Here is a 72089-nt window from a genome sequence, read left to right on the forward strand (position 1 = left end):
ATCATTTTTCATTTGAAACTTTTAGCTGATGTAGAGAGCTCTAGATGACAAATTTTGTTTCAAAATAATATGGGAAATTTTTATCCTTTTCTGCTTGAAAGTGCTCTAAGATGAGTGATTGCTGAATCTTAGAGGAAAAAAAAATACAATCTCTCATTTTGTTATATAGGAGTAAGAATATTTAATTTGAATCATTAGGAGTTGCTGTAAAATTTATGTGTCCTGAAAATTGTCTTTTTTCTTAGAGCTGATTGTAAGAACTTGGGAAAGTCAGTTGTCCTGCTTGATCATCATTTTTCTTAAAATGAAAATAATACTACTTGCTCTTTCTGCTTCTGAAGATCAAAATAACAAACTAAAGCTGTGGTTAAGTATTAATAATGCCTTACCCCAGTGCTAGCCAAGTAATTGGGTGCTAGATCAATATTGGTTGGCTAATTTAGTAATAATTTTATTAGGAAATAATACATTAGACATTCCTGTTATACCTTTTCTTACTCTCTCCAGGCAGTTAGGTGCAACTAGTATATATTATAACAATTATCATTGTATATATTTATCTGTTTAGATCTGTCTTCTGGACAGTCAGCTCCTTGAGAGCAGTTTTGGTTATTTCTGTATTCCTCAAATATAATGTAGGACCTTGAGCTGTTACTATAACAGTAAAATTGGCCATTGAGAATTATGTACCAGTAATAAGGTCAATGACTTAGGTACAGTATCATATATAATGTTTTCAATTACTTTGGGTGATAGGTTAATCCTAGGGCACAAAGAATGCCCTTTGTGTGGGTGCCCCCCACACTTTCATCATCTCTAGCTCCAGGAATTCATGGTGAAGATCTGAGAAATATCCCCTTATGGCTGTGGCAAGAGAAACTAGTGAGGAGTATTTGAAACACATCCAGAGCATTCTCCTTAAATAACAAAGATGTGTGTAATCACTAGGCAAAAGAGAGCTGGGGAAAGAAAGTTGCTTCAATCCAAGGCCCCTCTGGCTTTCCTGGATCAACAAAGGGAAGAGAATAGTCAACATAGGCTAGGGCTTCAGATAAATAGATTGTGAATACTGCTGCCAGAGAAGTGGGTAGAGGGCTGGCACTGGAGAAGCACATGTGAAAGTCATAACCCAAAGATATGGGCCACAAAAGGACTGAGATTTGGGGACACCTGGGTGTCTCAGTCAATAGAGTAACTGACTCTTGGTCTTGGCCTAGCTAATTACCTCATGTGTTATGAGATCAAGCCCAGCTATGGGCTCCACACTCAGTAGTGAATCTGCTTGAAGATTCTCTCTCTCTTTCTCTCTCTCTCTCTCTCTATCTGTGCCTTCCCCACTTTCTCTCTCTAGAGTAAATAAATAAATGTTCCAAAAATATTTTTAAAAGACTGAGATTTGATCAGATTATGGAATGCTCACCTCCCCTATACCTTACCATCATACCAGCAGGGCTCTAGTATAAATACAGTGGATTGCGGGGCTGCAGGGGTGGCTCAGTCAGTTAACTGACCACCTCTTGATTTCAGCTCAGGCATGATTTTAGCTCCTCATCAGGCTCTGTGCTCAGTGGAGAGTCTGTTTCTCTCTCTTTTTCTCCCTCCTCTCCCTCTGCTCCTCCCCCTGCTAGTGCTCTCTTTCTCTAAAATAAATAAATAAATAAATCTTTTAAATGAAATAAAACAAAAACAAAAGGCAGTGGATTACAGCTGAAAGAGCTGCAAGATTCAGACTTTCTCTGAGGGAGGAGTAGTTAGGGAAGCCCAAAGTCAAGAGAAGACCAAAACCAAAAAAAAAAAAAAAAAAAAAAAGGATTTGAGAGAAATTCAAACCCTCGGGCAAACATTAAACACAATTTAACTTATAGCCAGATTAATTTAAATCCTCACTGTAAAAGCCTATTTAGTTTGGGGTCCCTATAAATGGGATACACACACACACCTTAGTAGCTTTACAACAAAAAATTACAAGGCATGCCAAAGGCAAGAAAAAACATTCTGAAAGGCAAAGCAATCATCACAATCAGACTCAGATGTTAAAATTATCAGACAGGTTTTTTAAAATAACTATGATTTATGTGCTAAGGGCTATGATAAAAAAAAAAGTAAACACCACACAAGAACAAATGATTATGCAAGCAGAAAGAATTAAAAGGAATTCTATAAATTAAAAATAGTGTAACAAAAATGAAGAGTGCCTTCTAGGTTCATATCAGTAGACTTGATATGGCTGAGGAAAATAATCAGTGAGCTTGAGCTTGAAAACAAGACAATAGAAACATTCCAAACTTCAATGCAAAGAAAAACTAGAATAAAAGTAATCTAGGGGCAATATCAAAATGTATAACATATGGGAGGAGTCAAGATGGCAGAGAAGTAGCAGGCTGAGGCTACTTCAGTTAGCAGGAGATCAGCTAGATAGCTTATCTAAAGATTGCAAACACCTACAAATCCATCAGCAGATCGAAGAGAAGAAGAACACAATTCTAGAAACAGAAAAACAACCACTTTCTGAAAGGTAGGACTGGCAGAGAAGTGAATCCAAAGCGATGGGAAGATAGACCCTGGGGGGAGGGGCCGGCTCCCTGCAAGCAGCAGAGCAACGGAGCACAAAATCAGGACTTTTAAAAGTCTGTTCCGCTGAGGGACATCACTCCAGAGGCTAAACCGGGGTGAAGCCCACACGGGGTCAGCGTGGCCTCAGGTCCCGCAGGGTCACAGAAGGATAGGGGGTGTCTGAGTGTGGCTGAGCTTGCAGGTATTAGAACGGGGAAGCCGGCTACAGAGACAGAGCCGAGGAGTGAGCTCCCAGCTCGGGGTTACCTTGAACCGGTCGCAGGCTGGGTGAGTTCAGAGCATGGCCGGAGGCCAGGGAGACAGGAGTAATTGGGCGTGGTTCTCAGAGGGCGCACTGAGGAGTGGAGCCCCGAGCTCTCAGCTCCTCCAGGCTGGAGACCAGGAGGCCGCCATTTGTATTCCCGTCCTCCGGAACTCTACGGAAAGCGCTCAGGGAACAAAATATATCTAAAGCAAACCCGAGCGCATTACTCAGCCTGGCCCTGGTAAGGGCGGTGCAATTCTGCCTGGGGCAAAGACACTTGAGAATCACTACAACAGGTCCCTCCCCCAGAAGATCAACAAGAAATCCAGCCAGGACCAAGTTCACATACCAAGGAGTGCAGTTTCAATACCAAGGAGAGCAGCAGAATTCCAGAGGAGGAGAAAGCAAAGCACCGAACTCATGGCTTTCTCCCTATGATTCTTTAGTCTTGCAATTAATTTAATTATTTTTTCTTTTTTAACTTTTTCTCTTCTTCTGCTAAAAATTTTTTAACATTTACCCTTTTCTTTTTTAACGTTTTTTAACTAGTTTATCTAATATATATATGTATATATATATTTTTTCTTTTTTATACTTTTCTTTATTCATTTTCTTTTTTTTAATTCTTTACTTTATTTCTTTCTTTTTTTCTTCTTTCTTTCTTTCTGAACCTCTTTTTATTCCCTTTCTACCCCCTCACGATTTGGGATGTCTTCTGATTTGGTTAAAGCATATTTTCCTGGGGTTGTTGCCACTTTTTTAGTATTTTACTTGCTCCTTCATATACTCTTATCTGGACAAAATTCAAGGCGGAAAAATTCACCACAAAAAAAAAAAAAAAAAAGAATAAGAGGCAGTACCGAAGGCTAGGGACCTAATCAATACAGACATTGGTAATATGTCAGAAATAGAGTTCACAATGACAATTCTCAAGGTTCTAGCCAGGCTCAAAAAAGGCATGGAAGATATTAGAGAAACACTCTCAGGTGATATAAAAGCCCTTTCTGGAGAAAAAAAAGAACTAAAATCTAACCAAGTTGAAATCAAAAAAGCTATTAATGAGGTGCAATCAAAAATGGAGGCTCTCACTGCTAGGATAAATGAGGCAGAAGAAAGAATTAGTGATATAGAAGACCAAATGACAGAGAATAAAGAAGCTGAGCAAAAGAGACAAACAGCTACTGGACCATGAGGGGAGAATTCGAGAGATAAGTGACACCATAAGATGAAACAACATTAGAATAATTGGGATTCCAGAAGAAGAAGAAAGAGAGAGGGGAGCAGAAGGTATACTGGAGAGAATTATTGGGGAGAATTTCCCCAATATGGCAAAGGGAACAAGCATCAAAATTCAGGAGGTGCAGAGAACGCCCCTCAAAATCAATATGAATAGGCCCACACCCCGTCACCTAATAGTAAAATTTACAAGTCTCAGTGACAAAGAGAAAATCCTGAAAGCAGTCTGGGAAAAGAAGTCTGTAACATACAATGGTAAAAATATTAGATTGGCAGCAGACTTACCCACAGAGACCTGGCAGGCCAGAAAGAGCTGGCATGATATATTCAGAGCACTAAACGAGAAAAACATGCAGCCAAGAATACTATATTCTGCTAGGCTATCATTGAAAATAGAAGGAGAGATTAAAAGCTTCCAGGACAAACAAAAACTGAAAGAATTTGTAAACACCAAACCAGCTCTACAGGAAATATTGAAAGGGGTACTCTAAGCAAAGAGAGAGCCTACAAGTGGTAAATCAGAAAGAAACAGAGACAATATCCAGTAACAGTCATCTTACAGGCAATACAATGGCACTAAATTCATATCTCTCAATAGTTACCCTGAATGTAAATGGGCTAAATGCCCCTGTCAAAAGACACAGGGTATCAGAATGGATAAAAAAACAAAACCCATCTATATGTTGCCTCCAAGAAACTCATTTTAAGCCCGAAGACACCTCCAGATTTAAAGTGAGGGGGTGGAAAAGAATTTGCCATGCTAATGGACATCAGAAGAAATCAGGAGTGGCAGTCCTTATATCAGATCAATTAGATTTTAAGCCAAAGACTATAATAAGAGATGAGGAAGGACACTATATCATACTCAAAGGGTCTGTCCAACAAGAAGATCTAACAATTTTAAATATCTATGCCCCCAACGTGGGAGCAGCCAACTATATAAACCAATTAATAACAAAATCAAAGAAACACATCAACAATAATACAATAATAGTAGGGGACTTTAACACTCCCCTCACTGAAATGGACAGATCATCCAAGCAAAAGATCAACAAGGAAATAAAGGCCTTAAATGACACACCGGACCAGATGGACATCACAGATATATTCAGAACATTTCATCCCAAAGCAACAGAATACACATTCTTCTCTAGTGCACATGGAACATTCTCAAGAATAGATCACATCCTCGGTCCTAAATCAGGTCTCAACTGGTATCAAAAGATTGGGATCATTCCCTGCATATTTTCAGACCACAATGCTCTAAACTAGAACTCAACCACAAGAGGAAGTTTGAAAAGAACCCAAATACATGGAGACTAAACAGCATCCTTCTAAAGAATGAATGGGTCAACCGGGAAATTAAAGAAGAATTGAAAAAAATCATGGAAACAAATGATAATGAAAACCCAATGGTTCAAAATCTGTGGGACACAACAAAGGCAGTGCTGAGAGGAAAATATATAGCGGTACAAGCCTTTCTTAAGACACAAGAAAGGTCTCAGGTACACAAGCTAACCCTACACCTAAAGGAGCTGGAGAAAGAACAACAAAGAAAGCCTAAACCCAGCAGGAGAAGAGAAATCATAAAGATCAGAGCAGAAATCAATGAAATAGAAACCAAAAAAACAATAGAACAGATCAACAAAACTAGGAGCTGGTTCTTTGAAAGAATTAACAAAATTGATAAACCCCTGGCCAGACTTATCAAAAAGAAAAGAGAAAGGACCCAAATAAATAAAATCATGAATGAAAGAGGAGAGATCACAACTAACACCAAAGAAATACAAACTATTATAAGAACATACTATGAGCAACTCTACGCCAACAAATTTGACAATCTGGAAGAAATGGATGCATTCCTAGAAACATATAAACTACCACAACTGAACCAGGAAGAAATAGAAAGCCTGAACAGACCCATAACCAGTAAGGAGATTGAAACAGTCATCAAAAATCTCCAAACAAACAAAAGCCCAGGGCCAGATGGCTTCCCGGGGGAATTCTACCAAACATTTAAAGAAGAACTAATTTCTATTCTCCTGAAACTGTTCCAAAAAATAAAATGGAAGGAAAACTTCCAAACTCATTTTATGAGGCCAGCATCACCTTGATCCCAAAACCAGACAAGGATCCCATCAAAATAGAGAGCTATAGACCAATATCCTTGATGAACACAGATGCAAAAATTCTCACCAAAATACTAGCCAATAGGATTCAACAGTACATTAAAAGGATTATTCACCACGACCAAGTGGGATTTATTCCAGGGCTGCAAGGTTGGTTCAACATCCGCAAATCAATCAATGTGATACAACACATCAATAAAAGAAAGAACAAGAACCCTATGATAGTCTCAATAGATGCTGAAAAAGCATTTGACAAAGTACAGCATCCCTTCCTGATCAAAACTCTTCAAAGTGTAGGGATAGAGGGCGCACACCTCAATACTATCATAGCCATTTATGAAAAACCCACCACAAATATCATTCTCAATGGATAAAACCTGAAAACTTTTCCGCTAAGGTCAGGAACACGGCAGGGATGTCCATTATCACCACTGCTATTCATCATAGTACTAAAAGTCCTAGCCTCAGCAATCAGACAACAAAAGGAAATTAAAGGCATCCATCTTTGACATCTTCGGCAAAGAAGAAGTCAAATTATCACTCTCTGCAGATGATATGGTACTATATGTGGAAAACCCAAAAGACTCCAGTCCAAAACTTCTAGAACTTGTACAGGAATTCAGTAAAGTGTCAGGATAGGAAATGCACAGGATGCACAGAAATCAGTTGCATTTCTCTACACCAACAACAAGACAGAAGAAAGAGAAATTAAGGAGTCAATCCCATTTACAATTACACTCAAAACCATAAGATACCTAGGAATAAACCTAACCAAAGAGGCACAGAATCTATACTCAGAAAACTATAAAGTACTCATGAAAGAAATTGAGGAAGACACAAAGAAATGGGAATATGTTCCATACTCCTGGATTGGAAGAATAAATATTGTGAAAATTTCTATGCTACCTAAAGCAATCTACACATTTAATGCAATTCCTATCAAAGTACCATCCATCTTTTTCAAAGAAATGGAACAAATAATCCTAAAATTTATATGGTACCAGAAAAGACCTCGAATAGCCAACGGAATATTGAAAAAGAAAGCCAAAGTTGGGGCATCACAATTCTGGACTTCAAGCTCTATTACAAAGCTGTCATCATCAAGATAGCATGGTACTGGCACAAAAACAGACACATAGATCAATGGAACAGAATAGAAAGCCCAGAAATAGACCCTCAACTCTATGGTCAACTAATCTTTGACAAAGCAGGAAAGAATGTCCAATGGAAAAAAGACAGCCTCTTCAATAAATGGTGTTGGGAAAATTGGACAGCCACATGCAGAAAAATGAAATTGGACCATTTCCTTACACCACACACGAAAATAGACTCAAAATGGATGAAGGACCTCAATGTGAGAAAGGAATCCATAAAAATCCATGAGGAGAACACAGGCAGCAACCTCTTTGACCTCAGCCGCAGCAACATTTTCCTAGGAACATCGCCAAAGGCAAGGGAAGCAAGGGCAAAAATGAACTATTGGGATTTTATCAAGATCAAAAGCTTTTGCACAGCAAAGGAAACAGTTAACAAAACCAAAAGACAACTGACAGAATGGGAGAAGATATTTGCAAATGACATATCAGATAAAGGGCTAGTGTCCAAAATCTATAAAGAACTTAGCAAACTCAATACCCAAAGAACAAATAATCCAATCAAGAAATGGGCAGAGGACATGAACAGACATTTCTGCAAAGAAGACATCCAGATGGCCAACAGACACATGAAAAAGTGCTCCATATCACTCGGCATCAGGGAAATACAAATCAAAACCACAATGAGATACCGCCTCACACCAGTCAGAATGGCTAAAATTAACAAGTCAGGAAATGACAGATGCTGGCGAGAATGCGGAGAAAGGGGAACCCTCCTACCCTGTTGGTGGGAATGCAAGTTTGTGCAACCACTCTGGAAAACAGCATGGTGGTTCCTCAAAATGTTGAAAATAGAACTTCCCTATGACCCAGCAATTGCACTACTGGGTATTTACCCTAAAGATACAAATGTAGTGATCCAAAGGGGCACGTGCACCCAAATGTTTATAGCAGCAATGTCCCCAATAGCCAAACTATGGAAAGAACGTAGATGTCCACTCACAGATGAATGGATAAAGAAGTTGTGGTATATATACACAATGGAATACTATGCAGCCATCAAAAGAAATGAAATCTTGCCATTTGCGACAACGTGGATGGAACTAGAGCGTATCATGCTTAGCGAAGTAAGTCAAGCGGAGAAGGACAACTATCATATGATCTCCCTGATATGAGGAAGTGGAGATGCAACATGGGGGGTTAAGGGGGTAGGAAAAGAATAAATGAAACAACATGCGATTGGGAGGATGACAAACCATAAGTGACTCTTAATCTCACAAAACAAACTGAGGGTTGCTGGGGGGAGGGGGGTTGGGAGAAGGGGGGTGGCGTTATGGACATTGGGGAGGTTGCGTACTATGGTGAGTGCTGTGAAGTGTGTACACCTGGCGATTCACAGACCTGTACCCCTGGGGATAAAAATATATGTTTATAAAAAATAAAAAATTAAAAAAAAAATTTTTTTAAATGTATAGCATACTTGTAATTGGAAAACCAGAAATAGAAGAAAGAAAGAAGGAAGCAGAACTATTTGAAGTAATAATAGTTGAGAGATTTCCAAAATTTAGTACAGATAACAAACAATAGATCCAAGAAGCTCAAAGAACACTAAGCAGGATAAATTCCAAACCAAACCAAATCAAACATACCTAGGTATACTGCATTTACACTAAAGGAAATTAAAGACAAAAGGAAACTCTTGAGAGATGCTAGAAGGGAAAACGTATATTACCTATGGAGGAGTTAGGATAAAGAAGCAAACTTCTAACCAGAAATCATGTAAGAAGGGAAGAGTGAAATATTTGGTATTTAAAAACATAAAACCACCAACTTAGAATTCATCATCTAGCAAAATTATTCTTTAGAAGTAAAGATAGATACTTTCTCAGACAAAAACTGAGGGTATGTATCACCAATAGACCTTTCCTGCAAGAAATGCTGACAGAATAATTTTAGGAATAAGGAAAATAATTTGGGTCAAAAATATGGATCTATATATAGAAAGGTAGAGCATTGAAGAAGTAATGAGAAAAAGAAAGTATTTTTCTCATTCTTAGCTAAAGATATCTCTGTTTAAAGCAATAATAGTAATAGTGTTTTGGTGATTATAGGATATGGATAATTCAGTGTCAACAATGTCATAACAGATCAAAGGGAGGAATTGGGAATATTCTAAGGTACTTGTACTACAGGTAAAGCAGTATAATATTATTTAGAAGTGGACATAGATCAGTTCAAAATATATATTGTAAAGTTAAAACTAAAAATTTACTTTTTATTATTAAAATAAAATTAAGTTCCATAGTAATTAAAAAAAATAAAATATATATTATAAACTCTAGGGCAATGACTAAAGTAATTTTTAAAAGTATAAGAGATTATGCTGAGTGAAATAAGTCAAGCAGAGAGAGTCAGTTATCATACGGTTTCACTTATTTGTGGAGCATAACAAAGAGCATGGAGGACATGGGGAGTTAGAGAGGAGAAGGGAGTTGGGGGAAATTGGAAGGGGAGGTGAACCATGAGAGACTATGGACTCTGAAAAACAATCTGAGGGGTTTGAAGTGGCGGGGGGTGGGAGGTTGGGGGAACCAGGTGGTGGGTATTAGAGAGGGCACGGATTGCATGGAGCACTGGGTGTGGTGCAAAAATAATGAATACTGTTATGTTGAAAATAAAAAATTTTTAAAAAGTGCATACACTAAAAAAAAAGTATACTTGATAGACAAAGAGGAGATGAAATACAATCATATAAACTCTTCAATTTAAAACAGAAAAAAACATGGGGCGCCTGGGTGGCTCAGTGGGTTAAGCCACTGCCTTCAGCTCAGGTCATGATCTCAGGGTCCTGGGATCGAGTCCCACATCGGGCTCTCTGCTCGATAGAGAGCCTGCTTCCTCCTCTCTCTCTTTCTGCCTGCCTCTCTGCCTACTTGTGATCTTTTTCTGTCAAATAAATAAATTCTTTAAAAAAAAATAAAAATAAAACAGAAAAAAACAGGAAAAGAAGGAAAATAAATGAATAAAAACAGTAATAAACATGGTAGATATCCAACTATACCATTAATCACTTTAAATATAAAGGATCTAAACAAACTAATAAAAAGACATTGTCAGTGTGGTTAAAAATAAGACTCCAGTCACTATTCTCTATAAAAAAATAATTACTTTAAACATAAAGATGTAGAAAGGTGAAAAGTAAAGGGGAGATAAACATACTATGGCAACACTAATAAAAAGAAAGAGTAGCTATATCAATTGTAGACAAAGCAGCCTTCAAAGATAAAGATGATCACGACATAATGATAAAAGAGTAAGTTCCACAAGAATATAAAACAATTGTAAAACTCTATGCCTTTAACAAAAGAACATCAAAATGTAGGAGACAAAAACTGATAGAACTGAAAGGAGAAACAGACAAATCCACTGTTACAGTTGAAGACTTCAATACCTCCCTGTCAGTAATTGATAGATCAAGCAGGCAGATAACAAGTAAAGATATGGGAGACCTGAACTTCACTATCAATCAACTTGATCTAATTGACACTATAGAATAGTCCACCTAACAATAACAGAATTAAACTTTTTCTCAGGCTCACAGGGAACACTCATCAAGATATAATACATTCTGAGTCATAAAATACTCCATATACACCATAAAAATTTAAGAGAAGGGGAATTATACAAAAGTGTTCTCAGACCATGAAGTAAACTGGAAATCAGTAACACAAAGATAGGAAATCCCCAAATCTCTACAAATTAAACAAAAAACTTCTTTTTTTTAATTAAAAAAAATTTTAAGATATTTTATTTATTTATTTGAGAGAAGGAGCACAAGCAGGGGAAGAGGCAGAGGGAGAGGGAGAAGCAGACTCTCTGCCCTATGCAGGACTCAATCCCAGGACCCTGGGATCATGACCTGAGCCGAAGGCAGATGCTTAACATGCGACACCCAGGCGTCCCTAAACAAAACACTTCCAAGAACACACAGGTCAAAGAAGAAGCCTCAAAATAAATTTTAAAATATTTTCAACTAAATGTAAGTGAATATACAACTTAACAAAATTTGTGGAATACCATGAAGACATGACTCCGAGGGAAATTTTTAGCATAAACAGATATGTTAGAAGAGAGATCTAAGATCAGTAACCTAAGCTTTCACCTTAGGAAAATAGAGACAAAGTTAGATGTCAAATTAAAGTCAGGGTTAGGAGTCATAAGCACCTAAGCAGAGTAAAATCATGAGAATGGAAAGGATTTCTCTGGAGACAAAAATCCAGTGGAAAAATAAATTGTGACATAAGACAGGTCCTTGGGGGAGGAGCAACATTTAAGGAACAGGCAGACTGGAACAAGACTATGAAGAAGACTAAGAGTAAATGGTCAGAGAGAATGAGAGTAAGGCAAGAGTGGATGGAGGTTATGCGAATCAAGAAAACGGAGTTTTTAGAACAAGAAGTTGTCAATTCTAAAAATTCAGGGAGGAAAGCTAATAAGATAAGGATAGCAAAACACCAATTGAACTTGGATATTATGTCTTTGGTAACCTCAGAAGGGCAGTTTCAGAGAAATGGTGAGGGTAACTGGAAGTGATTTATGACCTTTGTCAGAGAGGCTGCAAGTGTGGAGGGAGCAAATCTGAGTGTAGCAGAGGGAATCATTCTTAAGGCAATGAACATAGTAAATGAAGACAATTTTAAGAAGTCTGTTCATTATAGGGGAAGAAAAAAGAGAGAGAGAGAAGCTTCGGTGGCACACAGGGTCAAAGGGTGGCTTCCCTTTCTAATAAAGTGTAAAAGAATGTGGGTAATTTTTTTTCATTAAGCATCTATGTTCTTTTTTTTTTTTTAAATTGTGTTATGTTAGTTGCCATACAGTACATCATTAGTTTTTGATGTAGTGTTCCATGATTCATTGTTTGCATGTAACACCCAGAGCTGAGGTAAAAGATAGGTTGACAGGGAGAGGCTGAAGATACAGCAGGGAAAGGGATAACTAATATTGGAAACTCTTAGAAATGAGAAAGGAAGTGGGAATAGTAAAGAATTTTGGAATAGGAGCTGGTTTTGAACATGGCCTCCTCATCCTCTGAAATTGGAGGGCAATATGAGGGTTGCTGGGGGGAGGGGGTTTGGGAGAAGGGGGTGGGATTATGGACATTGGGGAGGGTATGTGCTTTGGTGAGTGCTGTGAAGTGTGTAAACCTGGTGATTCACAGACCTGTACCCCTGGGGATAAAAATATATGTTTATAAAAAATAAAAAATTAATTAAAAAAAAAAAAAGTCTGATTTTTCCTCCTGCAGGGGTAGAGGCACTGGAACAATTCAAGCCTGATTTTCCTGACTTGTGTCTGGTTTCTTTGTGAAGTAGGAGGTTATATCACTTGAAGAGGAATAAATGAGAAAGTACTGGGTTAAGATACTTGGATAAAGTGATAAAAAGTTTTAGAGAAGACACCAAGAGAATGAGGATGGAATTTGCCAGAAGAGACAGAAGAAATTCTGTGGGCTACTAAAATTATAATTCTCAAGTCTGTGATGGCATCAGTCCAAGTGATTGCATGAGTAGGTGAATATGAGTATAGAGTAGGTGAATTGTAGGATTGACCTGTGGCTGGGGATTTGCAGGGCCATTACAGTGGAAGGAAGGGGTGGGTAAGGAAGGTTGGACTGTGTGAGAGAGAACGTTATAGGGAATCAGCCATCATGCTTGGAGTAGAGATGAAGATCATTTGAGCTGATGAGGTATAGGAACCATAAGGGCTTGCATGAGTAGATCACATGGTTCTTGCAATCACTTAAGATGATGCCAGGAATTGGCAAAGAATTATGTAAATGTAGATGAGAGCTGGCATAGTTTAATTCTATAGCTATTTTATTAAAATTTATTCAATTTTCTCAAAACCCACTTGAATGCAGTAACTAAGTTTGTATCCCAAAGCCTTCAACTTTTCTTGTACTTTAATATATACTTGGATGCATCTTTAGATGATATACTCATAGGAATCCTATATGATATATACTATCATCCTATATGATGATATACTCTAGGAATCCAGGAGGGTTCAAGTCTTGTGACAAAAGATAGTCCTGACTTTGTGGGTATTTCAGCTAAAACAAGATAATGAAGAATTACTGGGTGGTCCAATTTCCCAACATATTATGCTTTGATTGAATTATTAGTCAATCCTGGAGTAAATTTGCACATTCTATTGGCTCATATAGAATAAGTTCAGGATCTGAGAAATTTAAAATTCATTATTTCTATACATAACTTAAGGCCAATTATAGGCCTGACACTATTTCCAACAGAGATTTGAATTCTATTCCTTACAAATTAGACCTGGATGTGGAATGGTATATTGTTTAATGGTGCTCACAAATAATAGTGTAATCTAGAATATTGAGCTTTGAGATACGGTACCTAGAGTTGTTGAAGTATGTAAGGCAAAAAGAAAACACAAGCTTGTGTGTGGTAGATGGATGTCTAGGATAAGAGTCATAAAATGTGATTTTTTTTCATTTTTTATTTGAATATAGCTGACACACAATGTTACATTAGTTTCAGGTATACAATGTAGTGATTTGACAAGTTTATACTTTCTGTTCACCAGGAGTAAAGCTACCATGTGCTTTGTTACATTACTATTACATTATCATTGGTTGTATTCCTTATTCTCTGCTTTTTATTCCTGTGACTTGCTCATTCCATAACCACCCACCTCTCCTCCCCTCTGTCAACCATCACTTTTTTCTCTGTATTTATAATTTTGATTCTGCTTTTTGTTTGCTTATTCATTTTGTTTCACATTCCATTTATGAGTGGAGTCATATGGTATTTGCCTTTCACAGTCTGACTTATTTCACAGCATAATACCCTCTAGGTCCCTCTATGTTGTCTCAAACGGCATGATCTTTTCCTTTTTAATGGCAGTGTAATATCCCATTGTGTATATATATGTACTATTTTCCTTATCCGTCTGTCTATTGATGGGCACTTAGGTTGCTTCCATGTCTTGGATATTGTGGATAATGCTCTAGTAGACAGAGGGGTCATATAGCTTCTTGAGTTAGTGTTTTCATTTTCCTCTGGGTAATTATCCAATAGTGAAATTATTAGATGATATGTTGTATCTGTTTTTAATTTTTTTGAGGAACCTCTATATTGTTTTCCATAGTGACTATACCAATTTACATTCCTACCAGTGACACTTAAGGGTTCCTTTTTTTCTACCTCCTTGCCCACACTTCTTGTTTCCTATCTTCTTGGTTTTAGCCATTCTAGCAGGTGTGAGGTATATCTCATTGTGATTTTAAATTGCATTTCTCTGATGTTGAGCTTCTTTTAATGTGTCTGTTGACCATCTGTATATCTTCTTTGGAAAAATGTCTATTTGGGTCCTCTGCCAATTTTTTAACTGGTTTGGTTTTTTGGTGTTGAGTTGTATACGTTCTTTATATATTTTGGATATTATCCCTTATCAGATATACCATTTATAAAACAACTAGAAAAGGAATTTTTAAAATGGCAGTACATACATACCTAATTACTTTAAATGTAAATGGCCTAAGTGTTCCAATCAAAAGACATAGAGTGGCAGAATGTATAAAAAACAAGACCCATCTATATACTGCATACAAGAGAGTCATCTCAGACCTACAGATGCATACAAATTGAAAGTAAAGGGATGGAAAAACGTTCACCATGCGAATGGAGGTGGGGGGAAAAAGCCCTGGAAGTTCCATAAAATACAAATTTTGTGCTCTAGTTATTAAAATCCTGCCCGATCCAGAGTAAATAACACAGTAGTGGTATAGTTCTGTGGTTTATAAAGTGGGGGGCTCAAACAAAGATATGTTAGATCTTTCCTAACTTTGAAATTCTATTACGCTTCTTTGTTAAAGAAATTTGACTTTTTTTTTTTTTTTAAATCCTGAAAATGCTTGCATTTACTTCTTTTGGGTACCTCCCTGACTGGCAGCTATACCACGATATGGAGAAACCAGCATTACAATTTCACTAATCTTTATTAACTTTCAATTCCAATCCAAACTTGGACATATTTTATTCCATCTTTAAGTTCTTAGTTTTTAGGTAGAAAACTTAAATTCTTGGAACAATGCTAGGACTTTCTGAGTCAGAGGTGGTTAATGATATAGAAATGACTTGTAATTGATTACCTTGTGTCCAAATCCAGATGTTTGAGGCGGAAAACTACTTTGACCAACTTTGTTTTCACTAAACAACAGGAACAAGTCTCTCTAGGATAGTTAAGAAGTGTGAACTGACATTTTGGTTGTTTTTGTTTTTTGTTTTTTTCCTCATTTTACCCAGTGCTTTCTCTGGGTGAGTTCATTCTACCAGGCTATGGTCTGCTCCTTTTTCTTGGACTAGAACCAGTTTTCATTATGGGTGGTTGCAAGCACCATAACACACGGCTTTCCTCCTTCTTCATCTCACTTTCCAAGAATGGGAGCTTGAATTTGAGAGTTCTCCAGCTTTCTATCAGAAATGTCATCAGTCTCTCACCTTTCTTCTTCAAGACTTTAATCCCTCAAGTAAATAAGCAAACTGGTTCTAATATTGAAGCTTGTGACATTTGGCTGGTCACTCATCTCTGGACAAAACTGCTTCCTTACCCTCTGTACCTTAGCCAGGCTGTTTCCTATCATGTCAAAGGATCTTGAGTCCATATTTATTAACCTTCTGGGTAAACTTTATATAGTATTTAATCAGCAGCCTTTTGTAAAGTGCAAGTAAATTACAGACCACTTATCTGGGGCAATCACCTGCCATTTTTCAGGTGAAACCAATTATATTTCCTGAAAATAATCATGGGTTGAATGGGTCCATACAGGATACACTTAATTTTATCACTCATTTTTAGTCATTCCTTTATTACAAGTATGAATGGTATTTCTAGACTGGTATACATTACTTTTCTTTCTGCTGATGCCTTCACAGTAGTCTGAAAAGCATGTATTCAGTGAGGAGTAGTCAGGAAATAGTGCTTCCTAATTTCTGTCTTCCCAGAATGTACTTGACTATTAAACTCCTCTATTTCCGAAGCTGCCATGCTTTTTGACAGAGGAATACACACTGGGGCAGATTTATAGCATGGCAGAGGAAGATACCAGTCTTACAAAGTAAGAGAGCAGAGAACACTGGTCAAACTGTTCCTTTAATGGAATCTCATTACCATTTATTCATTCAGCACCTTGAGTACTGAGATGCTTAGTAAAATCACTGTGCTGCAGTTGTCTGATGATATTAGAAGGCTTTGGACTGTCTAAGAAATTTGATAGAGGCATTAAATATTTGAGCAAATGAATTCATATGTGGTTCCTCTCCAGAAGCCTGCATGCTGGGTGGCTATGGTGGGGATGAGGAGATATTGGCTTAAGCAATAAATTGTCAGGCCTGCTAATTTACTTCTATATGCTGAAGATTAGTATAATTTGTGGGATAGGATGGAATAATCAAGGACTTTAGTGGAACTAGGGGAAGAGTTCTTTTTTTAAAAAATCTCCTTCTAAATAAATAAAGAGCTTTGTGTATGACTTGTTTTTGTTGTTTGTTTTTGTTTTTGGATTAGATAAATCTGACATGCTGATAAATACAAGTATTGTGATACAGAGCATTTTTATCCTTCAGAGCCAATAGTGGTGAATACTGTCTTGTATTCTATTCTATTGTATTCTCTATTTTTAAGCAGCTCTTCTTGTGACAAAGATATATCTTGCTAGCTTAAATGAGCCTCTGCCTGATGCTGAAATAATAATGGCACGAAGCCACAATTGTATTAGCTCTGATATGGAGGAGGCCCAAATAATTCATCATGATGTTATGACTAGTTTCTTTTTTGTTGCTCACAATGGCTAGATAGAAGGTGGCCAGATACTCAAGACTGAGGTAAAGCAATCATTTGCCCCTAGAATGATTTAGATATATTTGTATATACCTAGAAATAATTTTGAAAATTAAAAATCTATATCCTTCTTCCTCCTAGCAAGCTTACCGGTCACTCCCATATCCTTTTTATTTCCCCCTCTGATTTCTCCTTCTGATACTAAGAAAGGAAGATCATAGGTGTTCCCTCTTCATTAATTGAACTTGGGGGCTTTTCCCATCCCACATATGTACTACCATGAAATCCATAAGATAAGCTACAAAGCTTATGAAATTATATGAGGAAAACCCTGACTTTAAAAAATCTTGCCTGAATTTCCTTTTGTTCATCCAAATTTCCTTTAGATCTGGACATGGAAACTTACCATGCTTTTCTCGATTGTCCTAACCAGTGGCTGATGGGAGATAATGATTAATGTTCCTCTACTATTTTGCATGTTAGTCCTTTTCCTTCTTCTCCAGTCTCCTTTCTTGGTTTAAACTATTTTTTAGCTTTTTCACCTCCAGCTAATGGAGATACTCCCAGGAATGTAGACTGATGATATAGAGGCTGGAAGCGTGCCAGCAGACGCATTAGGTTTCTTCTCCTAACCCAAACCAATTGTCTGAAGTTTTTAAGTGAGAATTTTGAAATTTGAACTCAGTTTGGAAAATAGAGGCAAATTAGCTCTAGTATATAGAGAGTTCACATCTTCCTGGGGTTTTCACATCTGTCTTTTTCAGGGAAGAGTTTGCCAATGGCAAAGTGATTTGATGATGCTGTTAGTATGGAATAGAGTTCTCATTTGTACATGATCACAGTCACGTTCTTTTAGGATTCTACACTACATTTGTGTCTTATGCTTAAAAAGAAAATGAAAACAGTTTAATAATAGAATTTATAGGAAATTTAGACTGTTAGGCTTCTAGCTAACTGTATACACCAACAATTGATTAAGTATCCTCCAGTTACCCGAATAGGGTTCCTTTAAGTTATCTTGTGAAATAAATAGCATAAAATTATAAATTGTGAGCCATAACTCTAGTATTCTTTATCTGAATTTTTCTCTTATTGAAGGAATCACAAAGAAGTAGTTCATAATTAAAATCATTTAGAAATATAGATATAACAAATTTTATTTCTGGCTATTATTGTCTTAGACTTCAAAACAAGGCATATTTTTTCCTAGATGGGGAGGAAGGGAAAATTTACATGTTCCTTATGCAGAGGTCCTACTAGCAAGGAATTGTTTATTTTAGGGTTAAATTAGCTTGGTTTCAGCAATTGTACTTGTAATCCTTGAGGGCCTGACTCTTGGAAAAGATCTCTTTCCCTAGTGGTGTACACCCTGTTATTTTCCATGGTGTTGAGTGGTGCTTTTCAACTGCTGGAAAAATAATGCCCCCAAATGCACTGATTCTTGTCAGTGCTCAGGAAGGATGTTAGAATAACATTAAACTTTCATTCCAACTCTAGCTGTCTTTACCTGTTTTTTGCCCCAAATCAATTTCAGTGCAACACAAACATGATTCAATGTGTTCAGAAATTAGTAGATTTTAATAAAATAATCTGTGGTGAAGGCATAGAAAGTGGTAACTCATTCATAGTAACAAGTGTTGCAAGATTATAAAACCTAAACCTTAAATTCATAGTTGAACAAAGCAAGCTATTTTTTTTAAAAAACACAATTCCTTTGTTGATTAAAGACCTTTAGAGGCTTTTTGGACAGTTTTATTGTTAGTCACGTTGTACCTCCTAGGTGAGACTGTTTCATTTCCATCATTACCTAGGTAGAAGTTCTAATAAAGTGAATTGCTCATTTTATATATATATAGCCTTCTTCTTTTGGGCCACACCTACCATAATGAAAATCTATATAATTAAGTCTTCTCAGTAATCGCAGGTAATCTTATTCTACCTGCTTTCTTATAAGGAAATTCATTCATCTCTATAGTAAATTGTATATTGGGAAATGGTAAGCCTCACAGCCTTCAGGTTTCAGTGATGACTCATTCTGAGATGCTGGAGAGAAGTCAGGGAATAGCATATGAGAGGGTTGCTTGGCAGATTCTCAATATTGGGAATGAAGTTCCCCCACCTAACCCTTTTATCTACTATGCCCAAACTGCAGGGTATTTTTCTCGGTCCCCCTGTCCAGCTATCCTCTGTCTAGCAGGCTCAATCTGAACCAGTGGCCCCTGGAGACTCTTCTCAACCCAAGTGCTCACCAGGTCATTGCCCTAGGTCATGGTGATCTCTCCTATGGCCAACTTCATCTATGTCTCTTCAAAGTAGCTACTTCTAAAAGTCTTTCCACTATGCCTCCTGTGGGATCAGCATTATCCCCTGACCTGCAGAGTAGTTTCAGATAGTGCCCAGTCAGAACTAATCAGAAATTAGAAGCTGTCGTTCTCGGGGCCCATCTGACCAAATTTTATTTGGCCTATAGAATGCTTTAAATTTTTAAATTATTTTACAAGATTTGAAAGTTAGAAAGTTTCACACAAAAGTCCTGACTTCCATGATTTCTATCCTTTCTTGAAGAATTGAAAATTCTTGTAAAATCAGAAGATGGCCACCATATTCTGGTAGTGAGTGGCAGTTGCTTCCTTTAGGCAGGTCATAGTTGCTCCAGTTTGCCGTAGATCACGTACCCCTTAGGATTACCTCTTAACTATTTCTGCTTGTGTTAATATTATTAATTTCTGTAACTATTCAAATCTCTGTATGACTTGTACCTAAATCTCTATCTATAGAGGGCAGTTCACAGGACCTCAAATCTGTAGACCCATTCAAGTCCTTGGACCTATTCTCAGTGGCCTATGAATTGAAAACAGGAGCTGTCTAAATCTCTTCATCTGTTTGGACTTCTGTAGCAGCATACCATAGACTGGATGGCTGAGACACAACAGAAGTTTATTTCTCACCGTTCTGGAGGCTGGGAAGTCCAAGATCAAGGCACCAGAAAATTCAGTGTCTGATAAGGGTCTGGTTCCTCACTGACAGACCTCTTTTCACTGTCCTCACAAGGATCAAGGAAGCTTTTATGAGAGCTTTTGAAAGAACACTAATTCCATTTATGAGGGCAGAGCCCAGTCAACTCCCAAAGGCCCTACCTCCTAGTACCATCACATTAGGGCTTAGGTTTCAAAGTATGTATTTGGTGGGGGATACAAACATTCAACCTGAAGGAGGAGTTTAAAATTTTTATTTTTTTTCTTTTAGTTCCGTGATTATCTATCAGTCATCTATCATTTGTCTGTCTATGAAATTATCTAGGTGATGCCTTTAATACCAATGTACTATTCCAAAACTACTTTAATTGCTACGAGTTAGTATAAAAAGAACAGAAGCAGATTTTTAGATAAATAACATATTCATATGAAATGAATGCCAAATGTCATATGATGTTCTATACACAAGGCTTCATAATAACTTAATCTGAAAGAAGGGTTGGCAGAACTGAATCATCACATGACATTAGGATTGTGGAAGGTCACAGGATATCCTGCCTCAAAACAGTCGGTATTAGAGTCATATTGAAAGCAAAAAGTTATTTTCAATGAAACGACAGTAAGTGTCACTTTATATTAAGTTTGTTAATCTAAGTTGTATTTATTTTCTAGTTTCTATTTAATTTGGCTTTTTTTTTAAATTTTTTTATATCAGACATTTTATTTGTAGGGGAAAAACAATGATCTTTCAGTGGACCCCAGTTAAGGGCATTATAAATTTGTTCACATTTATAATTATGAAAGCAATAGTGATGAAAAGAAAAGTTTTGTTAGGGAGTAATTTTTATTTCAGAAAACTTCACTGTTTTCCACTAGCAAACAAAGAAATGCCAACTAGAGAGCAATTGGGTAAAACAGTAATTTAAATTTGGCTTTATAGATGTTTAAGAATAGTTATAAAGAAGTATTAAAAAAAAGCAAACACTTAATTTCATGTCTGTACTTTTTATTCTATTTTTTGATGTCTGTACTTTTTGAAGTCACTTTCTATTTAAAAATAATTTGTCATGAGGCACCGGGGGGGCTCAGTTGGTTAAGTACCTGCCTTTGGCTCCGGTCATGATCACAGGGTCATGGGATGGAGCCACCGCATCCGTCCTGGGATGAAACCCCCGTTTTGCCTTTTCCTTCTGCCACTTCCCTTGCTTGTTCTCTTGCTCTCTCTCTCTGTCAAATAAAGACATAAAATCTTAAAAAAAATAATTTGTCACAGTTCAGGAAAATAAACATTTCCCTTTAAAAGTGTTCACTTAATACTCAAATTTGAAAAATTCTGCTTTGATGCTATTAGCCAACATACAGAATCAGGATTTAGTTTGCTTGACATGAAAAAAGGTTTCCTTACATGGGTTTGGGTCTCCACCTAGAGCACAGTCTGGGAGAAAGAGGGAGGCCAGCTTCAGAATACGCCTGAGTTAATAACGAAGGACTTAAGAAGAGTATGAATGGAAGCCAGACTGAGGTGGGAGGGATGGGAGTGATGCTCAAAGTCGGAGGCACAGTTGAGTTCGGGATCTAAGTCATGGAAAACACATCAGTGAAGGTGGGGCCAAGCCTTCTGGGCTACTGTTCTGAACACTAGCTGGTATTTGTGGTTCTACCTTTATGACTCATAAGATGAGAGCTACATGGCAGGAACAGTCGGGCTAAACAGCAGCAATGATGTTAACAGGTGCATCAGGAATAATCCTTCAAAGGCACTAATGGAGGTCTCCACCAAACACATTAGTAAGCACCTCAGTATAACACCATAGTGTCATCTACACAAGGGATTTTTCATGCCTTTGTGCAGAACACAGATCTATTAGGCCTCCTCTCCTGCATGTGCTTTCCAGGGAGACCCTTCCTGGATTTTTAGAAAAGAGCACAGGATGCTGTCCAGAGGTGGGGCATTTATATCTAATTTTGAAAGGTCATTGGGGCACAGGATAATCCTATCTCCTAATTGCCTAAGTCAAGCATGTAAAGCTAAATTTCAGCTATAGGAAATACTGAGATGCATGACTTGGATATTATTGCCTGATATCTATTTGAGAACAAAAGACAATAGGTACTTTAATGAAATGTATGTGAAATTCTCAACTTAAATGTTGATTTGAGTTATTTGGACCCATTAAGAAAGGGTACTGCTCTATGCCACTAAACAATTTCTTCCCCTTACTCAGTCCTAGAGTTCTAAGACAAAATTTTGAGTTGGAAAGAAAGGGTTATTTAGAAGGAGGCTTAAGATAGTGAAATTGGAGTGTGGGTCTCCAGGGGTGGAAAAATCTATATTTATTTACATGATAATTTCAAAAGACTCAGCTTTTGATATCTAGAATTTGGTTTTGATAGCTGATTTTCAGCTCCTTGATGCAAGTAACTGTAGTCCACTGCAGAATTGTAATAATCTGCAGAACTTCTCACTTTGGGTTTCCAAAAAAACATTCCAACACATGATATACTTTCCAACCACCTACTCTGTGTCAGACATATTAGGTGCTGGAAAGATAATTCTGAGCAAGACAGAACTTCTGTTCCCATGAACTAACAGGCATTAGTATTCTCTCCGTCCTCTAGCTTACTTCATTCCAGTATCAACCCCATGTCCTGGATACTAGTTAGAGCTTTTGTAACTTGTCTAAGATTTTCTACTAGCAACTGATAGAGTAAGCTTAAAAAGGGGGGGGGGCAATTTGATTTCAGTTCCCAAACTCTTACCTACTACATGTAGTGTCTACATTTTGGTTTGCTTTGCTTTGGCTCCAAATGCTATTTAAACTGCAGAAACAGGGGCACCTGGGTGGCTCAATCCATTAAGCATCTGCCTTTGGCTCAGATCATGATCCCGGGCTCCTGGGATAGAGCCCCACATCGGACTCCTTGCTCAGCGGAGAGCCTGCTTCTACCTCTCCCTCTACCTGCTACTCTGCCTGCTTGTGCTCTCTCTCTCTCTCTGTCAAATAAATAAATAAATAAATTTAAAAATTGATTGCAGAAACACACAGTGTGAAGTAAATAACTGTGAAATACACAGGAAAAGGATTAGATTATATAAGGTAAAAATAATTAATTGGAATGGTGCCACAGAGACTGTTTGGTACAAAATGCTATTTCTCTATCCTTTGTCTGGAATCATATTTATGGTTTTAATTAACCTGTCTCTGATATAATGCCATTTACTCTGTACTTCCAACTTAACTGGAGTCCAAAGACTGGTCCTCTGTGATGGCTGGGTTTGTCATCCACTCATTCCGTGCTATGGTGCTCCTAGTTATTTTTATTAATTATGATAATTAGAAAGTGTCTGAAGAGTCACAGTGGTGAAGGAATATTTAAATATTGCTTAACACGAAATTTGGGAATTATAATGGCCTTGTTCATGAAAGCATCACGTGGAGGATTATATTAAGCTACTGCTGCTTTTCAATGACTGTCACAGGAGGGTGAGTTTTTCCTTTAATTGTCTCAACTGGAGAACAGTCAAATGTCATAGCTGTTGGTCCAATAATATTGTGTATGTGTGATTATATAGATTTTTTTTCAGATCCTTAGTTTTATGTAATATCTGAAGCAAAATTTCATCCTTTTTATTTTTCTAATTAGTTCCTGAAGTAAGTGTCAGAAATAGTATCCGAACTATTTTCCTTTTAGCTTACTTTATTTTTGATTTTTTACCACAGCAAGCATCTGGGAAGACTCCTTGGGGATGTTCAGCAAGGGTACCTCTGGTAATTCACATAAATGTTAAGATAATTTATCTAGTCATGACTTCCTTGCCATTATTTGAGATTTGGCCCACTGGGTCTTTATGTCAGTCTGTAGGAACACCACAGTGGGACAGGGACTGGGAGACTGAGGCAGGGATCATTTAGAAATGGCCACCACCCGTCTTCCTGTTCTTGCTGCTTTGTACCACGACATTCTCTAGGCGACTTCATTTGCTTCTAACAAGCTAAAAGGGGCAGAGTGAGTAACTGCAAAGGAGGAGATACTTACATTGGAGAAGTTCTACAGAGAACTGTGGAGAACAGGCCAGGAGAAGGCCTGCTGATAAAGGAAGTCTGGGACTTCAGTACCTGACATGAGTTGTAAGTACGCCATTTCCTGGCTTCTCTATAGTCTGGGGCTGGGAATACAAATGGGTCTAGTGGAATGCAATGCAACTCCCTGTTGTTGGCACACTGTGCATTTGGATCCCTTCCTCCTTCTGTCAGAAGTTCCTGGTTTTCTGGGTATGGAGACCTCCTTTCTTTGTTCTAACTGCTTTGTTCTGTCATTTGCTACCAGGGGTTTGAATGCTATTAAAAACCTTATATCCTCTGCTTCCAATCATTCTCAACTTCATGTCACTTCTACCTCTTGTTGCCTTCAGGACAATGGATATTTAAGGTGTACATGATGGAGACTGTCTCGCAGTGCTGTCTATATTCCATTTCTATATGTATTCCATATGGATAGCCAATGTTTTCTGCACACTAAATTGAACAGTGTCTCCATTTCCAATAATTTTTCCAATAATTCCAATACCACCTTTTCATGAATGAATATCTACATATGTATGAAATCTTTTATTGTTTTATTGCTTTGTTAATATAGTCCCATTTCTCAGACACATTGTTCACTGAATTTGTAGTTTCTGATGACAGTTTCAGTGAAGCACCTTTTCTTATGTTTATTGGCTAGTGGAATATTTCCCCTTTATGAGGTCTTTTGCTGTTTTAAAAATTGGTTCTTTGTTTTCTTTATTGTTTATTTGAAGATGTCATTTATATATTTCAGGTTTAGGTCTTTTGCCAGTTTCAGCCATATGCATTGAAATATCTTCTCTCATTTTGTAGCTTAGCTCCTAATGTATTTTTTTAAAAAAGAAATCCTCTAATTTAACTTACTTTTTAAAGGATAAATGAGTCCTTTACTAGGTAGCCAACAAACCACAGATCTGATTACCTTTAAACAACACTGTTATGATAAGTAGAATAGTGGAGATCACGTTTGTCTTCACAATCTTTTTTTAAAAAGATTTATTTATCTTAGAGGGTGTATGAAAGACAGTGCATGCACGTGTACACATGAGGGGAAGGAGCTGAGGGAGGGAATCCTCAGGCAGACTCCCAGCCAGCTGGGGAGCCAAACGCAGGACTCTCTCCCATGACCCGTGATATCATGATCTGAGCCATAATCGAGCAACCAAGAATCTGTTGCTCAACTGATTGAGCCACGCAGGCACCACTGTCTTTACAATCTTAGTGAAATAAAATATGAATTAAAACTGATAATCATTCAAACGATAAGTCATACTTTGAGGTACAATTGCCACCACAGAGCCAATAAATTTGTTTATTTGTAAATTGCAGGATGAGCAATTGTACTTGCTAAACTAATCTTTAGTGTATCTTTGTCGAATTCATTCTTTTTATGGCTGATTCATTGTTGAAGGTCAATCCTTTTATCTAAACAAATACTTGCAATAGCTTCTCACTGATTAAGGATAAATTCCTTTCTTTCTTTGATTCTTTTTGACACTGAATACATTATTTCTTTCTGAATTTATTCTTTCTAACTTGTATTTTTTTAAATTTTTTGCCCTTTGACCTCCTTTAGCCCTTTTTTCCACCCTTACCCCTGCCTCTGGCAACCACCTATCATTCGCCATATCTATGAGCTTGGTTTTTGTTTATTTATTTTTTTAGATTCTAAGTGTAAAATCATATGATATTTGTCTTTCTGTGTCTGCTTATTTCACCTAGTGTAATGGCCTTGAGATTCATCCATGTTGTTGCACATGGCAAGATTTTATTCTTTTTATGTGTGAATAATATTCTCTTGTATATATGTATACCACAACTCCCCAAAAGTAGAATTACTGGATCATACGCTATTTCATTTATAATTTTTTGAGGATCCTCTATAATGTTTTCCATAGTGGCTGTACCAATTTACAATCCCACCAATAGCACCTGAGCATTCTCTTTCCTCCACATACTAGCCAACACTATTTATCTTCTTTTAAAATAATAACCATTCTGACAGGTATGAGGTGATATCTAATTGTGGTTTTAATTGGCATTTCCCTGATGATTAGTGATATTGAGAACCATGGGTACCTTTTGGCCATTTGTATGTTGTCTTTGGAAAAATGTTTATTCAGACCATCTCCCATGTCTTAATTGGATTTTTTTTTTGTTATTGAGTTGTATAAATTCTTTATATATTTTGTATATTAACTTCTTACCAGATAAGTGATTTGTGAAAATTTTCTCCCACTCAATAGGCTCCGTTTTTGTTTTATTGATGGTTTCTTATGCTATGCAGAATATTTTAATTTGATGTTGTCCCACTCTTACTTTTGATTTTGTTACTTTAACTTTTGGTGTCAGATTCAAAAAATTATTGACAAGACCCATGTCAAGGAGCTGATTGCCCGTGTTTTCTTCTAGAAGTTTAATACTTTCAGGTCTTATGTTCAAGTCTTTAATTCATTTTGAATAAATTTTTGTGTATGGTGTAAGATAGTGGTCCAGTTTCATTCTTTTGTGTGTGGCTGTTCAATTTTACCAACACCATTTATTGAAGAGTCTATCCTTTCACCACTGGCTATTCTTGGCTTTTTTTCATAAATTAATTCAATGTGTATGCATGGGTTTATTTCTGGGGTCTCTGTTCTGTCGCGCCATCTGTTTTTATGCCAATACCATACTGTTTTAATCACTATAACTTCAGAAGAGTGTTTGAAATTAGGGAACATGATGCTTCTAGCTTTAATATTCTTTGTCAAGACTGCTTTAGCCATTGGGAGTCTTTTATGGTTCCATGCAAAGTTTAGGATTGTTAGTTGTATTTCTGTGAAAAATGCCTTTGGAATTTTTATAGGGATTACATTCAATCCATAGATTGCTTTGGGTAGTATGGAAATTTTAACAGTAATAATTCTTATCCATGAGCACAGAATATCTTTTTTTGTGTGTTGTTTTCAATTTCTTTCCTTCCTTAATGTTTTGTAATTTTCAGTATACAGGTCTTTCACCTCTTTGGTTATATTTATTCTAAACATTTTATTATTTTTGGTACAATTATTATAAATGGATTTTTTAAAATTCCTTTCTTTTTTTAAATTCCTCTTTCTAATAATAGTTCACTATTGACATATAGAAACACAACTGGATTTTTGTGTATTGATTTCATATTCTACTACATTACTGAATTTATTCTAAGTTTTTTGATGGAATATCTAGACCTTTCTATATATATTATGTTATTTGCAAATAGTGTCAGTTTTTCTCCTTTCTTTCCAATTTGGATGTCTTTTATATCTTTTTGTTACTAATTCCTGTAGCTAAGACCTCAGATACTATGTTTAATAAAAGCAGCAAGATTGGATATCCTTGTTGTGTTCCTGATCTTAGAGGAGAAGTTTCCAGCTTTTCACTGTTGAAAATGATATTAACTGTGAGCTTGTCATATATGGCCTTTATTATGTAAGGTACATTCCCTCCATGCCTGTTTTGTTGAGCATTTTTATCATAAATGGGTGTTCAATTTTGTCAAATGATTTTTTTTTTGCATCTATTGAGGAATCATATATTTATCCTTCATTGTGTTAACTTGGTATATCACACTGACTAATTTGTGGGTATTGGACCAGACCTATATCCCTGGATAAATGCCACTTGATCATGCTGTAAGAGCTTTCTAACGTGAGGTCCTCTAGTCCTGGACTTTTTCTTTGTTGGGAAGTTTTGATTACAAATTAAGTCTCCTTACTAACAGTTGATCTGTTCAGATTTTCTATTTCTTCATGATTCTGTCTTGGTAGGTTGTGTATTTCTAAATATGTATTTATTTCTTCTAGGTTTTTCAATTTGTTGATGTTTAATTGCTCAGAGTAGTCTCATGATTTTTTTTTTTTAAGAGACAGAGACAGAGAGGATAAGCAGGAATGGGGGATGGGGCGAGAGAATCTTAAGCAGGAACCACACTCAGCTCAGAGCCCAAAGTGGGGCACAATCTCATGACTCTGAAATCATGGCGTGAGCCAAAATCAAGAGTCAGATGCTTTTAACTGCAACCTAAGCACCCAAGTCTCATGATTTTTATATTTCTGTGGAATCAGTTGTATTAGCTTCTCTTTTATATTTTATTTTAATTGAGTTCTCTCTTGGTGAGTTGAGCTAAAGATTTGTCAATTTGGTTTATCTTTCAAAGAAACAAAGGCAAATTAGTGACACAGAATTAAATAATATAAAATAAAAATAATGCATCTCAGTGCATATGAGACTTTAGAATATAGCAATTTCAAATCAGTGGTAAAATATTCAATAATTTATGTTGTGATAACTGTATATACAGTGGGGGAAAATTAAAATGAATTTCTATATCATTAGATAAGCCAAAATAGAATCACTAAGACGAAATATGTATGTGGAAAACATGAAATAAGACATGAAAATAAATTTTTATGAGAATTTATAAATAATCTTGAGGGGTAAAGACATTTCTAAAAACAAACCAATATGCAAAATTCATAAAATGACTGGTAAAATTGGTTTTAAAATATTTTAAAATTTTTAAGGACATAAATAAACTTTATATGCACAAACAACAAAGGACAATGTAAGAAAATATTTACAATGCTTTGAAGGGTTAATTTTAATTTATTAGCACTTTTTTACAAAGGTAATTTCCTTTATATATAAACATCTCTCACAAATTAAAAAAAATATGAAAATAAGCTAGTAATAGTTCACAGAAAAAATTTACAAAGGCAAAAAAAAAATGTTTTCAGCCTGAAAAAGAATAAGGTAATGCAATGAATTTACATTTTTGTATTCTCACATTGTCAAACATTATGCAGAGAGATTATGAGTGAATAAACGTTCATACACTATTGCAGGATGAGCCACTTTTTAGAGTATAGTTGATAATGCCTAGCACAATTAAAAATGACATTTTTGAGACCTACTTCTAGAGTATATTCTAGAGCCAGAGGTTCAAATGTGCAAAAATTTATGTTTATTGTAGTATTCTTTATAATAGCTCAAAACAGTTTAAAGATGACAGAAAAATTCTGAATTATGGAGTAGTAGTACATGGATGTTATAAAGAATGTGCTGTATTTAGCATCAATATATGCATGTATGTGCATGTAACTATATAACATATATGTATGTCTCTGTGTGTATGTACATGTCCATTGTATGTAGCATTTTTGGGTGTGTATTTATATTTATGTACACTTATAGTCTGTTTTATGTAAATAGGTACATGTAAGTCCCAAGAAATGTGTGTGTGTGTGTTATCAAAATTCTTAGGACAAGAAAAGTAATAGGAGTATAAATGTAACCAGCAGTAATTATTTCTAAAGTATTGTTGGAGCTTTCAATCAGATAACTCATAGTTCTAGTTTTATTACTCTTTGAATTTCTTTTTACCATAAGCATATATTCATTTTTATAATTAAAAATCTAGTTAAACATTGATTACCTTTTCATTTAGCTTGAGAATATATTGATCTTACTCTTCTACTTTAATTAAGCTTCTAATCTGTATTCACAGTGGTGGGTAGGATCATACCCTGGAGAGAGAGCGGACAGGATCTTTATTATCTTATCTCCTGACCTCATTTCTTCATACACTGTTAACTTAGTCCTCAATCATTAAGACAGAAAAAAATTAATTTTATTGAGAATCTGTTAGATGACAGATATTCTGTTGGAGGGTTTATCTGTCTAATTTAAGCCGCACACCCCCCCCCATTTGAAATGGTAATACAAGCTCCATTCCATAAGTGCTGAAACTAAGATTCAGATGGTTTTAGAAAGTTGTCCCAATGTAATCAAATGAGAATCTTCATCAGAGCTGTGCTCTTTGCACCTCTTACAGTGTGTTCCTTGATAGGTTATTTGTTTTCTAAGTGTCAGTCCTCATCCTATGGGAATAACTCTGCATCTCTTGTTAACCTTTTGGTTTATTCCAAGCAGCAAAGATAATATGAGAAGATAATTTGAAAATAATCTGAAATATGAACTATGTTATTTCAGAGGTTTCAACTCCTATATTGTTGGGCTTAGGCAGGTGAATGAGGTGGGGGCAGGAACAGCCAAATAGAACATATCTGGGGCCCAGCTTGGCACCCTGAGCTGACAGGTGGGGCCTCTCCACTAAACAAATGCAATGAAATATTCAGAAAAACGGGCGCCTGGTGGCTCAGTCAGTTAAGCGTCTGCCTTCGGCTCAGGTCATGATGTCAGGGTCCTGGGATTGAGCCCCTCATCTGGCTCTCTGCTCAGCGGGAAGCCTGCTTCCCCCTCTCTCTCTGCCTGCCTCTCTGCCTACTTGTGATCTCTCTCTTTGTCAAATAAATAAATAAGATCTTTTTTAAAAAAGTGATTCATTCTCTAAGAAGTTATTACAGATTTCTGGTGGCCCTGCTTACCAAAAAGCCATCACTGTCCAAGTGGCTACCTCTGAGTAAGACTCACTTTATTATGCATCACCACCAAAGTGTTGTTATTAATCACCTACTGTGTTAATAGGACCCAAAGTACCATACTAGTCTCCTTATTTCATTTGTTTTGCACTTCTGTGACTTTCTATGACAGAACATTTTTCCATGTCCAGTACTCTTTATAGAGTAATCAAGAGAAGGACCAAGGTATGATTTTTTAAATTCCCACATCTTACATCCCCCCATCCCTTAAAAGCCTTATTTATCGTGTACCTTGCATGAAATTTCTGGATAGTTCTTTAGTAAAACTGATGATAGACTTCAGTGTTACAACTCTGTATGTAAAAGAATTGCAGAACAAGGTTGATTTAGTGTTATCCATTTTTGAAAATATAACCTGATACTGCAATTACTTATAGAGCTATATAAACATGACAGAATAAATATTATCTCTGAATTATTAGTTATGAAATTTAGAAGATCTAAACCTAGACACTCTTTTCTGTTTCCTTTGCCTTTTTCACTTGTTTATTAGAGATTCTTTAAATGTCTTAGCCAAAAAACTTTAAAAAATAAACAGAATTGATTCTTAAGGATTTATTTGACAGAGGCTCAAGGATCTATTAATCTGGCTGTGGCTACCAGTCACAGTCATGATTGTTAAACAGGCAGTATTGATAGAAATACCAAGATTAAGATAAAAGATTCACCAGTTAGGTTGTAATTACAGAGTGATATAGTGGCTACATCATTTCAGAAAACAGCCATGAAGCTATTTTTTTCACTATTGCAGTATTTATATAAGATGCTGCATCTTGAGTTTTAGTTTGAAAAAGAAAAGATATCAACACCTGTACTGTGAAGAGAGTGCTCAAAATATCATCTGTCTTCCTCACTAACTCACTGGAGTTGGGGGCTGTGATTTTTCCATTGTTTTACTCATAACCTAGGGTCACAGAGTGGCCCATGAAGCAATAGACCATTTTTTTTTTTTTAAGATTTCATATGTGAGGGCGCCTGGGTGGCTCAGTGGGTTAAGCCGCTGCCTTCGGCTCAGGTCATGACCTCAGAGTCCTGGGATCGAGTCCCGCATCGGGCTCTCTGCTCAGCAGAGAGCCTACTTCCCTCTCTCTCTGCCTGCCTCTCCATCTACTTGTGATTTCTCTCTGTCAAATAAATAAATAAAAATCTTTTAAAAAAAAAAAAGATTTCATATGTGAGCATTTCCTTTCTTTACTCTGGTGAGGGCCTTTCTAAACCATCCCTGCAGCCATGCTGTCTTGGAGGTTAACCCCAAACTGTAAGGTGACTTCTGCTTCTTGGGCTGAAACCCAAGGCATTACCAATTTCCTCCCGCTCTGAAGTTTCTGGCAGATGTCTAGCCCATGGAATCATATCCATGAAAATGTTATTGGATATTTGCTACGAGCCTGCTTCAAAAACAAAACAAAACAAAACAAAACAAAACAAAAACACTTTTGTGAACCAGCAAACACTTATCAAATCTGTCAAACTTGTATAAAAAATGCTAATTATCTGGAGACATAAAGAAAACACAACTGGACTGAACTCAGCAGTATGCATGTGTGTCTTCATACATGTGTGTCATGCTCTGTCTCACTAGTTCATGATAAATGAACTCTCCTGAAAGGAGATGTATGAACCAAATTGAAAAGCATTTTAAAGATAGAAAGCTCTTACCCGTAATGTCACTACAACAACAAAGCTATCTTGGATTTTCTAGAGACGCGTCTGGTGCTTGCTTGTACTACTTTTCATGTTTCACCTTACTATGATCACGGTTCATCCATAATTAGTAATTTCTGTGTTGTCTCAGTGATTGGTTTTCTGAAGCATGTCACTGTGGCTTTGGATGTGGACCAGTGTCCGTTGGGTTCTCACTATTAAGGTTTATTCTTGAAGCTGTAGCTGTGAGGAGGTTTTGGGGAGGGCAGAAGCACTGTGTTCCTATCTGAAAATAGAGGGAAAGGTATCTTTATTATTATTTTTAAAATGGTACGTTTACTTATTAAGCATATTTATTGGAAATTATTATATGCTGGGCAACATATTATACTGAGTATAACAATCCCTGCCCTTATGGGGCAAAAAATCGAGACAGCGTGAAACAGTAGGGGAGGCTACTGTGGGAGAACATGCAGGTGACCTAGCATCAGGGATCATCACAAAAGTCAGTGTAGCTGAAGAAGAGTGTGAGAAAGTGAGCAGAGAGCTGAAGCTGGAGAAGCAGTGGGGGCTCAGGTGGCAGATAGGCAATTTAGAATGATATTTGTGGATGATGCATGGAGAAGGGATTGAAAGAGCCACCATGATTTCATTCATATGAGGACTCTAAAAAAACCAAATGAATAAATAAGCAAACAAACAAAAAATAGAATCAGACCTATAACTACAGAGAACAAACTGATGGTTGCCAGAAGGGAGGGGGTCAAGATCTGGGAAAAATGAAGGAGAGTGGGAGATATAGCGTTCCAGTTATGGAATGATTAAGGAACGAAGATAAAAGGCATAGCGTAAAGAATTTAGTCAGTCGTCTTGTAATAGTGTTGTATGGTGACAGAGAGTAGTTTCACTTGTGCTGAGTACAGCATAATGCATAAACTTGTCAAATCACTGTGTTGTTTCAGGTGTACAATGTAGCATTGTGTGTCAACTATACCTAAATAAAAAAAAAAAGTTTTTCTTTTAAAAAGATTTTATTTTTTTATTTGACAGAGACACAGGGAGAGAGGAAGCACAGGAGGAGTGGGAGAGAGAGAAGCCGGCTTCCTGATGCAGGGCTTAATCCCAGGATCCTGAGTCGAAGGTGACACTTAATGACTGAACCACCAAGGAGCCCCTTCAAATAAAGTTTTTAATAAAAATCAAAGAGCAGGGGCACCTGGGTGGCTCAGTGGGTTGGGCCTCTGCCTTACGCTCAGGTCATGATCCCAGACTCCTGGGATTGAGCCCCGCATTAGGCTCTCTGCTCAGCAGGGAGCCTGCTTCCCCCTCTCTTTCTGCATGTCTTTATGCCTACTTGTGATCTCTGTTTGTCAAATAAATAAGTAAAATCTTAAAAAAAAAATCAAAGAGCAAAAACATAAAAATAGACCTTTTAGATGCTACTATAATAATTGCAGGGAGAAGAAATGTAATCTAGATTAGGGCAGTTCACAGCAGGAGTGGAGGATATTTAGAAGGTAGAATAAAGAGAAATGACAGAAAAATAGAAGAAAAAATTACCCACATGACACCACTGAAAAACAACTGGCACAATCCCCATTAAATATGTGTATATTTATTTCTGTATGTACATACAAGTATATGTAGTTCTAAGATATTTGTGCCATTGCCTACATAATTTTCATTTTGTAGCATGTCCTAAGTAAAACTATGAAGTAGATGAAGTTTGACTTCATCACTGTTCCTCTCCTTTGTTAGGGCATTTCTCCCTAATCTGGGCCTACTTTCTCTTTGCCAAGTGCTCGGTACTCAGGAACTTTCAGTGTCCCACCCGTTCTTTTCTATGTTTTGCCTTGTAACCCCTTTACATCCTTGACCTCTTATCAAAACCAATGTCTTTATAAGATAATTTCTAGACACACTGGTAGGGAGAACAATGGACTGCCAAAGATCTTCTTGTCATAATCCCTGAAATCATGAATCTATCACCTTAAATGGCAAAATAGGTTTTAGAGATGTGATTAAGGACCTTGAGAAGAGATTGGCCTGGATTATCTGGATTGGCTCAATGTAACCATAAGGAAGAGGGAGGCAGAAGAGTCAGAAAAGGAGATATGAAGACAAAAACAGAGATCAGAGAAAGAGGTATTTGAAGATATTATGCTATTGGCTAGGAAGATATGGGCAGGAGCCATGAACTAAGGAGTATGGATGGCTTCTACAAGCTGGACAGGCAAGGGAATGGATTCTCCTGCAGAATTTCCATAGGAATGGAGCCTGCCGGCACCTTGAGTGTGGCCTAGTGGAGCCCAGTTTGGATTTCTGACATTCAGAACTATAAGATAAATAATTTGTGTTGCTTTAGGCCACTATATTTGTGTTAATTTGTTACAGTAGTAGTAGGAAACTAATACAGAGATCTATCTGAAAGGAGCACATTTACTCACATGATGTAGACAGCTGACAAATTTCATGTGGGTCTTTTCCTTTTAACTCCAAAGAAAGACTTTCTTTGTGACAATTTCAGGCATCCGTCTGCTGGGGAAGGTATTTGGGGTTTGGGTACAGGCAGATAAGTGGGAGTGGAGGTGAAAGGAAGAATTTTCTTGAAGACCTTCATAGTACTCAGGTTCCTACAAGTCTTATCAAGGATCACCAACTCAGTTGAGCTCAGTGCAAGTTTTGCATGTGAAATTCTTTTGAGTTATGAAGGACTTTTAAAAATTCTTGTACATATATATATGTGTGTGTGTGCATGCTATGTGTATGTATCTATATTTTGACACAAATGTGGATTCAGATAACTGCAGTGCATTTTTACATATCCAATGGCACTTATTTTTATTTTAAAAGTCAATATTTTGGATTTTGTATTGGCTCAGATAATTACTTCCAAGGAATTGTACATTTGTATATCTTTGAATTACCTCTTCCAAAAGGGAATTTTCTGCATCTTGAATAAACAACATATGTTAAATGCGAGGGACCTGGGGGTGGAGGGGACACCCTTGGAAAGATGAGAGGATAATTTCTGTTGGCTGATGGAACGACAAAATTGAATAGATGCTCAACAAAATGGAAGAAATAGAAGAGCTAGAGTATCACTTGACGTATGTGTTGTTTTCGATTTATCAAAACCCCTACTTTAGTCTGATGCATGTCTGATGCAAACACCAATGATCGCTGGCCTTTGTTTTTTTTTTTGTTTTGTTTTGTTTTGTTTTTGCTAGTCATGGAGGAAAAAATGTTTAATCACTGTATTCTGCATGCCTCCTAAAGCTTTAGGCTCCAAGAACAAGAGAATATCAAAGATATTATTGAAGCGTGAAGAGAAAAGTGATCTCATAGGAAACTGGGGATTTATAGATTCAAATTTGCATGTGTAATTGTTCCTGACGTGAATGAGACCTGTCTCTGTGAGTGACTCCCCTAAGTAAATGCTCTGCTGCATTTCTCAGCATCTGAGCCTTCCTGGTGAGGTTCCAGGACTCCCTCAGCACATATTACTGTGATCCTCTCTGAATATTTCAAAGGCTGAAAAAGCAGGGCTGGCAACACATCAGGAAGAAGGTGGTGACATCTTGGTATCAAATAGCTCTGGGAATGATTACAGAGGGCTGCCAGACAGCTTACCTTTGTAGAGCTTGTGAACATACACGATCCCGTTGGAATTTCACAGCAATGGCAGGATGCCAGCAGGGCAGACAATACAGAACCTATTTTTTCTTTTTCTTTTTTTTTTAGCCTTAGGAGCAATGCCTCAAAGATATTTAATTACTTATCTCAGAATCACAGACTTAGTAAGTTGGAAAGCCAAGATTGGCACCTTGGACTGATGCTTTCCCCAAAGCTAAATGCAGCACACCCTGAGTTTGTCTTTTTTCAAGAATGATCTACTGATGCCCTCAAGCCTGAACATCAGGAGTACTTTAAAAACAAACAAACAAACAAACAAAAACTGATGTCCGGGCCATGCCTGAGAAAACCTCAGCATGGAATTTGGGACTCTACATTTTAACTAAGTCCTCCAGGTAATGCTTTTATACACCATAGTCTGTGAAATTCTAGGCTTTTGGAATCTCGTGTTTGTCCAAGTGTCATCTGTGAAGCAGCATCAGACCAGTGTCACCTGAGAGATCTCAGGCCAAATCCCTGACCCACTGGATCAGGATCTGCATCATAAGAAGATTCTGAGTCACAGGCCCATTAATGTCTGAGAAGTATTAATATAAACCTTGGCACCAAAGGCTAGTAAATGGCTTGTTAAAATCGAGGAAGACACAGTTGGGACTTAAAACGTTTGACTTTTGGTTTTCCCTGAATGAAGCCTGAGTCAGCTGATTCTCGTTTCTAGGTCTGACATAAGAAGGGTGAGGACCTACTCGGTCTTTGACTCTCCGTGTCAGGCTAGCTTATGGAAAATGTTGCTCCACTATCCCTACTGCTTAAGCAGTGGGGCCCATCAGATATGAAAACCTGAGCTATCTTGTTATCTCTGCATGCGGTCTGCTACACAAAACTGAACCCTGAGATAATCCTGATTATCTGAAACTTGAGGAGGGAGATTTTGAGTAAATGGAAAATTCTGGAAAGAGAACCCCAGGGAGGAATTGAAGTTAGGAGCAATGCACGTTGCCTGTACCTCTCATTCCTAGACAACATCTGTTTTCCAAACTATCATAGTGCATAGAAGGCCATCCACTTAGGTTAAGATCCTTGTGGAATGTCTTCTGATAATTGGCACCTACCTTACAAAATCGGCAGCTCCTTATCTCTTTGGAGAATTTTGATATTGGTTCCAGGAAATCCAAGTGTTTTCATCTCAGGAAATTCCAGGGTTTAATATTGTTTGAGCAATTAGAAGTTCATGATGGAGAGAACACAGCAGCTTTCCTGAACTATTCCCAACATGGGATTTGTACATAATAGGTCACCTGTGAAAAGTTACATAAAGTTGTCATTAGACTCCAATGGTGTGATGTATTCTTGGCTGATGCTGAACAGATGAGTAAGATTTAAAGGGCCAGAGAAACAAACTGTGCCCCTTATAATTCCGTGCAGAGGTTGGGTAATTTTGACGATAGCCCATTTTAATGTCCTGACAGAAGAGAAATATAAATGTATACAGAAAGAAACTGGTACAAATATGGAGCAGAAAGGGATTCCGAAAAAAAAAAATTGTTTTATTAAGGAAATATATTGATTTATGTACTTATGTTAATGTTTTTATTTAAAAAAATCACAACTATTAGAGCTTCCCCAAATCTTAAGAGGACCAAGTGATTGTGTTTCCCAAAGGATTAAATGTTTGATACTTAATTTCAAATAATTTGGTGCTTTGAGGCTGCTTTAAATTTAATCTTAAAGAACAGATACAGACATTGGGATGGATGAGGATATTTTAAATCGACTCTGAGGGAAAGAATTCCTAACAAAGCAATCAGACTCCAGGACAGCCTTAGCACACCCTTGAAAAGCAAAAGCAGACAGTATTAAACATTTAAAAGCTTACTTTGAAGGAATGTGGAATTGGTTAATATCATTTTAGTGAGGAGGAAAGGAGGAGACTGTGTTACATTATTTATCCCAGGATCTTTGAAGGCAGGTTCCCCCCCCCCCCTTAATTTAGTGTTAATGAGCATTAAGTTCGTGTATCAGAGAGAGAATAATAAAACCCTTAAATGTCAACCCGACAGAGGTCTTTATTTTTCTACCTGCAACTGTGAGGCAGGGAAGATAATTTGTGATATGAAAACTAGAAAAATTACATGAAAATATATAAGGGAGAAACTGGAAGAGGCATGAAATTGCAAGGTATTTGAAGAAGAAAGGATGTTCCCTGCATATTCAGCACACACTGGTGAGGGAAAATAATACTCCTTTAAAGAACTGACAGCATGGAATTAGAAATTTGGAGTAAAAATTGGGAAATGTAGCCCTTCTATTTGTCTTTGAAGTGACAAATGTGAACATTTAGGCACTAACTTTATCATAATCTATAATGATGAGCTGATCGATGGCTTGGAACAGGAGAGTTCTGTCCTGCACATGACACTAAATAGAAATGAAGGTAAATAATGAAGAGCCATTTAGGGTGCTGCTAAAGGACTTAAATCATTGTACTGCAGTTGCTGAGGCTAACAGTAGTAAATGTGTGTGGAGTTCAGGGCCGAGTAAAATGTTCCTTTCAGAGGCAGCAGGAGCAGCTGTGACCAAATGAGAGTGTCACAATGTGCCAGCTACAGAGAGGTTTGAGGTAGAAAAATCCTTCCAACTGAGTGATTCAACAAATTCAACAGAGAGAGAAAAAGACCAGAATACACACCTGGGCATACAGGAATTCTCAGAGAGACTGGCGTGCAGCTAACCCAGGCTGGTTCGGAAGGTAGAACTGAGGAGGAGGTTGGAATACATTCAAACAAACAAGCAGGTTAGCTCAGAGAGTTAATATGCCTTCCTCTTTCCCCCGGGCCAGGCTTTTGTTACAGCTGCTTCTGATGTTGTTATTGTGGTTATTCTTGAGTCCTCTCTACTATGTGTCCTACATCGGATTCCTTTTTTTTTTACTTTCTTGAAACTTAGATGGTCTGGAGCTTTAAGCTACAGAGCATAAAAGAATCGAGCGTACAACCAAAGTGCACTTGGCAGAGGAGCAAGCAGATCATTGGCGATGCAAGGCAGACAGACATATCTGCAAGCTTTCTGGCCCCCTGTGGGATGGGACTGAGGACCCGCCCTTGAGGCTTTCTGAAGCTCAGACCTTCTGTCATCAGGACCGATATGCTAACATTAAAAATTCAATCCTTGAGGACTTTCCTAGGTTTTGCAGTTTCTCATTTGCAGGTAAAAACTGCAGAGTAACGAGGGTGGTGATCCTCTGTGTCATTGTGAAGTTAATCTTTAGCAAGAGGTGAAAGAGCTATTTGTTTTATCACTGATAGGCAATAGGGAGCCAGAAGTTATTTCATTAACTTAGCTTAGAGCAATGGACCCATGGGTTGCTACATGGATTTAAGGAAAGGCTTCAAGAGAGCTACTATTGGGGCGCCTGTCTGGCTCAGTGGGTTAAAGCCTCTGCCTTTAGCTCAGGTCATGATCCCAGGGTCCCAGGATGGAGAACCGCATGGGGCTCTCTGCTTGGCAGGGAGCCTGCTTCCTGCCCCCCCACCCCCCGACCCCACCCGCCACCGCCTGCCTCTCTGCCTGTTTGTGATCTCTGTCTGTTAAATAAGTAAATAAATAAAATCTTTAAAAAAAAAAAAAAGCTAATACCTTCATTCCTGTTTTTCTTTTCCTACTTTCTCTTTTTCTCCTTCCCTGTCTTCCTTTTTTTTCTTTTCTTTTTTTTTTTTTTGAGGGCTTTACTGAAAAAGCTGTGCTGCTCACATACAGAAAGGTGAATTGTGAAGAACATGTTATGAGCACGTAAAACATCTCCACTCTGCTCTGCTCGGCTCTGTTTGCTGGGAAAAGCATGTTTAAAAAGGCCCTTTCTCCTGGCAGCTCCAGTGTGTTCCTCTGGCTGATGAGAAGATTTGATAGAAAATTCTCTGTCAGAGGCACTTGAGTGACTCAGTCTGTGAAGTGTCTGCCTTCAGGTCATGATCCCAGTGTCTTGAGATCAACTCCCGTGTCTGGCTTCCTAATCAGCGGAGAGTCTCCTTCTCCCTCTACCCCTCCCCCCTGCTCATGCTCCACCTCTCTCTCTTTCTCTCTTCCAAATAAATAAATAAAATCTTTTAAAAAAAGAAAGAACATTCACTGTCAGCTGTTTGTGATTTATTGTATGGCTCCTACCCTATACATGAATGCATGTGCAAAGAAGAGGTTAGAGAGAACACAGAAGAGGGCCATGCTTAACCAAACCCAAGGAGTAACTAATGGAAGCCTTTCAAGCATCTAACACTTAGAAGAACGAGACAATTTGGGATTATTAGAGGGCCCTCTAATATTCTTCACACTATTCTGTTTCCATGTGAGGCTAACATGACTTGTGTTTATCAAGAAGTCCGTGTGTAATAAGGAGGTGAGGAGGATACTTTATTAAAATCACAGTCCTATTCTCATCTTAGCATAGATCTTTTCCTATAATCTAGCAGTCTTCTGGGAGACCATTTTATTCTCAACCCTCAAAGGCAAACTGAATTTGAGGTACAAACACAAGATGTCTTTGAAAACAAATCTATTCCCCATCCCATATAAAAAAATAATGTAATACAAAGCCCAATAATATAATTTCTAATAAAATATTTTTAATTGTAAGTGCTAGAGTTTTTTTTCTTTTTCTTTTTCTTTTTTTAAAGATTTTATTTGTGAGAGAGCACAAGCAGAGGGAGCAGCAGAGGGAGAAGCAGGCTCCCTGCTGAGCAAGGAGCCTGATGCAGGATTTGATCCCAGGATGCTTGGATCATGACCTGAGCCAAAGGCAGACACTTAACTGACTGAGCCACCCAGGCATCCCTTGAGTTATTTTCTTTAGCTCAAGTGTATGAGGCTATATCATACCATAAAGAATATTGATGGGAGAAAATTTGGGCAAGTTGATGTATTCTAAGAACAAGGAAATAATTTGTTGGGAAATTATTTTCAGTGTTTAAGAGCATGGTAATCTTTGTTATTCCTTTTAAGAAATCGGAATTAGGTGCTATCAAGAAACACTATACTTGAATTTAGTAATTTAGGGGAATTTGATAAAGGAACCAGTTTTAAAAGCGTGGATGGGTTTTAGGGAAATCAGCAAGGGATACTGCAGTACCAAAAGGCTAGCAAGAATGGGCAAGTAAGAAACCAGAAAGAGTAACTGCATTGGCAGGGCTATCTCATAGGCCAAATCATGGCGACCTGGTAGGAGAGAGCTGGAAAAATAAAAATGTTGGCAAACCTCCCTCTCTTCCCACCCACCTGTTTCCTGTCTCTACTTCTCTTTGACAAAAAACAAACACACACACACAAAAAAAAACTCCACACAAAATGAAATAACCAACCAAAAATAAGCCAAAATGCAAGGAGCTTATGGAGAAAATCAATACAGATTAGCCCGTTGAAGCACAGAGCATGGTGGGAAAGGGTAGGGAGTGGATCTGGAGAGCCAAGTAGAAGACATCCAACACAACTGTCATTAGCACTTTATTAAATTTAATTCAACACTTTTCAGTGTTTACATTTGAATTGTTCATTTTTCCATCATCAGATTAGTTTCACTATAGTATTTCCCTCATCTGTCCATTGGGAGCTTTCCCTAAGATTTCAGATGATTTCTGTTCTCATTTTGTCCTTAACGATATCACAAGATTATTTTTTATTAACATATAATGTATTATTTGCGACTGGGGTAAAGGTCTGTGAATCATCAGGCTTACACATATCACAGCACTTACCATAAAACATATCCTCCCCAATGTCCATAACCCAGACACCCTATCCCTAACCCTCTCACCCCTTAGCAACCCTCAGTTTGTTTTGTGAGATGAAGAGTCTCTTATAGTTTGTCTCCCTTCTGATCCCATCTTGTTTTGTTTTTCTCCTTCCCCACCCCCCACAACCCTCGCCCTGTCTCCCAAATTTCTCATATCAGAGGGATCATATGATAATTACCTTTCTTTGGTTGACTTATTTCACTCAGCGTAATACCCTCTAGTTCTGACCATGTCGTTGCAAATGGCAGGATTTCATTTCTTTTGATGGCTGCATAGTATTCCATTATATATATATTCCATTCCACATCTTCTTTATCCATTCGTCTGTTGATGGGCATCTAAGTTCTTTCCATAATTTGACTATTGTGGACATTGCTGCTATAAACATTTGGGTGCATGTGCCCTGCAGATCACTATATTTGTATCTTTAGGGTAAATGCCCAGTAGTGTGATTGCTAGGCCATAGAGTAGCTCTATTTTCAACTTTTTGAGGAACCTCCATGCTGTTTTCCAGAGTGGCTGCACCAGCTTGCATTCCTACCAACAGTTTAGGGGGGTTCCCTTTTCTCTACTTCTCGCCAACATCTGTTGTTTCCTGACTTGTTAATTTCAACCATTCTGACTGATGTGACATGGTGTCTCATTGTGGCTTTGATTTGTATTTCCCTGATGCTGAGTATCACAAGATTTTTATTGCTTCTCTCCAACTAGCATGATCCCATGGTGATGAGTGCAGTCATGATTGCTCCTGGTAGATCTCAAATTGGGGCAGTATTCTGACAGATATTCTTAGATTCCACAGCTTTCTAGAAATTGGGAGGACTATGTTCCATGAAATGTGTAATGATTTCTCAGATTGCATTTATTGAGATTTTATATCCAGAAAATGAAGTTGGTTAGTTGTTAAGGAAGGGTAAGTAGAAGAAGCATTAATTCAAATTGTACTTTAGTTTGGACTCCCTAGTGATGCAAAAAGAGTTGACATTGGCAAGTTCCCAGCTTTGCTCTCCCTCTCTAGAATCCTGTGTCCATAAGTCCAGTTTTGCTCTTCTCTCTCCTCTTCTAGAGAGAGTGCTTTTAATTGGTAAGAGATGTTAGATCTAGTTACTTCAGACAATGATGGATTATAAGAGGGTAGAAAAGAAGAAAATACTTGCTTGGGGCTGGAAATGGAGGGGAAAGATGGGAGAACTAGGATGAAATTGTCTGAAATATCTAGAATATAAAGGAAACAGGAAGGAGAGCAAAGGGCATTCCTGAGGATTGTATATTTAGAGCTTCATCATTGTTCCTGTAAGCAAATATTTTGATCTTCTATTAAAATCTCATTGGTTGCTGATTATAATTCCTCAAACCATGCCACTCCTTGACTTAAGACTATGTAGATACCAAATGTATTTTAAAAAATACTCTTTTGGAGGATATTAGGATTTTAGACTTTACATAAACACATGATTATACTTTAAATCAATTTTTCTCTCTGTACAAGAGTTTAGAAAGACTATTGTAATTGCCAAACTGTTGAAACACTTGTGGACAGAGGGTGTTGGTAGGAAGGGATATCATGCCTGCACTGATGGTTATTGAAATAGTAAAATCATGAAGGCCACACTGAATTAATTACAAAATTTTAAAACAACAAAACCTCTGAAAATTCACTAAATTAAGAGAGACATAGTTCAGGAATTGGCTGTTCTGGAGTCAAAAAATAGCCAGTATTCTTTGAAGAGCCGGTCAGGTCTGACACTAAAGTATTATATGAACACAAAGTTATGAAAACTGAAGTCTCTAGGGAGAGTGACTCACTGCTCAGAATGACTGTATGTTAGGCTGAACCATTACTCATAATCAGTTGCCACAATTATTAGTAAATATTTGTGAGCAGAAGAATACTGTTCTATCTTTGTGTCCAGATGAGAACAAAGGCATGCCATTTGCTTAGAGATAGTATGAGAAATAGATACTGAAAGGCATCCAAATCAACTTCATCTGAGACCAATTTGCAGAAGTTAAGAACTGGAGTGTGTCTCCACTAAGCCTGCAAATTTCATCTATAGATAAACTCAATTGAGCTAAGGTAGAAAAAGAGGCAGATTTATTAATTATCAAGGAACCAGAATGAAATTCAAAGTGGAGGTTCTAGGGCAAACGTGAGAAGCCAAAAGTTACCAAAGTGTTCCCGTGTTCCTAAAAGTGAACACTTGAACTGAAATCCCATTGGGTGGGTGAGGAGATCCACTCATTATAGGGTGTTCCTCAGCCAGGGACATAAAAATTAGGTCCACCAATATACTGCCATCAAGGCATAAGCATCTTTACTATGACTTGTGGCACAAGTGGATATCTAGTGGCTAACTACTCCCATGCAATCTTTCCTTCCTATAACAAAGGCAAAGTCTTGGAGAGGGAAGTATTAAATGTTTGAGACTCATGTTGGTTTCCTGGGGAGTCACCCATTTCCCAGCTTCCCAAAGCGTGGCTGTACATAAATAATTAACAGGGGCATGGCCACAGGTTTCATTCACCTCTCCTCCACCCCACCAATAGCAATCCTATTGTTTCCAAAGCAATTTTCCTCTTTCCTTTCCTCTCCAAAAAAGGAAGGATTCTTCCTTGAGCAACTGATAATAAAAGAATTCGCAGGGAGAGGGCTAGGAGCTGAAGGCACAGGAGAGAAAGTCAAGTAAAGTAGCTGAGTGGAGGGACATGGGCCAGATGGAGACAAACTGTAAAATATATTTTCTGAAGATTATGTAATCTCACTTACTATTTTAGAAAAATGCAATTGAATATTTTGGCGTAATTCAACCTTTTACTTTGATCCCATCAGTCAAAAATATGTGGCTTAGAAGTAGCCAGGGAGAGTAGGAGGGCAAAAGGCCCACCAAGTTGCCTCTCAAGGACTTCACCTTGTAAGTGCTGGTATGTTGTGGTCTTTTCTGGTTTGCAGATTGTCCATCCTCAGCAGTATTCTGTGATGTACCTCATGGGTTCTGGTTTTGTAACATTTACAGTAGGAACAACAAAAACACTGCAGGCAAAATTGTCTTTGGTGGCCTCCATCTCATTTTTTGTACCTGTTCCTCTTAGTTTCTTGGGCCTCTCTACTCAAACTTCTTAGATTTCTACACCTCATATTCTGCTTCCTCTTTCTGATTTTAAAACCTGTACCCTGTGTTATTTGGGGGATGTTATTTCCTTTCTTAAGACTTCAGAGTTTTTGATTTGTAAAATGAGGATTCTAATCTCTAACCTGTAATTCATTGTGTTGCTAATGAGGATTAAATGAGATAATGAATGAGAACTTGTTTTGGATTGTAAAGGGCTCCAGAAATGTAATTAGGATGGAATTGTTTACAGGCTGGCTGTAAACCCCGACTAGACCTTAGAGTATGAGGAATTTTCACAAGTGCAATTTCCTGGACTTCTCTGCCTGGAGATTCTGGTCCAGTTCATGTGGAATCTTGGCATCAGACTATTTTAGAAGTCTCCCGTGTTTTGAACCCTCTTACACCATTGGTAGGAATGCAAGTTGGTGCAGCCACTTTGGGAAACAGTGTGAAGATTCCTTAAAAAATTAAAAATAGAGCTACCCTAAGACCCTACAATTGCACTACTGGGTATTCACCTCAAAGATACAGATGTAGTGGAAAGAAGGGCCATATGGACCCCAATGTTCATAGCAGCAATGGCCACAGTCGCCAAACTGTGGAAAGAGCCCAGATGGCCTTCAACAGACGAATGGATAAAGAAGATATGGTCCATTTATACAATGGAGTATAATGCCTCCATCAGAAAGGATGAATACCCAACATTTGTATCAACATGGATGGGACTAGAGGAGATTATGCTGAGTGAAATAAGTCAAGCAGAGAAAGTCAATTATCATATGGTTTCACTTACTTGTGGAACATAAGGAATAACATGGAGTCCTCCATGTCAGGAGAAGGAAAGGGGAAGTGAATAGGGGGTAAATTGGAGGGCAAGATGAAGCATGAGAAACTGTGGACTTTGAGAAACAAACTGAGGATTTTGGAAGGGAGGCGGGTGTGGGGATGGATTAGTCTGGTGGCGGTTATTAAGGAGGGCACGTATTGGATGGAGCACTGAGTATGGTGTGTAAACAATGAATCTTGGCACACGGAAAAAATAAAAAGAAAAAAAGTTTCCCGTGTTTCTACTGAGCAGCCATTGTTGACCACTGGTTTATTCCTGAGAGTTCATTACTTCCTCGTGGTAGGTTTTCGTTTCTGTACTCTAGGTCTTATTCTAAATTATGAAATTAGGGACTTCGTTTACTCTTGAAGGAATTTCAGCTTCCAGGAAGATATTTGCTAGATTACCCTCAATGAATTTTTCAAAAAGATTTTATTTATTTATTTGAGAGAGAGAGAGTGCAATCAGGGGGAATGCCAGAGGGAGAAGCAGGCTTCCTGCTGAGCAGGAAGCCCAAGGTGGGGTTCCTGGATCCTGAGGTGGGGCTCTTCAATCCCAGAACCCTGAGATCATGACCTGAGCCAATGGCAGACATTTAATGAAATGAGCCACCCAGGCACCCCCTTCATATAATTTTTGATATCTCCCATAGGATTGTCTTTTCCTTCCACCTGTGAGGACCAACCTTGAAATTGTCATAGAAGTCATAATTAGGAAATGAATTGAGCAGATTACCGAATCAGGCACATACTAGGAAGGACTAATGTGTGGGATATTTTAAGTCTCAGAATCCTAAACAGCAATAGTCTGTGATAAGGGCTATCTTTATGACCCAGAGCTTTTAGAATATTCTGGTAACACATTTTCCTCCAATAGTCCCCTTTCCTATTTTGCCCACTCTCCCCAGCAAAGACAGATTGTTACCTGTGTCCTTTGTTGTGTGAAAACACTCTAGCCTTTGGAACATCTTGGTTGGAATTTATCATTGCAGTCATAAGCAACTGTTTTGACAAGAGGTTAATTAACTTTAGCTAATTTTTCTTCTGCCAGAATGTATGTAGCATAAATTACTCATGTGTAATACAATATTTGATTAATTTACATATAGCCACATCTGTGTATATATATTTAGAATTTTATTTTCAATGTTAATCACATGACAGCTGGCATCAATTTTCCAATTACTTTTGTCAAACATTTGTATGCTTTATTAGCACATTTATATTTTTCTTTGATAAAAAATATTCCTGTCTTTTAAACTGAATTTTTACATGGTGATCATCTGCTTGTCTCCCTGATGATTAAGACAAGTCTGAAAATTTCCAACAGACTTCAAAGCAGTTACTCTAATCATCACCAGCCATCACCATACCTGCAATTGTTGTGCTGCTATTTTCTTAAAATGATATAATAGTGATACTTTGAAGAATAAAACTAGGAATTATTAAGCATTGCAGAATGGTCTGCCTTCATAGAAAGTAATAGAGAAGTAATTCTGTATGTCAATGGCGTTGATTGTACAGTGGAGAAATTTGGCTTTGAAGCATTTATGTATGCCTTGACCTAAGATAAGCTGAAATATAAAGTGTAAACTAACACATCGATAAACCATGAACAACTATCTAAATGATGAAAATGATTTACCATAGAGGTCTTTTCAATTAGTTCTGAAACTGTTAGGCTCATACATTGCTGCTGACACAGTAAATTGAAACTAGTGATTCATTTGTGGAAAAAGTGTCTTTTAAGAAAAAATTTTAGGGATGCCTGGGTGGCTCAGGTGGTTGGACAACTGCCTTTGGCTCAGGTCATGATCCCGGAGTCCCGGGATCGAGTCCCGCATTGTGCTCCCAGCTCCACGGGGAGTCTGCTTCTCTCTCTGACCTTCTCCTCGCTCATGTTCTCTCTCACTGTCTCTCTCTCAAATAAATAAATAAAATCTTTTAAAAAAAAAAAGAAAAAATTTTAAAACTTTACAAATATGTGCACAAATTTGTTCATCATCATACTATGTAGGCTTCAAAAAAAAAAAATGGCTTAAATATCTAACAACCAGACAATAATCCTAAGGTAAGTGACATTACATTTACTAAATGAACAATTATAAAAATTTTTAAATGAACATTTAAAAAAATCTTATAAATTGTCTAAAAAAATCTTTAAAATGGTTATAGCAAATTTTGTTATGTGTATTTTATCATTAGAAAAAAACTTAGAAAATATGGAAGCAATGTTTGACTAGGGTATGATACTAGAGGAAAAGCAGAAAAGACTGTGAATAGAGCATTATTAGAACCACAGCAAATGTATACACAGATGGAAAGAGACAAAGGATATATTCAGATATCAAAATTTATTATTTGGGGACACCTAGGTGGCTCAGTGGGTTAAGCCTTCAGCTCAGGTGATGATCCTGGGGTCCTGGAATCCAGTCCTCCCACCCCAGGCTCCCTGCTCAACAGGGGGTCTTCTTCCTTCCCCTCTATCCCTCCCCCAGCTCATGCCCTCTCTCTCTCAAATAAATTAATAAAATTAAAATTGTATTATTTAACATGGTAAAATCGTGGATAATTCTTTTAGTTAATATTCAATATTTTTAATCATTATTTTATAAGAAAATAAGCTTTAACTATTCAAAAATAATAGTAAAATAGATTGAATCTATGTGCAGATCAGGAACTCATTTCAAATTATAACTGTCATTAGTCCTATTATCTAATTAGTTGCGTAAAGGAACTCAGTAATTTGCTTTTATTTTGGTAGTGCATGTTTCATGCAAGATGTTACTGCAAATAAACAGATTCTCAGATACAAACAAGGGGAAAACTAGATATATTGGAATTTGTGTGGGTGAGAGACAGAGGTAGTTATTCAGCATTTCATTTGAAGAACAAGACAAAAATAATTTAAAAATACCACTGATAAAAACATAGTGGCTGTTTTTCTCATCTCTGGTACAAGAATGCCTCATCATTCTAATGCTGCTGAGTCCTGAGGGGTGCTTAACAAAACTTCAACTTCTCTTTAAAGCATTAAAACTAAAGAGCAAATAAACACTAACAAATATTTTGATGAAAATCTTTTTGAGATGTATGATATACTTCCTTGACTTCCTAAGTGTTTTCCACTGAATTGAATTTGATCTTCTTTTGGTTACTTACATTAAATTTACTTTCATTACTGGTCTTACACTGCCAAGTTTGTGTAGTTCTTCTGTTTTCATAGTTGCTTAATCCCTTCCCTTATTATCAAATATCACTTCTTTAACAAAAGACATGAGATAGCTTCAGTAGAACCATCTCCTGCTGCCATTTGAATTTCCTGTGTCCAGTTTCCTCCAAACAGGTAAACTCTACAGCAAGCCTTTTTGAGCTTTGCCTATTATGTGGTTAATAAGGTAAACCATTTGGCATCCTGAGAAGTAAAGGGCTTGAGTTTTGAGAAAGCTCTTTTGACAGCCCAGGGGATATGTCCTTAATTCTGAATGTACAACTATATTCTGGAATGGTTAGGCTTCCAAAAGTCTGGCTCCCAGATAAGTGTAGAGTTACAGAGCTATTATACAGAAACAAAAGAAAACAGGGTGAAAATGCTGATAAGCAAATTATGTTTTGTCAATGTTATATTAATGCATAGAATGGAAGAAATAACCCAAAAAGGAAGCCAGGGATTGGGAAAATTCCAAATGATCAGAAGTTGGTACATGGAATATTGAAATGTAGAGGAGAAAGGAAAAAAGAATCTTTATCATTAACCTTGCAATATTCAATCTGTATGAGGCTTTGCTCATAGCCACTGAATTCAGTTTTTCCTGAATGTCCAGTAATCCATACTGAAGGAAGGAGTTAGGACTATAATGTTTCCCCAAAACATGTGAAAGGTTAAAAAATTATAGTATCCTTAAATAAACCACCACTTTGCATTGTAATATTCTGAAGCCAGTATTAGCGATACGATAGAAGACCCGTCTGAAGTCATAAAGTATAACAGTCCCATCCACTCTGGCCAGAATATAACTCATGATTCTTGACTTGGGTAGGAAGTCACAGAACATAATCCTATTTCAAGAATTACCCTTCTAGGGAACCCTCCTACACTGTTGGTGGGAATGCAAGCTGGTGCAACCACTCTGGAAAACATCTGGGAGGTTCCTCAAAAAGTTGAAAATAGAGCTACCCTATGACCCAGAAATTGCACTACTGGGTATTTACCCTAAAGATACAAATGTAGTGATCTGAAGGGGCACGTGTACTCGAATGTTTATAGCAGCAATGTCCACAATAGCCAAACTATGGAAAGAACCTACATGTCCATCAACAGATGAATGGATAAAGAAGAGGTGGTATATATATAATGGGTTACTATGCAGCCATCAAAAGGAATGAAATCTTGCCATTTGTGACAACATGGATGGAACTAGAGGGTATTATGCTTAACGAAATAAGTCAATCGGAGAAAGACAATTATCATATGATCTCCCTGATATGAGGAAGTGGAGATGCAACGTGGGGGGGTTTGGGGGGTAGGAGAAGAATAAATGAAACAAGATGGGTTCGGGAGGGAGACAAACCATAAGAGACTCTTAATCTCACAAAACAAACTGAGGGTTGCTTGGGGGTGGGGAGTAGGGAGAGGGTGGTGCGGTTATGGACATCGGGGAGGGTATATGCTATGGTGAGTGCTGTGAAGTGTGTAAACCTGGCGATTCACAGACCTGTACCCATGGGGCTAATAATACATTTTATGTTTATTAAAAAATAAAATAAAAACAAAACAAAACAAAAAATAATTACCCTTCTATAACATAGTACAAGTCCTTTCCTCTTTCTAGACTCTTTCCTCCCTCCCTCCTTCCTTCCTTCTTTTCTTTCTTCCTTCTGTCCTTCGTTTTTTCTTTTGCCATTCCTTTTTTTTCCTACTTCCTACTTAAATCTCAGGTGTAAATGAGGGAGTGGAATAGAACATTGCTAAGGCTTCTTTTAGAGCTCAAAAAGAAAGTCATCATCTTGTGCAACTTCTAATAATATTGGAAGAAGTTGGCCATTATCACCTTGAAACACTATTTTTTAAATTTCCATGGTACATTATTCACCTAAATTTTTGATCCCTCTTCTTATTGCTTTTCTTTTGCTTTGTCAACAATTTCTTTTCTGCCAAACTTCAAATACTAGTTGGAGTTCCTTAGGGTTAAGCTCTGGTACCTCTTTTGTTTACACTCTGATTTCTATTTTTAGGCAAATTCATCCATTCCCATATTTTGAACATAAAATTTTTTGAAACATAACATAATTAAAGTCTATAAAGCATAAGTATATAGTTTTATAGGTTAAAAAATAATTATAAAGAATACAACCAGATAAATACCATCTATGTGGAGAAATAAAATACTGGAAGAAAGAAAAGTATAAGTGTTTGTGACCACAAGCCACTGAAATTTGGAAAGACATTTGTTTTTGCAGCAAATCTAATGTAACCTTCCCTAAAATTTTTATTTTAAAGTCCTACTTAATAAGTTTTATGGCTATCCTGACCATCAGAGCAGGTTTTTTTATTTGTTTGTTTTCCTTTGTTTTGTTTTGCTTTAATGAGAAGTATTACTTCCTAGGGATTCATTTTCTGTTATCATGGAATACTTGAAAAAATATATTTTTTAAAATCATACATGGAGGTCAAATTTTATTACATCATTTTTGTTCATCTATTATCCTGTAATTTGTTAATGTAGTAATTACATTGTTCAATTTGTTAATGATGAACCAACCTTTTATGTAATGTCAATTTGGTCATGTTGAATTATTATTTTTTAAATAGTTTTGAATTTAGGTAATAATTTGTTCAAAAATTTTACATTATAAATCAATAATGCAAGGATGGTTAGGTCTCTGGGGCAGCTCTGATCCACCTGACTTCCCATTCTAAAAGTCTGTCGGGAGTGGTCCTTATCTGGGCTACTACATTGTCTGACAGAAGAGCGGTGGAGGAAATTCTGATGCTTCAGAAACAATAAATTAGATACAGTGGTCATTAAAATCACTCACATGTCCTGGCCCCAAATGAGACCATGTATAAAAAGCAAGATCATTATTCCAGGGAATAACATTTATGGCTGAATAAAAACTGAAAGGTAATTTTTAGGAGCCAACATGTTTAAAAGCATCTTAAACAATACTTATACCTTACAGGTTCATATACAATGAAATTTTTGATAATAAATAAGAACAATTTAAATTTTAATACAAAGAAGTAAAAACAATGTTAACATTTTAGCGTTTTTAACATCATCCTGATTTGGAGGAGTGGGAGTCGTACTTGGGACATGCAAAGAGAAGAGCATACTTTAATCAAAACAAATATCCAAATATGAAGACATGTGTATCAGAAATGCATGTTAAGAAAATGTATGCGGTTTCTATTGCCACATGACAAATTACTTCAAGCTATAGCAGCTTGAAGCAACATTTATCATCTCACAGTTTCTGGGTCTGTAATGTAGAAGCAGTGTAGCCGGGTGGCTTAGGCTCAAGGTCTCATGAGGATGCAGTCAAGGTGTCGGCCACCATCGCAGCTATCTCAGGCTTGACTTGGAAGGAGCCAGTTCCAAGTTCACTCACAGGGCTATTGGCAAGCCTCAGCAAATCTGTTTCTAAGGTCACTGACATGTTTTTCTCCACAGGGCTTCCTCACAGCATGGTAGCTGGCTTCCCCTGAAGCAAGTTGTCCAAGAGAGAGTGAGACTGCACTCAAGAAGGAAGTCTTTTTATAACCTAATCTCAGAAGTGATATCCCAATATTTCTGCCATATTCTGTGCAACAGGAGCAATTCAGTCAATCCAGTCCATGGGCGAGGAGAGCATGTGACTACTAGGAGGTAAGAATCACTGGGGGCCATTTCAGACACTGCCTTATATAAAAAGTGTATACATTTCTATGGAAATCCATAATTCTGAAAATGAATAAGGCAAACTTCTGAAAGACGATGAATTGATAATGAGCAACTCTCACTTTTTGTTCTATACACATCTGTATTTTCAAATAGTTTTTAAATGACTGTATTCTATAACTACAGAATAAGAGTCAATAAAAAATAATATAGATTACCAAGGTGATTTTTAAGGTCTGCTCTCATAGTAGGTAAATATTCAAATTTGTCCCATAATTAAATTATTTATCACTATAGGGATTGATAAGAATATGAAAGAACTGGTGTTGGCCAAATGTCGCTCCTTTCTACAGGCCAGTCCTTCTGGACTTATCTTGGTAGAGGGTCAGCAATAATGTAGAGAATCATGTAGACTGAGCTGCAAGGTTAGTTCTGTGAGTTTGAATTAAGACTTCCATGACTTGGGGATTCTGCCATTAGATAAAAATTCTTCCCCCAAACCTTAACCTGCTGAGGGAGGTTTTAAAACATAGATAATTATGATAATAGTACATAATTTGGGAGTATTTGGGTTGAAAATGAAAGAAAATCAAATCAAACTGGTTTTTAGGGAAAAAGGAAATGTATATGGTGTCTAACATAACATTAAAAAAAAAGAAATACATTAATTCAAATAAAAATTTCAGAAGCTGAACTGGCTCCAAGAGCTATTTGACTCAGAGTTTCACAAGGTCTTTAGATTTCTGATTCTTTATGTTAAGAGTTCTTTCCACTGCGCTCTCCTTTGTGTGTTGACTAGATGTCATGTTTGCAAAAGCGGCAGCAACAGTTCCAGGTTCCACATTCTTCTGTCAGCTAGTCCAACAAGGAAGGGAAAAAAATGTTGCAAGCATTACCAATAAGTCTTGTTTACAAAGACTGACTTAGGTCATGTCCATATCTGACTGGGTCACTGTGTCCAAGTGGTGGTATATTTACCACCAGAGTACTTTATATTTTAGCCTAACAGAGTCCACTCTTAAAGCTAAGAGTAGGGTCAATTTCACCTAAAACTCAAGGCAGAGGTGGGGGAATGAGTAATATTCTGAAAGAAATTAAGAGTAATGTTACCAGGGTAAATAAGAAATTGATACTAGACATCAAACAAAAAAAAAAATGTTCATTACTTAGGGATACAAAATTGTAATTAAGAATTTATTGTAAATGATTATCTTTTGCTTAAAATTTATAACTCGGTATTATAATTCAAACAAAGGTAAATAAATATTAATACTCATGTAAAAATTACATATGCTTTTTAGTGCTGGAAAGATAAAAGTTTACAGGTTTAAAATGCTTCTTTGGCTAGTTCCAGTAATACATAAATTTCTCTATATTCCTTCATTTCATTGGAAGTCATGGCTCTATTTCTCTATAATTCTTTCAGCTATGTCCTCTTTTGTGTGTTGATTCTTCTTAGCCTGGTTTCTCTCGTAATGGAAAAACAACTATGAAACTGGACAAAATAAATGAAAAAAGCTTGTTTAAGACAATGGACATCAAAGCAGGAGAGTGAGATCCCTATTCCCACTGAATTTTTGACTAGGGATACTTCTCAAACTCTAGTGTAGGGAAGTAGAGTCCAAAAATAAAGCAGCATTCTTAGTAGGTGGAAGAAACAAATCAAATTTGGAACTTCTGAGGTTGGTGGGTGGGATTTTTAGGCCAAAGTATCAGAGGGGAAGTAGTCATATAGTAGAGGAATGCCAGAAATGAGTTATTGTCTCAACTTCAGATGCACATGTTCAGGGACAGATTCTTTTGGGCCAGGCAAAAAACAATTCTGGGAGAGTCATGAGCTGAATAGAGGTTCCAGAGATGGCATAGTGGTAGAAGATATTGGGATTTTGACTAGCCAGCATGGGGAGACATTGCTGAATATTTCAAGCATCATTTTGAGACCTCAGAAAGGCCATACCATTGGAATAAGACTTCTCTACCTCTATGGTAAGGTTTTTGAATGATACAATTGTTGACATTTTGGGTAAGATAACTCTTCATTGTGGATGCTGTCCTGTGCATTGCAGAGTGGTTAGCAGCTCCCCATATCTTTATTGTATGAAAATAACATTTATCTTTCAGTTATTACAATCAAAAGTATTTTTGAACAATGCCAAATAGCCCATCAGGAAAAAAATTCACCCAACTGAGAACCACAGCTCTTGATTAAGGGCTACTTTAAAGATTTTATTTCTTTATTTGCGAAAGAGGAGAGAGTGAGCGAGAGCACGCAGGAGTGGAGAGAAGGACAGACAGAGGCGGGGATGCTAACGCCAGAGAAATCTTGAAATCAGCCAAGAGAGGAGACTCATCACATACAAGGGATCCTTCTTAAACAGCTTCTTAACAGCTAATATCTTATCAGAAACCATTGAAGAGAGAAGACAGCGAGATGATATTCTCAAAATACTGAATCAAAAAAAAGCTATCAACTAAGATTTCTATGTCTGGCAAACTATCTTCAAAAATGAAGGGCAAATTAAGATATTCCTAGATAAACAGAAACAGAGTTTGTCAGTAGGAAACCTGCTGTTTAAGAAAAGCTACAACTAGTCCTTAAGGCTGAAAAGAAAGAATACTAGACGGTAAATCAACTGTGAATCCACAGTAAATACAAGGAATATAGAACACTGGTAAAGGTAACTACATAGGTAAATTTTAAAAGATGGTATTATTGTAATTTTTTTCTTGTAACACCTGTTTTTTCCCATGTGACTTAAAATACAGCTGCATAAAATAATTCCTGGTCTTTGTATAGAAATACAATTCATGAAAATACCAACATAAAGGGGAAGCAGAGCTTACAGGAGCAAGGTCTTTGTGTACTACTGAAATTAAATTTATACTGATCCAAACAAGATTATTATAAATTAAGATGTTAATTTTCTCCCTAGGGCAATGACCAAGAAAATAACTAAGAAGTATATAGTAAAAGAAATAAGAAGAGAATAATAATGGAATACTATAAAATATTTATACTGCAAAGGAGAAAACTATACTACTATACTATACTATACTATACTACTGTAATGGAGAAAACTAAGGAACAAAATATATAATATATAGGGGGCACCTGGGTGGCTCAGTGGGTTAAGCCTCTGCCTTCGGCTCAGGTCATGATCTCAGGGTCCTGGGATCAAGCCCCACATGGGGCTCTCTGCTCAGCAGGGATTCCGCCTCCTCTCTTTGCCTACTTGTGATCTCTCTCTGTCGAATGAACAAATAAAAATCTTAAAAAAAAAAGTTATAAAGTATATGGAAAATAAACAGTAAAATGGCAGAAGTGGTTCTAACTTATGGGTCAAGATTTTCAATTAACAAGCAGAAATTGCAAGAATAGATTAAAAAATGATCCAACTATATGCTGTCTACAAGAGCCTCAATTTATATTCAAATAGAGTAAAAGAAAAATGATGAAAAAATACATTCTGTGCAAAGAGTAACCAAGAGAGCTGTATTACTGTCATAGAAAGGCTTTAAATAAAAATGATTATAGGGACGCCTGGGTGGCTCAGTTGGTTAAGCAGCTGCCTTCAGCTCAGGTCATGATCCCAGCATCCTGGGATCGAGTCCCACATCGGGCTCCTTGCTTGGCAGGGAGCCTGCTTCTCCCTCTGTCTCTGCCTGCCATTCTGTCTACCTGTGCTCGCTCTCTCTCTCCCTCTCTCTCTGACAAATAAATAAAATCTTTTAAAAAAAAAGATAAATAAAAATGATTATAAGTGACAAACAAGGATATTGACAAAAGATTCATTACAACAAAAAGCCATAATAATTATAAATATGGGGCTCCTGGGTGGCTTAGTCGGTTGAGCATCTGCCTTCAGCTCATGTCCTGGGCTCAGGGTCCTGGGTTTGTGCCTCTCATTGGTCTCCCTGCTCAATGGGCAGTAGGCTTCTCCCTCTCCCTTTGCCCTCGCCTCACTCACATGCTCTCTCTCTCTCAAAATAAATAAAATCTTTTTAAAAAATTATAAATACATGCATCTAGCAAAATGGGAAAATACATGAATTGAAAACAGAATTGAAAAGACAAACCAACAATAATAACTGGAGACTTTAATACTCCACTTTCAATAATGGACAGAACTAGACATTAGATAAGCAAAGAAATAGTGGGGTTGAAAAACACTATGAAACAACTCGCCCAAACAGACATCTATGTACACACTGCTCAGTAACAGGGGAACACACATTTTTCTCAAGTATACATGGAACATTCTCTAGGAAACACTGTTTGTTAAATCACAAAACAAGTCTAAAAATTTTAAAATACTGAAATAATACAAAATATATTTTCCAAGTGCAATTCTAAGTGAAATTAGAAGTCAATCACAAAGGGGCACCTAAGTGGCTAATTTGGTTAAGTGTCTGCCTTCAGCTCAGGTCATGATCTGAGGGTCCTGGAATGGAGCCCAATATCAGGCTCCCTGCTCAGGGGGAAGCCTGCTTCTCCCTCTGTCCCTCCTCCTGCTTATGCTTTCTCTCTCTCAAATAAATAAATAAAATCTTTAAAAAGAATCAAATCACAAAGATAAATCTGAAAAATTCACAAATATGCAGAGACCAAAAAATACAATCTTAAATAACCAGTGGGTCAAAGAAGGAACCACAAGAGAAATTATATGATGTAACTAACAAAAGCAAAATCACAACAAAGTAAAACTTACGGCATGCAACAAAAGCAAGGTACAGAGGGAAATTTACATCTAAATGCTTACATAAAAAAATTAACCTAATCTTCCACCTTAAGAAACTAGAAAAAGAGGGCAAACTAAATCCAAAGTAATCAGAAAGAAGCAAATAATGAAGATTATTGTGGAGATAAATGAAATAAAAAGTAGAAAAATCATAGAGAATTGACCAAACCATGGTTGGTTCTTTGCAAATATCAACAAAATTGACAAACCTTTATCTAGACTGACCAACAACAAAAAAGGAGAGATGACTCATTTTGCTAGCGTCAGAAATGAAAGAGGAATCATTACTACTAACCTTATAGAAATAAAGGATTATAATGGAATACTATGAAAAATTATATGTTAACAAATTCAGTTATCTAAATGAGATGGGCAAATTCCTAGAAACTCACAAACTACTAAAACTTAATTAGAAATAGAAAATCTGGATAAACCTATAGTAAGTACAGATATTGAATCAGCAGTCGGAAAAACAAGACAAAAAAAAATTTCCCACAAAGATCTTTTAAAGTACTTAAGTTGCTGTTATATAAATGCCAAAGCTAAACAAAGATATCACAAGAAAAGGAAAACTATAGACTCATATCCCTTATGGATACAGAGGCAAAATTCTTCACCAAGCTATTTGCAATCTGAATCTAGCAGCATTTTAAAAAGATAGTATATCGGGACGCCTGGGTGGCTCAGTTGGTTAAGCAGTTGCCTTCGGCTCGGGTCAAGATCCCAGCGTCCTGGGATCAAGTCCCACATCGGGCTCCTTGCTCGGCAGGGCGCCTCTTCTCCCTCTGCCTCTGCCTGCCATTCTATCTGCCTGTGCTTGCTCTCTCCCCCTCTCTCTCTCTCTGATAAATAAATAAAATCTTAAAAAAAAAAAAAAGATAGTATATCATGACCACATGGAATTTATCCAGTAATGCAAGGGTTAATCAATGTACAAATATCAATCAATCCAATATGTCTTGTATTCAGCATTGCAATGGAATATCTAGACTGTGAAATTACTCAAGAAAAAGAAAAGACATTCAGATTGGAAAGGATTTTTGCCTAAAGAACCTAAAAAAAATATGAACACTAATAAGTTCAGCAAAGTTTAAGGATAAAAATCAATATACAAAATATCAGTTATATTTCTATACAATAGCAGTGAACAATCTGAATATGGCATTAGAAAAACAGTTACATTTATGGTAGCATCAAAAATAATAATATAGGAAAAGATTAACCAAAATATGTAAGACGTATAGATTGAAAATTATAAGATGTTGAAAGAAATTAAAGAAGATTTAAATAAATGGAAAAACATCTTCTGTTTATGAATTGGAAGTTTTTGTATTTGGAGTTTCAGAAGAAGAGGAGGGAGAGATTGGGGCATAGAAAATATTTGAAGAAATAGTATCTAAATAGTTTGCAGGTTTAGTGAAAAATATGTCCACATGTCTTCTAAATTTCAAGCAGAATAAACACAACCACAACTAGAACATTTAAATACTGCTGAAATTCATGGAATACCTGGGTGTCTCTGTCAGTTGAGCATCTGACTCTTGATTTCAGCTTAGGTCATGAGATTGAGCCCCGTATCAGGCTCTGTGCTCAGGGGGTGGGGGAGGGGAGTCTGCTTAAGATTCTCTCTCTCTCTCAGGGCACCTGAGTGGCTCAGTGGGTTAAGCTTCTGTCTTCGGCTCCAGTCATGATCTCAGGGTCCTGGGATCGAGCCCCACATCGAGCCCTACACCAGGCTCCCTGCTCAGTGGGGAGCCTGTTTTCCTCTTTCTCTCTTTGCCTGCCTCTCTGCTTATTTGTGCTCTCTATCCATCAAATAAATGAATAAAATCTTTAAAAAAAAAAGGTTTTTTTCTCTCTCTCCTTTTGCCTCTCCCCCTTGCTCTCTGTCTAAAATAAAGAAATAAAATATTCAAATACTCCTAAAATTCAGTAAAAAGAAAACACCTCAAATGGGCAAAAAGTTACATTTTATAAAGAATGATATGTATATGGCCAATAGACACATAAAAAATGCTCACCATCACTAGTCATCAGGGATATGCAAATAAGATATGTTGTAGAGTGCTATAAAATTAAGCAGATTGTCATTTCCCAGTATTGATGAGGATATAGGGCAACTGGATTTCTCATGCATTGGTAGAGGGAATGTGAAATGGAAGAATCACTTTGGAAAACTGGAAATTTCTTAGAAGGTTAAATTCCTATCCCTAATCTGACCCAGCACTCTCACTCCTAATCATTCATCCAACAGAAACAAAAGTGCATGTCCACAAAAACACTTTACAGAAATTTTCACAGCAGTTTTATTCATAAAATCCCCCCAAATGGAAATAATCTAAGTAGCCACCCGAAGGTGAATGAAAAAATAGGAGATGCCACTTAGTAATAAGAAGGACCAAATTGGTGATATCAATGGGGCTGCCCAAGGTGGGATGAAAGGTAATAGACATGGGAGCATTCAAGAATAAAAACTGTGGTTGGTGATGCAACATGGGGGGTTAAGGGGGTAGGATAAGAATAAATGAAACAAGATGGGATTGAGAGGGAGACAAACCATAAGTGACTCTTAATCTCCCAAAACAAACTGAGGGTTGCTGGGGGGAGGGAGGTTAGGAGAAGCGGGGGTGGGGTTATGGACACTGGGGAGGGTATGTGCTATGGTTAGTGCTGTGAAGTGTGTAATCCTGGCGATTCACAGACCTGTGCCCCTGGGGATAAAAATATATTATGTTTATAAAAAATAAAAAATTAAAAATTAAAAAAATTTTTTTTTCAACCAGATAAAGCAAAAAAAAAAACAAAAACAAAAACAAAAAGCTGTGGTTGGGACGCCTGGGTGGCTCAGTTGGTTAAGCCGCTGCCTTTGGCTCAGGTCATGATTCCAGCATCCTGGGATCGAGTCCCACATCGGGCTCCTTGCTCAGTGGGAGCCTGCTTCTCCGTCTGCTTCCGCCTGCCACTCTGCCTGTGCTCACTCTGACAAATAAATAAATAAAATCTTAAAAAAAAAAAAGAATAAAAACCTGTGGAGTGACATAAATATACTACATGTTCATAGGCATTTGGGTGGCATGGGTATACACATTTGTCAAAATTAACTGAAGTGGGGGCACCTGGGTGGCTCAGTGGGTTAAAGCCTCTGCCTTTGGCTCAGATCATGATCTCAGGTCCTGGGATTGAGCCCCGCATTGGGCTCTCTGCTCAGCGGGGAGCCTGCTTCCTCTTCTCTCTCTCCGCCTGTCTCTCTGCCTACTTGTGATCTCTGTCAAATAAATAAATAAAATCTTTTAAAAATTAATTGGGGACGCCTGGGTGGCTCAGTTGGTTGAGCGGCTGCCTTCGGCTCAGGTCATGATCCCGGCGTCCTGGGATCGAGTCCCGCGTTGGGCTCCTTGCTCCGCGGGGGGCCTGCTTCTCCCTCTGACTCTGTCTTCCACTCTGTCTGCCTGTGCTCACTCTCGCTCGCTCTCTCTCTGACAAATAAATTAAAAAAAAAAAATCTTAAAAATTAATTGAAGTGCACTCTGAAAATCTATACATATTTCCATAAATAATAAAAAGAGAAATCCTTACTGGGACAAGATAGGTACAAATAATATAAACTTGATTTTTTTCTCCCTAAGTATAGTTTATTTACTCTCTCTCACTTTTAAGGTTACACCAGAGACAGTATGAGAAATTAAAAACTCTTGGTTAAGTCAGAGAACACCTTAGAAATTCAACATTAATGTTGTGCTCCTTTTGAATTCCTATAGTTTTATTCTGCAGAGATGGAAATTAGGATTTCTACAATGTGCTTTATGCTCTTAAAATGCCTGGTTATTGAAGAGATGCTTATCTTCATTCTCCAACACCTGCAGAGGCTTATAACGTACTCCATTTGTATTTTTAAAGTTCCTGGTGGGTAAGCAGAATGAGAAATATTTGAAAGCTCTATGACTTCCTTCCTGCTGATTTTAAGTTTAAGGAGAATCTTTAGTCAAGCAAACTATTATTCTTTGGGGACAATATTTTATATATTTTTTGCTAATATTAAAGCTGTTTCTATGGAATTACCCTATTTTTTAAAATAAAAGCTGACATTTTGAATTAATCTTCAATATATTCTATGAGAATTTAATTACTCATAAAACATCTCTTACTGAAACCAAGCCTAGAAACCCTGAGGTTTGTGTTCTGGGACCTCTTGATGGGGCAGCTACCTGTCATTTCCACACTGACCCAGGATCTAGTTTCCACCCTCCCAAATCTTTCAGGTAAGACTGGATAAAACCACCTCCTCTTGATATTTTTAGTACAGCTGAGATAACTTACAATTTTCAAAAAGATTTTAGTTAATCTAATAATACAAGAGAAAAAGATCAATGAATGCAATAAACAAAAACAGGTTTTGGGATTCCATTCTCGGTAGTTTGACCCTGTGTCTTACCTCAGGAGGAAGATTATTTTTCACCAAGACCTTAAATTTTTCCTAGCATCTTCCCTGGGGTATCTACTTCTCAATCCTTAGCTGGCAAATTTGTGACGGTCAGTTGCATAATGAAACTTACAGTTTACCCAGTGAAATCCCCTATGCTGCATACAAAGATGTATTCTGATATAAAGAATCACCATTTTTATTTGGAAATTCAGCCTCTCTCCCCTCTTCACTCATGGCATCTGTGTGGCGCCCTGCTTACAGGGGCTGCAGATGGACATGTGAGACAGTTCTAAGCCAATCAGGGTGCTCCATTCCCTTGCCTGCACTGACTTGCTCAGAAATGGGCAGGTGACCTAAGCCATACTAATCAGAGTTAATCTTTTTACAGAATGCCCAGAAAAGAGGTGTTGTATGAAGACTCTGCCGTTTTTTTAGTTGGGTTTGGCCAGGTTTACCAGTTCCATGAACTCTGCCAACTATTTTGCAGTCCCGAGAAAAGAGCCCTTTGGAATGAATGAAATTATATATGGATGATGTTTTATCCTTTGTTTCCAGCAGGGCCTGATGTCAGAGTTACCCTTAGACTATTCAATTATTGGAACCAATGTATTCCATGTTCTTGCTTGAGGCTAATTTGAATTAGGTTTTCTATACAACTGAAAGAATTTGTGCTGGTACAGGGACTATTATCTGTGACACAAAATTAGTAAGATGTATCACTGTAAGAATATTTGGTAAATAGTTTGTGATAGGATATGATAGGATGTGTTGGGAAGAAAAGTAGGATTTAAATTTTCCATAACTTATTATCTAGTTATCTTTTATGATAAATTTTATTTATCAAGCATTTATTTTCTGCCAGGCACTAGGGGTGTAATTTTAGACATTTCATTAAATTTATTGCTTCCAACTATGCAATGAAATAGTTATAATTATCCTATTTCACAAATGAGGGATCTAGGGAGTAGAGATGTTATGCAATATTCTTCAGGTAATGTAAGTGGTAAATAGTAGAGCCACGATTTGAACTCCTCTGTGTTTGACTCCAGATAAGTGCTATTTAACTTTGTTGGGTGGCTTTCTATAAATTGTGAACAATATTTCCCAGCATTAATATGCTGTAACCTTTCTTTAGGATATGACTCATATGACTATAAAGTATAAACCACTATATCATGTTTACATTTATTACAGTGGATTTAAGAGCAGTCATTAGCAATATTATTTCCATGTTTAATTTGTCCTATATATGAGCTATAGGTAGATATCTGTGAGAGCCATTGTTAAATAAATCTATAATTTTTGACATCTGCTATACTCACCTTTGATTTTTGACCTTCTGACCTGATGATCATCCCATTCACCTGAAGTAAGGAGCACAAAAGCTTAACTAGTTTAAAGAAATAACTACATTAGCTTTCATGGCCCCCATTTGTCAATAAACGGCTCAGGGATGAGGCAGGGAGATGAAACCAGGGAATTTTAGATTGAGAGATGAAGTGTGAAAGACGGAGTGGTGAAAAGGTTCTGTGATTCAAAGAGTGGGCTAGCTGTTACTTTCATCCTTGGCTACACAATGGAAGTGTAGCCATTGGTAACACCAATGAGTGTTTTACAAAATACCCATGCCTTGCTCTGGCTCACTCTGGACCAATGAAATCAGATTTCATGGCTGATGAATCTGGGATTTATCTTTAAAGTTCCACATTCCATTGTGCTGGCAGGATTGAAGTCCATTGAGAGAATGGAAGAAAGTGGCACTTTTCTTTCAGTTTATGCAATTATAGTCATTTTTATGTTTCAATTATTAATTCACCTGTGAATTCATTAACTTGTTAGGTTGTGCATGTATTCATGCATTTATCCTTTCATTTGTTTGGTTATTCAATTCTTCGTCTATGCACTCATTTACTCAGCCACCCATTTATTTATTCACTCATCCACTGAGTTAGAGTCAGTCACATACTCCATCCAGAATAGTTACAGAGCGTCGCAGCTCTTTGTTTTTGAAGATACAGAAGTGAATGTGGCGAGTAGGTCATTGCCCACCAAAGCCACCAGCTGGTACTGCAGTGTTTCTAAGAGTGTGTACTGAGAAACATTACTTCTCTAATTAAAAGGGATTATGAAAAACACTGGCTTATGGACTAATTCTGAAGTTATGAAAACTTCCCCTTTAATGTCATTTGCATGGAATGGTAATATCTCAGCATCTCTGACACATGTAAGGATACTGATAATTCTAATTTTAAATTTACTGAAGTGAGATGATGACTGAGGAAAAGAAATAAATAATGTGTAATTACCACTTCCCTCCCACCTTACACCAAATAAAGTTTAGTTTAATATCTTCAGCTGAAAGATGCAGAAAATGACTGTAATTAACTTTGGTTCAGTTCTAAGTCCCTTTTCTATTTCCAGATATTTCTAATTCCCACAAAAAGCCTAATTTATATATCTTTTGATCCATTCAACTAAAACTTCTTCAACCTCCCACCTTATCAAATTGAGCCAAATTTTGTGTTGATATGCTTTGTTTTGGTTGCTCCTTATTTATTTGTACTGATTCATTCAGCTTAAATAGCTCCTGTTACAGTCTATGGTTGCTATTTATTTTTGAGCGAGAACAGGATGTAAGTACTACATGTTCTTGGACATCAGTACCAATTTGATCTTTCTTGCTTGCTGAATCCTGGATTGTTAAGTTTTACTCCTATTGTATGTTATACATTTTAATGTGATATTTGTGTTTAACATTAAAAAAAAAAAAGCATTTGTCAGACTTCATCACAAATCAACGTGTCCAAACTGTCAATTTTATACATCCTTGAATTTTTATACATTCTTGAATTTTTACAACTCTCGGGTTTCATATGCAATTACTTTGAACAGTGGTTCCCATGTGAGTAAGTTATTAGAAATGTGCCTCAGAGGTGCCGTGGTCTTGACAACCTAAGCTCTTTAGAATTCTTTTGGTTTAACCTGCCTTTAAGAAATCATTACTTTTTAAAATATAAGTATTTGTTAAATTATTTTTAGCACAAATATAATATAAACACATTTTTCAAATGTCACAAAAGGGGATAGAAAGGTGAATATATATTGCTTTTGTTTTCTCCTTACCAATCCTACTCCATAGAAGTTAACCAATGTTATTGCTTGAGAACCTCTTCCAGAAATTTTATATGTAAATGATGCTGTAGGCTGGGTTCCCCAAAAAGAGAGAAAAGAAGAAATGGAGGCTTTATCTAACTGCCTCTACCCCCAGTTGGTGAAAAGTTTACCCAAGAAACTGTAATTCCCTCAGACTTCCAGGTTGAGCACACTGCAAGCTAGGCAGTGCCTCTCCAGGAAGCCTCAGAGCAGGATGTGAGAGACGCCTGGTGTGGATCTGAGGTAAAATATTGCTGCGTTAAGCCTCCTCCTCTTTTATAAATACTTGGCTTTTCCCTTGACCAGCTATCACTGGAAAAAGAGACAGTTGAGGCTGAGTCTGCCCTACTGCATTAGAGTTGCTAAATGTAGTTTGTATGTAATTGGTGAGTGCACATGCACATGTGCATGTGCTTGTAGTTTTATGTATTGAAAAATTATGTCTTTTAATTCGTGACTTATGGTATTACATTTCATAACTTTTGGCAGATTAGATATTTTTCACTTTATAAAAATTCCCAACTATCATCCACATTGGTTGCCAGAAAAATTATAGCCAAGCTGAAGAAAGTTACTCATGGCCAAATAACTTCAAAGGCAAAATTATAAAAAATCTTTGAAACATTTTTATAGCAAATAAAGAAATATGACTGTGGCATGTGGATGTATTTTAATGAGTTTGTTCTACCTCTTGTGGTGCCTCTGAAAGTAAGAATCTTAAGTTCAAAAAAGATCTTAACATGGCCTTTGCACTTACTGGGCCATTTCTGAACCCTAGGATTGATACAGATTTTCTTTGAGTCTTTGTTTGAAAATTCTCATTTTAGAAGACTCAGACATAATATTAGAAGAGAGATATTGACTAGAAATTAGGGGTATAGCTAACATGCATGTATATATACATACATACATACATATACGAAAGAACATGTCTTGAGAAAAGTGGCAGAAATATGGAAGATCTAATACACTCAAAATATTAATGAAAGAAAAGAGAAAAATGAATCTTGATGACCCATGTAAACCTATGTGAATTGCTCAGATAATTTTCATTGGATTGAACTGAAATATACAATGGGAAACACAAGGATATTTGCAGTCTCAATTTTTTCTAAACCAGGGTATTTGTTGGTGTAGGTTGTTGCATCAAAGATAAAAACATTGTTCATCTAATGAGAATCTCCTTATTGGACTGGAAATAGAAACTGTGCTTCCAATGAGAGCTTATACTCACTATTCCTGAACTATGATAGTTCAGTGGAAACTTTCCTGGATAATCTTTGAAACTGATGGAAGCTAATTAAAGCTACAGACTTTTACTTAGTGATTGATTCTTCTCCAACTTTCTCCTTTGTATACAAAACTATGGTTTTGTAAACCAATGGTGTGTGAACTGAAGTAAGAATCTTAGAAACAAACCAAAACTTGAGGTGATTTTTCAGAGTTTGTCTTCAAAATGTGAATTCTTTCTTTACATTCTAGCACTTTGAATTACAGATGAAATAACTTGACATGATAAAAATGCAATAGTCTTTCTGAAGTATTTTGATTACATATTTTTCTGAAGACTGCTTCTTTTTCTTTTTCCTTTAAATACAGGGTTCATCTCTCATTGCCTCCCACACTTGAACACTATTCTCTGAATAATTAAGCTTGCTGTGTGCATGGCAAGTGTATGAAATATGTGGATAGGAATAAGAATTCCTGATTAACACAAGGTAGGTGTGTGTTAGATGTCATAATTTGAAAACAGCCCAAGAAATATAATTTCTTTAGATTTACAGTTTACTTAGGATCAGTGGGAATGTTAAAAAGCAGTAACTCCACTACCTTTGCCAATGCTCACTGCACTCTTCAAGTTGTCTCCGTTATTAAACTTTCTTTAAAAATTGCTTCGAGGAAAGTAAGTTCCTTTTTCTTTCACTAATGATTATAATAAAATATCAATCTGAAACAGAGGAACAGAAAGGAGAAAAAATATGTACAATTTACAACACTCAGAATCTGGTAAATTCTGAATATTTAAGAACGGGCAACAATGCTCATCTTATTGTCTTATTTACTGTCTTATTTTTTAGCAAATCCAGTGAATATCATTATTGTTCCTTGAATTTAGACATGACAGTAAGTTTTAAAAATATTCAATGGACCTGATGATAATTAAGACATAATGAGATGGCAATCAATTAATGCAATCTACTTATTTACTACCCTTAATTTCAAAAGCAAAAATTCTCAGTGCTAGAGAGTGCTGCTGGAATATAAATTCATCCAATCCATTTGGAAAGTGATTTGTCACTATCAGTCAGAAGCCTCGAAGATATCTATGCTCTTTGGCTCAGTAATTGCACTTTTGGGATTCTAACCTAAGGAAAAAAATTAAAATAGTGTAAATAATCCAAATATAGACAAACTCTTTTGTATAAAGATATTCAAAGGAGCTAATCACCATAAAGCACTTATTGTTACAATAGCAACAGTGATAAATGTTTTAGGTGTGTTAGCCTATGTAATCATTCTCAAAACAGTTCTATAAGACATTTACTATTATTGCCTCTATTTATTGGTAAGAAAATGAGCTAAGTGAGATTAAATTAATTATTAAACTAATAAGTGGTGAAACTGGGATTAAAACCTAAGTGTGTAGAAGTTCAGGGTCTTCCCTGAATTTCTTGCCATTTTGAAAATTTTAGGTCTATAGAAGAATTGAGAGCTGAGAACAATGAACCATTCACCTATTGAATCAGATTTACCAGTAGTTAAGTTTTTGCTGTATCTGTTCTCTCTACATTACCTCAAAATATTTCAACATGTATCACAAAGAATAAGAAGATCCTTCTGCTTAAGCACATGTCATTATTGCTGTTGGACATTTAACATTAATTCAAAAATATCACTTACCATATACTTTATTTTTTAATCATGCTTCTCCCCATTTTTTGAAGGTAAGATTCATACTTTATTTCTCTGCTATACTGACTTCTTTACAGCAACATTGTGCTTTTTATAATAGCAAAAATAAGGAGGGGATGTGATTAGTAATATAAACCATTTAAAGAAATTACAATATAGGCATGTGATAAATATTATACCTCAAAATTTTTTTTTTTTTTTTAGAGAGAGAGAGAGGCAAAGAGAGCAGGGCAGGGGGAGGATTAGAGGGAGAGGGAGAAGCAGACTTCCCGCTGAACAGGGATCCCGAAGCAGGGCTCCATGCAGGGTTCAGTCCCAGGACCTAGAGATGACCCGTGCCCCTCAAAAAATGAATTTTTGAGGAACTTAATGACATGGAATAGTTCTTATGATATAATGTTAAATGAAAAAAGTTAGATATAAAATCACAGTTGAGGGGCGCTTGGGTGGCTCAGTGGGTTAAGCTGCTGTCTTCAGCTCAGGTCATGATCTCAGAGTCCTGGGATCAAGCCCTGCATTGGGCTCTCTGTTCGGCAGGGAGCCTGCTTCCCCCTCTCTCTCTGCCTGCCTACTTGTGGTGTCTATCAAATAAATAAATAAAATCTTAAAAAAAAAAAAAAAGAACCACAGTTGAACTTACTTGTACATTTGTTCTTTTAACAATCCTGGGCTTAATTTTTATACACGCAGGGTACCTGGTGTTAGGGCTACAAAGAAGAATTAGGATCTCTCTCATTTAAAATTTTTAGTAAAGAGGGATGAACAAATTTTTCAACAGATACCTAGAATAAGGTGCAGTAAGGAAGTGAGGGAAATATGAATATTCTGAGAGAGGAAGCTGTTTAGTTATGGTGAAAAGGCTCCCCAGAGGAAGTATGATGTCCGTTACTTAAAAAGTATGGAAATGATATGCAAGAATGAGGTAAATATTCAATATGTTAGAGACTATTTTTAGGTGGTGAGATTATGGGTTCTTCTTATTCTCTGTTTTACTTCTAAATTTTTAAAATAAGCATCCATGATCCTTAATAAACAGACAAAGTAACTTGGAGATTTATAAAAAATCAATTTTTAAGATTTACCCAATGCCCATGGTAAGTTGGGTAGTTACAGAACAGAGATAAAACAACTCTTGATCTGGGGGTCCCTGGGTGGCCCAGGTGGTTAAGTGGCTAACTCTTGATCTCAGCTCAGGTCTTGATCTGAGGGCTGTGAGTTCAAGTCCCCCCTTGGGCTCCACAAACAAACAAAAACCCCTTGATTTAGAAAGTAATAGGTACTGTGGATAATGAAAATAATGGCTATTAGATTTCATTACCTTTTCTAATTGTTCAATAATATTTTAGTTAAGGATGTTGTGTTGATAGCATCTCCCTTACTACATGTCCATATTTATGCAACTTGGTACATAGTGATATAGAATATAGAAATACATTAGCCCACAAAATAATGAGGCTTACTTAGATGCCTTATGATCATGTATGACTATTCTTCCTATAGCCACAGTGGTAGTACTGTGGAGGCTGAGAAAAATTAAGGCCATCCCACCTCAGGTTTAGCCTTAGCATAAGTACAGCCATCTTAGCTCTGGCAGCCATCTCAGACCCCTGTCCCTTACTTTGCTTAGTAACAAGAACCCCCACCCTGCTTTGGTTCCAGAGACTCCCACCCCACTTTAGTAACCGGAAGCCCCACCCTGCTTTAGTTCCAGAGACCCCCACCCTGCCTTAACTAAGCTCAGGGTCCAAGTCCCTACTCCACTATGTCGGGTATACTTGGGCCCAGGCTTATGCTTGTTGAATAAACCCTCGTGTGCTTGCATCGGTATTGGTTCCTTGGTGGTCTCTCGGATGCAAAAACTCTGGTATAACAAGTACTTCTACCAGCAGCTGAGTAGTCCAACTAGACTTAAAGTCATTCTCACTTATATTCAACAAATATTGTGATGGAAAATGCTATACATTTTGCAAGAAAACTTTCATGGAGTTATGAAGTAGTAGATTTTATGGCATGTAGATTTTTTTTTTTACTTGCTTTCATTATTGGTTCATTTTAAATTTAGACTTTCTTTCTTTAGTCTTTCCCTTGGCATATGTTTAATGTTAATTTGCATAGCTGTTAAAATACATAGTACAAATAGCTCATGTTTAAAATATTTATAGTCTCCGATATGGAATGGGGATGTGCAAGTTTGAGTTAATGGAGTAACCTGGGATGTCTGTATAATCAAAAATGCCAGAAGCCAATTAGAACCTTGAACAAAAGCCAGAGTCAACTTGAAGATCAGACATCTATATTGCTGTCAACTTAGAAGCAAATAGATCAGCTGATGGAGGGAAGAGGAGGAAGAAAATTGGAAAGTTGAATTGATCTCTCCAGTTGCTTCTTTACTACCTGCAATTAGTCAGACTCCTCCCCCTTACCACTATAATGTGTTTATATTATAAATCAAATGGCTCTTTTAATTTAGTGCCTTTTAATTAAGGAGACCTATTTTAATAGCTAGCACTTTGATACATGTAGTGCTCACAGCTCCCAACACATTGAATACAACCGCTCATTAGGAAACTCTTTAAAAAGTCATTTAGTGCAGGCGGTAGATTCTGCTTAGCAAAATGCAAACCTTTAAGTCAGGCTCAACGTAACTGCAGTATTATTCACAAGCTCAAAGACAAATATTACAAACATCTAAAAAAGTTAGGCCTATGTGTATAAAGATCACTGGACACATATATCAGGATATATCTTTAAATAGGCACTAGATAATACTTGCCATTTTAATTTTTCTTGCTTTTATTAGGGATCTATACACTGGCAAGAGCCTAGCATTATTTAGAAACTAATAAGTCATTGTTTCATTGCTTCTGCCTCTGCAAATGGCTTTAGATTTAAACATTTATTTTATTGATGAAAACAAAAGTCTGAACTCCAGAGGTCTAAATTAAATTTAATGACATATTCTCTTTGCTGAGTCTTTGTCTCACCCAGACAGGTTAAAGTGCATGGGGAATGATTTGATCTCATTAACTTGCTGCTGCTGGCGGCTGGTGGTTATCACAGATGGTGAGGGTTTTCATCACGGAGCTGTGCAACCGGAGATTCTGCACAAAGAGGGCCCGCCTAGCCTCCAGGTGGTCATTTCTGGTAATTAATGCCTTGGGGAAGGTTCAGCTCTGTAACAGTATAATAGTCAGTAAGCCTGCCAAGGAAGTGGCCCTTTTCAAAACATATATATGTATGTGTATATGTTTTGGAAAGGGTGTATGTGTATGTAGATGATATAGATATAGATACAGATATAGATATATATATAGATATAGATATAGATATAGATATATACCTTTTTCCTGTTAGTCCTAACAGGAGTATACAAGAAGCCAGTATACAAGTATACAACAGATTTGTTTTCTAATAGAGGAGCCAATTAGAAGAAGTATTCAGTGTAGTTTTTCCTCTTGGTCTTGCTGACCAAACCCAGGTCTTCTTTATCTAGAGCATTCAGTTTTATTCATTGCTTACCACTATCTGGATTGCACTGGGAATGGTTTATCTATTTGAAGTACCTGATTCGTGCCATATACAAAATGTAGTGGAGCTAATCACTGATACGCTGTGAAAAGGAGTATTTGCTTTAGTACTTAAACAGACTCTAAGAGCTTCTCTAGTTGCAAAGGGCTAATTGTATCAGGGACACTGTTTCCAAATAAGAAAGCTATTAATAACTGTTATTTCTCAATCCCAACTTGGAATTATAAATTTGCTGCTGAAAAGTCTTATGAGATATGGATAAGGAGGATTTGGCAGTTGTGAAGGGTTGTTAAGCTAAGTCTTTCAGAATGAACCATCTTGTGGCAATGCCTGCCGTTTGATGAATGCTTATTATGTGTCAATCTCCTAGCAGATATTACATTATGTAATCTTTTTTTTTTTTAAAGATTTTATTTATTTGACAGAGATCACAAGTAGGAAGAGAGGCAGGCAGGAGGTGGGGGAAGCAGGCTTCCCGCTGAGCAGAGAGCCCCATGTGGGGCTTGATCCCAGGACGCTGGGATCATGACCTGAGCTGAAGGCAGAGGCTTAGCCCCCTGAGCCACCCAGGCGCCCCATTATGTAATCTTCATGGCAAACTCATGAAACAGGAATTGTTATCCTTAATTTTGCAGAAAAGGAAATGGATCCGTAAAGAGGTTAAATAATTTAACAAATTCATAAAACCAGGTATGGACTGGGACTAGAACTCAGACCATCTTGCCATAATTGGCTTCTCCCTCTATACTTGTGGTCCTCAAACTTTAGTGTGCATGAGAATCACACAGAAGGCTTATCCAGGCATAG

The 72089-nt window shown here is 37.1% G+C and overlaps 1 long non-coding RNA gene across 1 annotated transcript; it reads right to left on the reverse strand.

Moving 5' to 3' along the window:
• Window positions 1–32134: 32134 nt before the first annotated feature.
• Window positions 32135–38728, reverse strand: LOC116597275. Its single transcript, XR_004288541.1, has 3 exons — window positions 38620–38728; window positions 37043–37228; window positions 32135–32576 (listed from the first exon to the last, which is right to left on the reverse strand). It is a non-coding gene; the product is annotated as an uncharacterized LOC116597275 (long non-coding RNA).
• Window positions 38729–72089: the final 33361 nt, after the last annotated feature.

Source organism: Mustela erminea, chromosome 8, assembly GCF_009829155.1.
Source record: "Mustela erminea isolate mMusErm1 chromosome 8, mMusErm1.Pri, whole genome shotgun sequence".
In the NCBI taxonomy this organism is placed as follows: domain Eukaryota; kingdom Metazoa; phylum Chordata; class Mammalia; order Carnivora; family Mustelidae; genus Mustela; species Mustela erminea.